The sequence below is a fragment of the Pithys albifrons genome, chromosome 2 (genome assembly GCF_047495875.1).
Source record: "Pithys albifrons albifrons isolate INPA30051 chromosome 2, PitAlb_v1, whole genome shotgun sequence".
In the NCBI taxonomy this organism is placed as follows: Eukaryota; Metazoa; Chordata; class Aves; order Passeriformes; family Thamnophilidae; genus Pithys; species Pithys albifrons.
Genome location: NC_092459.1, coordinates 91,352,419 through 91,424,507, shown reverse-complemented (window position 1 = coordinate 91,424,507; position 72,089 = coordinate 91,352,419). Strand labels below are relative to the sequence as shown.

At 39.8% G+C, this 72,089-nt stretch overlaps 2 long non-coding RNA genes across 2 annotated transcripts; both read right to left on the bottom strand.

Annotated features, from left to right (window-relative positions):
* Positions 1 to 21,241: 21,241 nt before the first annotated feature.
* On the bottom strand, positions 21,242 to 40,555 carry LOC139668441 (uncharacterized). Its single transcript, XR_011697060.1, has 3 exons — positions 40,396 to 40,555; positions 35,845 to 35,914; positions 21,242 to 22,290 (listed from the first exon to the last, which is right to left on the bottom strand). It is a non-coding gene; the product is annotated as an uncharacterized lncRNA (long non-coding RNA).
* A 96-nt stretch (positions 40,556 to 40,651) lies between these two features.
* Positions 40,652 to 63,032, bottom strand: LOC139668440 (uncharacterized). The gene is made up of 3 exons (XR_011697059.1): positions 62,418 to 63,032; positions 60,123 to 60,247; positions 40,652 to 41,862 (listed from the first exon to the last, which is right to left on the bottom strand). It is a non-coding gene; the product is annotated as an uncharacterized lncRNA (long non-coding RNA).
* Between the last annotated feature and the right edge of the window lie 9,057 nt (positions 63,033 to 72,089).

Sequence of the window (72,089 nt, the reverse complement as noted above, 5' to 3'; positions counted from 1 at the left end):
CTTGAGGTCAGTCAATTTTGCTAAGCAAAGAGCTTGAGATTGTCATACAGGTTTCAAGAGTGGAAGACTACCAAGAGAAAAAATCTCACTTCTTTACAGCTATTTGAATCGAGAAAGCTTCCACAGAGACATGTGCTATGCAAAAGGAACAAAAACAAAGGTCTGTTTACACTCTAAGCTCAAGTCAGAAAGCAGTAGAATAACAGGAAGGCACATGCTGAACCTGGTACCCATTTGGTTTCCGTGTGCGGTTTCACACTTCTGAGGTAATGGACCTTGCTGCGTATGGCAGCGTCACACTGGAGGAGCTGTGGCGCACACGGTATGGGCACACAGCAGTTCTTGAACAGTCTCTGCCAAAACAGCCATAAAAAATTAGACCTGTACCAGTTGGTGGCAACCATGGGATACGAACAATAGAATGCAGATAGAAAGTTTCATATAACTGTTCACACACAGACAGAAGAAATGGAAAGTGGTTGAAATTAAAAAAATATACAAACTCAGTGAGACACTAGAAGTTGCATGTTTTATGCTATACCTTAGCAGATAAACTGTAGTTCATCCAGTGCTACTGTAAAAGACTACTTTTTAACAAAAAATAATCACCAAGTGCAATCCAAAACTCCAGGCTTTTTTAAATCTTTCAATAAAATAAAATAAAATTGGGCAGGAGAAGGGAAGCTTGGGGTTGCCTGCTTCCCTCAAATTATCCTCTTGTCAAATGACACTGCTGGAGTTCTGAGCTGCCTGGGACATAATCTTGTTTTCATTTATTTGCTTTTACAGCTAACAGCGCTACAAAATCTTATCCTCTTGGGGGATTCTAGAAGTAGGTGATAATAGATTCAGAACACATAATTAAAACAAGAATATAATTAAGACAAATGTATTCCATTAAGCAAAACAGTTTTTTCATCAGCTTCAGTAGAAACAGTCTATTAGATGCAAATAGATTAAAGATGACACCAGGGCACATGGTCTCATATTTGCCTTCCTTTTCCCATTTTAATTTTGAGACATCCTCATTATGTCTAAAAGAGTGAAGAATCCTGACTTTGCAACTGGGTGCTTCTAAATTGCAAAGCACCTGCCAGCAAGTTTAGCTATTGTCTATGTAAATATGGATGGCAACAGTAGGGTGCCATACCCAAAGATCTGCCTGGACAGGGACCCTGAGACCATTAAGACAGCAGCACTTTTGCATCCCATTCTGTAGTGTCCCAGTTTAGAAAGGGGGTAAAACACTTGACATTTTTATATAAATGGATTGTCAGCACAGTTCATAACCATGTACTGAAGAAGTAGAACTCTTACATCAAAGGGAAAAAATTGACTAGTCACATCCACATGTCTGCATTCTGCGTGACAGGGTAACCACTGAATTCAAAGATATTATATGTAAAACTCAGGATTCAAATAACCAATTTGGGTAGAATTTGACCTCCAGCAGGTCAAGAAGTTTCCTGTCAAAGCTTGAGAACTACTTTTCTCAGACTAATCCCTGGGCAACTTTCTCTATTATTTCCATACACAGGGAAAATACCCCAATAATCACGGCACAAGAACACACACAAGAAAAACATACATTCAAGGGAATAAGCAAGTTTGCAGAGCTAACATGTTTTTTACAAAGAGAAATAATAGCCAATGTGAAGACTCAGCAGCAGAGGAATAAGCAGATTGCATGGTTTGAAGAAAAACAGGTATTTTTAAGATTTCCCTTTTGAAGAATGTCCATCCTGCCTGGATTCCTTTGCCCTTCCGGACTGTCTCCCAAGTGACTCTGACAACCAGTCTCCTAAATAGGCCAAACTCTGCCTTCTGCAAGTCCAAGGCAGCAGTTCTGCTTATCTCTTACTTGTTGAAGAATTGTCATTGCTATGACCAAGTCAGCCTCCAAGCATCAAATCACTCACAGGTCCTTTTCTGTTCACAAACAGGTCCAGCAAGGCACCTTCCCTTGCTGGCTCACTCACCAGCTGTGTCAGACAGTTATCTCCCATACACTCCAGGAACCTCCTAGACTGTTTCCTCACTTCTTTACTGTATTTCTAGCAAACATCAAGTAAGTTGAACTCCCCCATGAGAACAAGAGCTAGTGATACAGATAATATAGATGAAAACACTAGAAACAGCAGTACCTTTTTGTACTTCCAGTTAGGTATGCCAAAAGGGCATTTATTTATCTATGCATTAATTCAGGCCTTATAAGGAATTCTTGAAGATGTGTCTTCTATTATTTGTGAAACCTAGACCTTTCCTCCATTGTTCAGAACAGCTGTAGAAGCTTTTATGCATTTTCTCTTCAAACACACTATCTACAGACTTCGAGATTGGAAGTGTCTGAGCATCATTTTCCTACACAAATCCGTACATGGAGACCAAATCATTCTTCTGATCCAACCAAAGGAACTCTTTTAAATGGTGCGGGTTGAAACCCAAACTCATGTTTATCCTGTGACACAAGTTTCTATAGAAAATCTTTAGCATCATTGCCTAAGCCCAACTGACATTTTTATTACCCAGCTCTCTAGGAAGACATATTTTCCAGTGTACTGCTTCTGCTGGAGCTGGCATTTTGGGCAACACACCAATTACCCATGAAGAAGTGAAAAGGAAGGAGCACATGCTATTTATGTGTTACAAGTCCTGTCACAAGTAGAAGTAGTGATTTTCTGAACATCAAGCAACCACAAGCCAACACAAAGTATTCAAACATACCACGTAACATAACACATGTAGTCCCCACATTAGCCAGATCTTGCAGTAAAGTGTTCTGTTCCAAAATGGTTGCCTTAACATAAGTACTACTCAAAATACTGTCAGAAAGATTATTGCAGCATAGCATTTAAACATCCTAGCGAGTCATTTTACTTCTAATCATTCCAGAGCAGAGCATTCTAAACAAAATAGTGCCTCAGTATGATAAACAAAAGCATACTGTAACCAGTATAACACTGTCATGACAAAGATATGTCAAGGCCCTGGAAGTGCTGGGAGGCAACCTCTGGAATTACTTCTCAGTGTCTTATTTTAAATTTAGTCAGTGCTTTGAAACAATAACTTGCAGGGTTTGGAGAAAGGCTAGCATATAATCAAGAATTCAGTAACAGAAAGTATATAGATTTGTGAAGCTTTAGTCACAGTAAGTGGCAGCTAATGATAGTAAAGTCAGCTCAAAGAACTATAGCATAAATATCCTCAAAAAAATTATACCAGTTCTCAAAGGTTATCCCTATGATCAACTCATTGTGTCATCTCAGTCTCAGTTCAAAGTCCCAAAGCATGACAATAATGCCAGCCTATTGCTTTCCCCAACTTTTCTGTCATCCTGCCAGTAAGTGCCATGCAGATGCATCATCTTCTGCAGCTTTAGCTCCTTGCTGTGTCACCTGCAATCAGCACATTAAACTTCTGTCTCTGGCTGTCTTATCCCCTCTTTACAAATACTCTCTCCACTCCTTTCAAGGGAGGGAGGCAATACCAGCAGAATGACCTCTTACACTCAAAGGCTCTTTCTTCCTCCCATCTACCCTAGTCTTTCTCACAACATCCTTTTACCTTTTATCCTCTCAAGATCTCTGTTCTTCAGTTCTCCTCTGCTAATAAAAGTGTGAGACACCCCATGGCTGGGGCACTTGTCCAGCAAAGAGAGACTGAGAAACCCAGATTTGCTCAGTATGGAGAAGAGTCGGGTCTAGGGGAGCTCCTCAGTACATGTGACGAGGTTGCTGAGGCAATGGGAGCAAGGCAATGTACATCAGTATGTGCTGGAATGCTGACACAATGAGCATGAATTGAAATGAGAAGTTCAGACCAGATGTAAGGAGAAACTCTTCACCCCATAAGGACAGTGAAGTGGGTTGCCCAAAGTGTCTGTGCAATCTCTATACATGAAGGCTTTGATTATTTGTCTGGATAAAGCCCTGAGCCACCTTGTGTGACTTCCCAGCCATCCCTTCTCCCCCAGTTCAAAATATATTTGTCTCTGAAAACTGTACTTTCTTTACAAAACATAAAGAGCACAAAGAATTTCTAACCTCTTTAACCCCAGGCCCTCAGAAGGAGCATATTCATCATCTGGAAAAAGTCAATATATTTTGTTAGGTATTAATATCAGCTGCTTATGCAGTAGATGGGGGTTAAACCTTCTTCCTCATTCCAAGTTTCTGATAGCTATCAAAAAGCAAAGCTGTCACTTGGCTATACTTTACAGGCAGGTGTCTTGCAACAGACTGCCAGAACCATGTCATCAAAGACAGGCCATGTCCCTAAATCTTATGCCAAGCCAGGTGCCCAGGGTGATAAAACATTCTCCCAAAGGCAGCCTGACCTTGACAGATTCACAGGTGCAGTTATCAATCAAAGTTTATAAACACAAAGCCAGCCCAGTGCCTTCATCCCAGACAGACAGAACGGACACCCTGATGTTTGGATACACAGATGCTGATTGCTTCACCTCCTAACACCCACTGCTGGTCAGTCCAGAGCTGGAGCTCTGGGCTGATAGAGGAACAGGTGCACAAAAATAGGTGCCTGAAGTCCTAGTTGCTAAAGGACTGGCAAGATGGCAGATTATTCCAGTGAAGGAAGATGTAGAGGAGAGAAGCAGATCAGGTTGCAATTAGAATTTAAATGTAGTTACTAGTAAGCAATATCATCCATTAAGCATCTGTCTTAATTTCTCCTTTTAGAAGAAGAAATTGGATTCCTGAATATTGCTTAAAAAATTATACTAAAATTTCAAGGTATGTTGTCTCTGTGGTCCAGGAAGAGGAAAAAAAAGTTCAAAGATCTAACAGTTCTGTATTGACCTCATCTGTTTTAAGGAATGTTTCCCATGGCCTAAACTGGCCTAGGTGATTCCAAATTTTATGTTTAAGGTGTGCTGTTAGTTAGAGCAAATACACAGACCAAACATCCCTTTTTTCTGTTTTGGGGTTTTTTTTAAGGCAATTAACCTGGAGTAGTGACTTACTTGTACTTTTTTCTTGCACATATGGAACTTTCCCTTAAGGAAACAAGGACACTTCCTGGTAGACATTTTAATGAAAAAGCAACAATAAGCTCACACATTGTAAGACACCCAGGAATCTGCACAAAAAGGAAAGAGAAAGTTTATAAATAAACAGTGCACAAGAATTTCCCAAGCCCTATTAACAAGACAAAAACATAGGGCATCAGGCTTCACTAGTCCTAGCACTTCTGGATTTCATGACAGAATGTCATCCCCCTCCCTGAGACAAGCAGAGAGATGGTAGACTACTGACACTGAAGCCAAAATAGAGCATCCAAAGCATTTAAAGAAGGTAGAAACACGTCCATATAACTAATTGAATAAAAAAGTAGGAAGAGTTTCAGTTCTCTAGTCGTTGTGGAAAGGAAGACTTATTTTGCGTTAGCAGGATGCTAAGACCGTACAAAATTGAGACATCATTAAAAAGGTCAGGGTACAAGCAACATTTTTATTTGCCCCATATCAAAAAGGGGCATTTCAAACAAAAAAACGTCAAGTTTTGATAGAGACTTCTACAAACATTTCACGAGTAATGAAAAGAATAAATACAAATCTCTCTTTTGATATTGCCCAATTTGCTTTTGTTATTTGAAAAGCAGTCAAAGCAACATTTTTTTATAATCCTGAAGTATACCTTAAAAGCATTTTCTGCACTTGGACATGTATGTTTCAAAGTCGGTTTTAACAGTATTTTTAAGACATCTCCACATTTTTTTCCATGCCACTTGAAAGCATTCCAATACAACCACAACTTTACTTTAGTCTCCTGTTTTACTGATAGATTTCATGAACCTCAGTTTTCCTAAGTGGATTTCCTAGATTTGCAGGCAGAAAGTTTTTAAGAGTCAGGAACAGGAGTTAACTCTCCTGGTTTCCTGCTCAGTGACTTAATGAAGAAGCCATCCTGTCATTTTTACATTCCTTTGGGGACCAAGGGCAGAGGAGATGTGTATGCATACACATACCCATATACATCCAAATGAACTATTACTCTATGAGATAATGCAGACTATTTTTCTACAGGACTCCTGCCAAAAATGAACTGGCAGAAAATGTACGTTAGTATGCATTTACCCAAATATTTGCACCTAAACACTACATGTATCACTAGACTTTGCAGCCATTGGATTAAGGGACAGTGAGAATAGCACCACAATTCAAATCAGAGTATTTACAGAGCAAATTTTGATTCATATGCAAATGTTCCATTTAATAGCCCACCTGTCTGTACAACCAAGTATACTAAAATAAAAAACAAGTTACAAACCAAAATCAGGACCTATACTGTTATCACAAAGCTTTCATTGCAGATAGCTCTTCTCACTCTCATCATAACAAGATTTCATCAAGATAATCTGTTCAGTACAATACTTATAAAGGTTTGTGGGTCCTTAAAAACCAGACTGGAACCCTAGAGGGCCTACCTTTAGAGGTTAGTCAATCAATCAAATGTTTAACTGCATCATTACATACTTAAATCTTTAATAAATCTGCTTTTTTATTTGCCTATGGGCTGAATTGTAAAAGGAGGCTAATCAAGTTCCTCTAAATCACCTAGGTGCTGTGGAAATTTATTAATTTATAGCAAGTGCTTTGAACATATATTGCAAAGTTGCTATTCAAGTTCTGTGTATTCAGCAGGTCTAGGTTTGCTTAGAAATTCTTGAACTCTCAAGGAACCTAATCTGAGTTTCAGCTGTAAGAAAACTTGAAACCAGGTGAGATTTGCATGGTCTCAGGTTTCACCGAGCATTTAGCATAACAGATAATGATCCTTTTTCATAGACTTTCCATCTCCTTGAGTCTTTGGGTTTACTTTCCAATGACCAGGCAACATAAACCTGTGAAACAACAAAAATATGTGCTTTTGCTAGAGAAGTGGGCCCCAAGCAAGTTACTCTAAGTATCCAACAAATTCATGTGTTTCATGCATTGTAAGCCCACCTTGTTCAGACATTTTTGATTCTAAAAATATAGTTACATTAGAGGGCATCTTAAAGTATAGCCACGTTGTGCTCCATGCTTAGTGCTAGAAATCTTGGCATATCCAATACCCTACTGAAGTTCAGAAAGAACAGTCAGGATCCCTTTTTCCATACCCATTTAAGTAATTTTGCATCTCCGCTTCTCAGGTTTGTCTCATCAAGTCAGTCACCATCTTATAAAACCTCTGCATGAGAGGCTTAACATCTAAATAAACTCTACACATCAGATTATATCATTTTGAAGAAATGTCAAGTACATGCCAAGATTTTCCTTCCATAAACCAAATCATGTCGCTAGCATTTTTCTACCAGTTATAAACATCCAAGATATGAGTCAAAGAATATACAATATTCTGTACCCTAATTAAGAATGGGCAAACCTCCACACAAAACCTGATGTTTAATGAATCACACAGGTACCTTTGACACCTCTGTTTCTCTACAGGGTACCAGTCCTCAAGCCATGTTTCCTTGGCCTCACCTTCTCCTCTTAGAAACACTCTTCCAGAAAGTCATAAAACCTCAAAGTCATAGCACACTTCAAGGCAAACATTCCTCTCTTCCTCCAAAGCCTAATTCCTACCATCATTCTTGTGGCAAATAGTCCTTTATTTCCCCCTTTTTAAGATCAGTTCTTCTCACAAGTCTCCATACAGTAGCACCTTCCTGAAAACTTCACCATGTGACAATGATTCCTTCTCCTTCTTATATGACCTTTCCTGACTGGTTTTATTCCCTACACCTGTGCTCCTTTCTGCACCCTGTTGTCTTCCTTCTACTCTTGCTTTGTGTGTTGGTTTTTTTAAACTCCATCCAATCAGAACAATTTGTCTGTACCCAGAATTTTTGCTTTTTCTTTATTCCTTATTGCTCCTCTCACCTCCAACATTAGTCAATGTCCCTGAAGTCATTAAAAAGTGCAGTTGAAAAAGTTAATAGGAGGGGCCTGATTTGTACTTCTTCCAAAACAAAGCTGATGTAAAGTGGTTGTCACCAGCCATCAGAGAGGAAAAACTCAACTGAATGAAACAGCTGATCATAATGAGGAAATAGTAAAGGTTATTCATTTTAAAAAGCTGTGAACTGCTGTAGCTCAGCTATTGCTTTGCAGTGTATTAGCCTTTCCTGCAATGCAGGCAGACATTTCGAAAGTTCCAAAGGGATAGTAAACATAAAAAAAAATACCATTTTTGAAATAGAGCCTTTTGCTTCTAGTCCTCTACTAAGATTAGGGACCTAACTTGAAACTTCTGGAAGTTGCCCAATTCTCCACTAAGTTCAGTCATTCACCTCTAGCAAAATCACCACCCTTTTCAGTCTGTCAGTTTGGGGCAACCGAAACAGAGACAAACAAAATGTGCTGGTCACTTTAAAACTTTGTACTACAATCATGTGAGATGAGAAACGACTGTCTTGGGTCCCTAATCCCACAGCCTCTGAAACACTGAGGTCTTGACTCTGAGCTCACTAATAACCCCACCAGTTGTAGCTGAGATGATTCATAGATTTTTCCAATCACTAAGATAATTCAATCTGTTTCAGTAACACAACACAAATTCTTACATGGAAGTTTATGCAGCACAATGGATCATAAACCACACGGTAATTTTACTATTTCTAGAACAAAAACTAATTAAGTGATTAAAACTGAAGGAAATAAATTGAATTTGTAAGGCACACACACATAGAATTCTCTTTAAACAGAATGTCCCTTGACAGTGACTGAATCCCATCACAGGAGTTCCTTAAAGGGTATTTTTAAAAGTCATCTGACTCCAAATTATCTTTTTTCCTAATCTCGGATTTTAGCCTGCAAGCAGTTGCGCTGAGGAAGTACGAATAATTTAAGTTCATGCACTGTGCACTCCCCAGAGTGTACAATCTTGGTGGGGCAGCTGCGTTGCAGTAAGCAAGGCTGCTCTGTTATGTATCGCAGCTTCCTCCTGGTCTATGCAAGCCCTGCCACAGCAAAATGTAGTTAAGAAAGAGATGAAGAATGTAGAGCTTTCAGCAGAGGGAGGTATTGACACAGCATATAACTCTAGGGGAGGGGATCCAAGACAGACTGTTCCAGCTTGGCTACAGTTAGAGACAAGATATCCCTCCTCCAGCACTTTGTTAGGGTTTTTTGTTTGCTTTTTTATTGGTGGGGGCAGGACTATTATTATTTTTGAAACAGAATTGCTCTTCAGCAGCTTTGCTGATGTTGTTTTCCTGTTTGCAGATCTTGAGTTGCATTCTGTTGTCCAGGAAAAAAAACCTAAGTGAGAGGGTGGGAGCAAAGGAAATACAGACATAAATTTAAAGAGAGAAGCCTTCGGTCACCAAAAATAGCCACAGCAGATAGTGTAACTAAAACCTGCCTAGTGCCTACGCTGTCAGCGCAGCACGCAGGGCAAAGTTACATAATATTTTCCACATTTATTTCAAGCAGGGCAGCTTGCCAGCTTGATAGATTTCTAGAAAGGATGGGAGAGAGAGAGTGGTTTGATTCACAGACTGCTGTGTTTACAGCTCATCCCACAGCCACTGTCTTCCCCTCTCTGGGCATTTACCTTTACAGTTTGCCAGACAGCAGTGTGAGCATAGCCCTGATATAGAAAGTAAGTCACTTTTCAGTCTGTCAAAGGGATTACAGCTGCAGTTTGAGTGGTTTAAGGAGGCCAACATGCAGTGATTTGCTGAAAGCTCAGTCATTGTCAAAGTCCAGAAACTGTCAGTAGGAAAAGCATCCTGACAAAAAGTTGAGGAGGGATTGGAGTTTCAGCCTCTGCTCCTTCATTGCCATCACCTTCAGCAACAGACTCCAAAGCAGAGTTTTCAGAAAGAAAAGGCTTCTGCAAAACTGTGGAAACAAAAGTTAACCCATGATCGGTTAAGGTTAGAACTGGGTATAAATCTCTAAAATGGACTTGAATTTTCTCAAAGACAGAGCTTCTCTGATCAAATGTTTGGATGAAGCCAACTACCTAACTTCCTGTGAGAAATTTGCTATTGAAAAATATTCAAGAATAGTTATACAAATAAGCAAATGAACAGTTCTGTGCTGCGTGTGACAGGACAATCCATAAAACAAGGCACTGGCCTGTGTATTTCCTGCATTTCTTCTGTATTTTCTTTACATGTGTCAGGTTCTTCATTGGGACTTCTCGAACACCTTGTTAAGATTTGCCTGTTGCTGGCAGGCAATAACATTGCAGTTTCCCATCAAAGACAGACAGGAAAAAAAAACTAGAAAAATGACAAACTAAAAGGTCTGTTTCTAGCATTCAACTTGCATGAAAAGAAAAGGGTGGATGAAAGACAAGGAAAAAAGAGAATACTGATATCACTGTAATAAACCCAGTTTGTTGCCCATAAACCAGACTACAAAAACCAAAGGTTAAGACTATCCTTCCCTCTCCCATCCCTAATGTATGTACAGCACCATATATGACTCTGTAGGTATATTTGAATGGGATTGAAAGGAAAAATGAGCTGAGGCGATTCTCACCAAACTGATATGAAACTACAGGGCATAAAAGTTGCTAATACATTCATGAAGAATTTAGTGCCAGTATCATTAAATCAAAATGTTGCTCCAAAGCAAATTGCTCTGATCATGTTTTTAAATGAAGAAAACAAAAAGATGCCAGCTAAATGCCAACAGGTCATAATTTAACCTGAAAAGAAGAGATGTTCCCAGACTAGTATGGAGATAGAACAAAAGCATGGTTCATGAGACAATGTGCTGATAGTGAGGGAGGAGTAATATTTTCTGTTACTAGTAACATTGTGTGCTTTCAAGAGTAATGCCTCTGAGCATGAAATCATCCTCCAAAACAAACTCTTTCCTTTCAATGTTGATCTCATCAAAACTTTACAACTGGTTATATTGACCTCTTCAAAAATCGTAGGGGATAGAACATCTTTAAAGATTAATTTTGTTTCTTATGACCCTGCTTAAAAGAAATCCTTCCATTTCTTTTCTATCTTGGATGACATTTTATCATTTCCACATTTTTTCCAGGCCAAACTTGGAGCATCTGAACACTGGCAAATTCTATAAATTTACCCAGAGAGAATTCAGTATCCTGTTTTTCCCCCTGAAAGGAGCCTGATTGGAATAAATGAAAATAAATAGTGTTGAACTTACAGTATCAATTGTAAGCTTTTCTTTAAAAAAAATGCATCCTAGTATTTGGAAAAGGGTAACCTATTCACAAACTGATAAAATAGAATAAATCATTCCTAACACAATAAGCAATGAGATTATGTAGCATCATCCAATTGTAACACTTTTTTACACAATGTTATATTGTCATTTATTGAGTTTTCTGAATATTTAAAAATCAAATCATGAAGAGTGGCAAGAAGAGAAAATAGAAGCAGAGGCAGAAGTTTGCTTGGGGGAAAAACAGAAAATCAGGAAAAAATGGGAAAATGGAAATTGGCATGTTTGAGGAGAGCTGAGTCAGACTCTGAAGAACAGAGAGTGACTAGGACAATAGGCTGGGACACAAAGATGCTGGTTCATTTCCAGGCTCAGCCACAAACTCTGCAGCAAGTTCTGTGATTTACTTGGAGCTTCAAGAAGCCAGTGATGAAAGGGTACAAAAACCTTCCATCTCAGGGAAGGACTAGTTACAACTATAGGGCAGAAAGTGTGTAAATGACCACTATGCTATGAGATGTGCCTGGGATGTGCCCTATTTGGCTCCAAACAATAGCTGAGGGACCAACTGCAGTATTTGTACTGTTCTGCAGCAAAGTCAGCTTTCCTCAGCACCAGTACTACCAGCTCAACACGAAATTATTGCCAGATGGGAATTTGCACTTCAATTTCAATTCAAAGTTTGGGGTCACCATGTTGTAGCTTCCTAAATATTCACAATAAGATTTGCCAAAGCTCGGGTTTTATACTTCTGCTGCAGAACCACACTAAATCATGGTTCTCTTTCTGAGACTTGAGATAATATATCTGTTCTGTGTTGTACTCCACCATGTAGAATGTGTATCACCCCAGTTCCTAAGGCACTAGTAAATATGTTACACGCTGTAAATGCATAATTTCTTTTGCATTTGGCAGTAACTAAATAAAAATTGTTTAATATTTAATTTGCCTTCTGCCACTTCAGTCCTTTAGATTACATATACTTCAGAACCCAAAAAAGGAAATTCAAAAGCTATTTCTAGACAGGAGGACGTAGGAAGGCACCACAATTCCCAGGGTGGGCCATGCCCTTTCACCACATCCTTATTGTGTCCTCCAGTAGGACCAGCCTTTCCTCACCGTCACACCATACCATCACCTTACCTGGCCTCCTTCAGGAGGGAGGTGTATGGAGAGAGCCGTGCCATTTGTCACTGAACACAGGGAACTGGGACCATGTGAGCTGAAGCCAGTGTGCTTCACTACTGCCCCTTTCACTGCCACAGTCTTAATGCTGGGACTCTGGGTACAGAACTGGGTTCTGACATGCCTGGGTAATGTCAAAAAAGCAATTACAAGCTTTAATTACATTTTAAACTTGAGGAAATTACTTAAAAGTTCACAGGCAGCCTCTTCATTTTGATTGAGAATGAACTTCTGTCTTTTCAGTAGTGTGGGAAAACCGTTTAAAATATATTCCTCTCTATTCAGGTGGTTTTTCTATTATATATTTATTTTAATTACAAGGTAATATTACTAGACTAGGAATTATATTTTACACAGTGCTGTAAATGTGTAGAACACTGAAAAAACTATAAACCAGATTATTCCCAAAAGCTCTTTATTAACATAGTACAGCAAAGTGGCAAGGGCCCTGAATTTCCACTGATATTATTGTGTAATGGGAGTTCTCATTGTAGAAAATGAAGAATATGCATAGGAACTTAAATACACTGCTATAGGATTAAATATTGCTAGAGGAGGTAATTTCATGTAGGCCTGCCAATAGCAAGTCTACAAAGCAATGTGGTAAGTTGTAACTCAGGAGGCAAGAGGGTTTGGGTTTGGGGTTTTTTTGACAGTTGGGTCAGTTTTGCCTTAGACATAACCAGTTTGTCAGCAGTTTTGTTATTCCGTGTTTAGCTGAGGACTGCTAACATGGCTCCACCAATACCTAGACAGCCAAGGATAAGACCTCTGCAAGTACAAGCAATCACAACACAAAACTCCCCAAAACTAGTGTGTTTAACATCTTTAGTACACAACTGTAATAAACTCACAAAGCAGTATCTGACAAAGATCCTTTTAGAGTGGTGTAGTTCAGGTAAAACAAGTACTGTCTATTAACAATAATTCCATACAGCACTAATTTCCACCTGAATTCCACTATAAGGGGGAAGAAGAAAAACTATCTTTTCTGAAACCAATGATGATACATGAAGATACTTAACTCACAAACAAATTATTGTTTATTACCATAAACACAAACTATATGTTCTATAATAAGACTGAAGAAAACTGCCTTTGACAAGGTGCCTCTCTGTTCTGAACAAAAGTGCTTTCAACACCCTCTGTGCTAAGGGTTAAGGAAGGAGTAGGATGAGGAGGTTGATTTCCAGAGCAATGTAAAAGTTGAATGCCTCATGACATTGGAGTTTGGTGTAAGCTGATCCTCTTTGCACCGGGTCATACCACACTTCACAGCAGTCCAGGACAGGGCAGTGGCTGGCTTTCATGTGGTTTCAGAGCATTACTAGATTAGCAGGAGTTACAGACCTTCCACTGCCCAGTGTCTCCTATGTACAGGCACTGGGACTATCTGGGCCTAAAGGAACGGATCTTCTCCCAAAGAGCGTCCTGGCACTGGCATTGTCTCACAGAGCAGTTTGGACACCCTATAGAAAAGGTGTCATATATATGTAGGCTTTTCAATACACATAGAACATTTCAAAAAAGGATTATAGCAACCACAAAACACAACTCCATTATCTCTTTAGTAAGGCACAGTCTTAGCCTGACTTAAAATGTTACATGTTTTCTTTAGTTAGAGTTCTCTGTATAGAATGAACTAATACACACACACAAAAAAAAAAAAAAAGATACAAATGTGGTAGAGAAAACAACGGAGAATGGCATTGATATGTGTACAAGTTAAGACATAAATCTCACTTCAGCTTTGCATCCGCCAAGTATTACCCAGTTACACTCGTTTCTCCTGGTGCAAGCTGAAAGATTTCATATATTAGAAGTATTTCATAATGCTTTTTCACCTCTAATCAATTTTCATTTTCTCTTTAACAGTCACAAAATTTGATCTCAAGAAAACACTTTAAAAATTTACTTGATGTACCTTTGTTGTAGTTTGGGATTATTATGTAAATTCTCTCCCCTGCCACTTAACTGCCCAGGCCAGCGGTTAACAAAAGAAGTAGTTAACTGTGATCGCTGGGGTGGGGGCAGGTTTGTCTCTTTTGGTTTTTTTTTGGATATTCTCCTCAGTCTTGGCTCGGCGGAACGGGGGAGTGGGGGCTCCAAGGAGGCAGGCTGCCCTGCTGGTTACTGCTGGGGTTTTCCCTGGCTGTCTTGCCGCTGCCTACTTCGGATTACTTTTTTCCTGCCGTGCTGCTACCTGCCTTGGATTTGCTGCTGGTTGCTCGTACCTGTCTGCTTCTTGGACGGGGAACACAGGGGAAAGAGACTGAGTCCATCTGAAAGCCCACTGCTCGTCTGTTTCGCTGGAGAGGGACTGAAACTCACTCTGCAGCCAGCGGGCTGTGACAAGGACACTTAAGTATAACCTTTTCTCCCGGAGGAAAACCTGCTGGGTTTTGTTGTTGTTGTTTTTTTTTTCCTCTTATGGTGTTGGGGAAGTGGGTTGCACTAGTCTGTTTACATATATATATATATATATATAGCAGTTATCCTTCTTGTATTAAAATTCCTTTTCTTAAATTTGATAAAGAGTGGTGTGATTATTGAGGAGGAGGCCCCTCCCCTGCTTGTGGGTAAAACATTTTGGTTTTTCCCCTCAAACCGAGACATTTCTTGGCGCCCAACGTGTGGGGCTTGTAAACAAAGAAGGATAACTGCTATTTTGTGGCACCATGTGGGTCTTGAGCTTAGGGTTCATCAGGACCATCCTGTATAATATATTGGCTTTTTGTTGGTACAAATTCATGCCAAAAGGAGCGGCAGGTTTAAGTCTTATCAACAAATCAATGAGCAAAACTCAAATAGCCGCAATTATTATTGAGTTCTTACTCTGGATTTATGGTGCCATGAATTCGATGCCTTTGGATGTCATGTGGGTGGTGCTCTCCAGGCTGTTTTCCTGCCGCAACCTAAGCTGCTACCTCTGGGGATTCAGTGATAATAGTACGGACCCTTGGGAAGGAACAAAGGGGAATCTCTTCTCCCAACCCTTTGTCCATTCCCCATTCAAGTCTGCTACAACAGCTTTTGAGATGTTTAAATTCTCCCTGGATGCCAGAGATATCTTGCTCTTTATGGTTTTTCTGCAGGGTTGTATCCCTGCAGCTTACAGAATGTTTGAAGGTAGGGCCAGGGTTTTTCCAGAATGCATTCAGAAACCTAGCCCAGTGAAGGGGGAAAAGCGAGAGAATAAAACCCCTGATGCCACAGTGAAGGGAGAAAAGGATGAGGCTAAACCAGGAGGACAGGCCAAGCCTATGGAAGTTGCCCCTATTCAGAAAAGGAAATATAAGACCAAATTAGACCATCCAGCAGACGATGAGGGGGCTGCTGCACCTCCACAGCAAGCAGACCCAGAGCCTGAGATCATCACTGAGTCATTGTCATTTGATAATCTCCGTAGTTTGCGGAAAGACATTGCTCGACACCCGGGTGAGCCCATCCTGACTTGGTTGATCCGAGTTTGGGACCTTATGGGTGAAACCTTACAACTGGATGGTGCTGAAGCCAGGTTTTTGGGGGCTCTGGCCCAGGACGTGGCTATTGAACAGGTGTTCGTGAGGGAATCAAAGCCCCTTTCACTCTGGGCACGACTTCTAACGAGTGTAAGAGAGAAGTTTGTTTATAGAGAAATCCTGCAGGAACATCATATTAGGAAGACTTGGAAGACGATGGAAGAAGGAATTTTACGTCTGAGGGAGATGGCAATGATGGACGTGCTTTTTGGAAGAGGTGGGCAAGCCAATAATGACCCTGACAAGGTCAGATGCATACCACATATGTGGTGGGACCTTTCACGCTCGGGGCCAGCTGAATACACCGATTTCCTGGCATCCATGTATAGGGAAGAGAACCATGAAACAGTGGGCGCAGTAGCAAATAAGCTCCGGATATATGAAAGCATGACCCACAGCCCAATGCAGGCCCGTATTTCTGCTGTAGAGACATTGGTTGAGAGTCTCAAGACGCTGCCTGCAGAGGTAAAAGCGATCAGAGAGGAAATTAGGGAAAGTCTCCAAGTGGCACCAGTGCGAATGAGAACCTCTGAAGTCAGAGCCAGACGCCCCCCAGCCAGAGGAAGTGGACAGACCTCACGAACTGAGATGTGGTACTTCCTGGCCAAACATGGAGAAGACATGGGACGGTGGGATGGGAAACCCACCCGTGCCCTTGCAGCCCGAGTACAAGAACTGAAGGAGAATGGAAGAAGGTCAGTGAGAGTAAGTGCAGTCCCAGTTTCCCACGGGCAAGAATCTGACCCACAGGAGGGCACCTCCCAGGTGTACTCATCGAGAAAAGGTTCTGACCGCTATGACCAGGATCAGTGTTAGAGGGGCCCTGCCTCTAGCCAGGTAGAGGCACGGGACAACCGTGTCTATTGGACTGTGTGGATTCGATGGCCTGGTACATCAGACCCACAAAAGTATAAGGCTTTGGTTGATACTGGCGCTCAATGCACATTAATGCCATCAGGACATGTGGGCTCAGAAACTATTTCTATTTCTGGGGTGACAGGGGGATCTCAAGAGTTGACTGTGCTAGAAGCTGAAGTGAGCTTGACAGGGAGAGATTGGCAGAAACACCCCATTGTGACTGGTCCAGCCGCCCCATGTATCCTGGGCATTGACTACCTCAGGAATGGATATTTCAAGGACCCAAAGGGGCATAGATGGGCTTTTGGAATAGCCACTGTACAGACAGAAGGGATTGAACAATTGAACTCATTGCCAGGTCTCTCAGAAAGTCCTTCTGCTGTTGGACTGTTGAAAGTTGAGGAACAGCAAGTGCCAATTGCCACCACGACAGTGCACCGTCGGCAATACCGAACGAACCGTGATGCTGTGATCCCCATCCATAAGATGATCCGTGAACTGGAGAGCCAAGGGGTGGTCAGCAAAACCCACTCACCCTTCAACAGCCCCATCTGGCCTGTGCATAAGTCTGATGGAGAATGGAGATTGACTGTGGACTATCGTGGCTTGAATGAAGTTACCCCACCGCTGAGTGCCGCTGTGCCGGACATGCTGGAGCTCCAGTATGAACTGGAGTCCAGGGCAGCAAAGTGGTATGCCACTATTGACATTGCTAATGCGTTCTTCTCCATTCCTCTGGCACCAGAGTGCAGGCCACAGTTTGCTTTCACCTGGAGGGGCGTGCAGTACACCTGGAACCGACTACCCCAGGGGTGGAAACACAGTCCCACCATCTGCCATGGACTGATCCAGACTGCACTGGAGAAGGGTGAGGCTCCAGAACACCTGCAATACATTGATGACATCATTGTGTGGGGGGACACAGCAGAAGAGGTTTTTTCAGAAAGGAGAGAAAATCATCCAGATCCTTTTGGGAGCTGGCTTTGCCATCAAACGGAGTAAGGTTAAGGGACCAGCCCAAGAGATCCAGTTCCTGGGAGTGAAGTGGCAGGATGGACGCCGTCAGATTCCAACAGAAGTCATCAATAAGATCACAGCAATGTCTCCACCTACCAGCAAAAAGGAAACACAAGCCTTCCTGGGTGCCATAGGGTTCTGGAGGATGCATATCCCAGCATACAGTCAGATCGTAAGCCCTCTCTACTTGGTAACCCGTAAGAAGAATGATTTCCACTGGGGCCCTGAGCAGCAACAAGCCTTTGACCAGATCAAGCATGAGATTGCTCAGGCTGTAGCCCTTGGACCAGTCAGGACAGGACCAGACATACAGAACATGCTCTACTCCGCCGCCGGGAATAGTGGCCTGTCTTGGAGCCTTTGGCAGAAGGTGCCTGGTGAGACTCGAGGCCGACCACTTGGATTCTGGAGCCGAGGCTACAGAGGATCTGAAGCCAACTATACCCCCACAGAGAAAGAGATCCTAGCCGCCTATGAAGGAGTCCAAGCCGCCTCAGAGGTGATTGGCACAGAAGCACAGCTGTTTCTGGCACCTCGACTACCAGTGCTGAAGTGGATGTTGTCAGGACAGGCTGCCTCTACACATCACGCCACTGATGCTACCTGGAGCAAGTGGATTGCCCTGATTACGCAGCGCGCCCGTATAGGAAAATCAAATCGCCCTGGGATCCTGGAAATCATCACAAACTGGCCTGAAGGTGAAAATTTTGGTCTAGCAGATGAAGAGGAAGAGCAGGTGACACGTGCGGAAGAAGCTCCACCATACAATCAATTGCCAAAAGAGGAAATACGCTACGCCCTCTTCACTGATGGCTCCTGTCGCATTGTAGGGACTAATCGCAAATGGAAAGCAGCTGTATGGAGTCCCACACGACAAGTTGCAGAAGCTACTGAAGGAGAAGGTGGGTCGAGTCAGTTTGCAGAGCTTAAAGCCGTGCAGTTGGCCCTGGACATTGCTGAACGAGAGAAATGGCCAAAGCTTTACCTCTACACCGACTCATGGATGGTGGCCAATGCTCTCTGGGGATGGTTAGACCGATGGAAGAAAACCAATTGGAAACGCAGAGGGAAACCCATCTGGGCTGCCGATATATGGCAAGATATTGCCACCCGAGTAGAGAAGCTGATTGTGAGAGTCCGCCACGTAGACGCACACGTGCCCAAAAATCGGGCCAATGAGGAACATCTCAACAACCAACAGGCAGACCGAGCTGCGCAAGTGAAAGTATCACAGACAGATCTGGACTGGCAGCACAAGGGAGAGCTGTTCTTGGCTCGATGGGCCCATGATGCCTCGGGCCATCAGGGCAGAGATGCCACTTATAAATGGGCACGAGACCGAGGGGTGGATTTAACCATGGACATTATCTCTCAGGTTATCCACGACTGTGAGACATGTGCTGCCATTAAGCAGGCTAAGAGAGTGAAGCCCCTGTGGTATGGTGGACGCTGGGATAAGTATAAGTACGGGGAGGCCTGGCAGGTTGACTACATCACACTGCCACAGACCCGCCAAGGCAAGCGCTATGTGCTCACCATGGTGGAAGCAACCACAGGGTGGCTGGAGACACACCCAGTGCCTCACGCCACTGCTCGGAACACCATCCTAGGCCTGGAAAAACAAGTGCTGTGGCGACATGGCACCCCAGAACGAATTGAGTCAGATAATGGAACTCATTTCAAAAACAGCTTAGTTGCTACCTGGGCGAGAGAACATGGCATTGAGTGGGTGTATCATATCCCCTACCATGCACCAGCTGCCGGGAAAGTTGAGCGGTGTAATGGACTGTTGAAAACCACTTTGAAGGCGTTGGGTGGAGGGACTTTCAAACACTGGGATCAACACTTAGCAAAGGCTACATGGCTAGTCAACACTAGAGGCTCTGTCAATCGAGCCGGCCCTGCCCAATCAGAACCCCTTCACACTGTAGATGGAGACAAAGTCCCTGTAATACACCTGAGAGGTATGCTAGGGAAAACAGTCTGGATCAACCCTGCCTCAGGCAAAGGCAAACCCATTCGTGGGGTTGTCTTTGCTCAAGGATCTGGTTCCACCTGGTGGGTGATGCAGGAAGATGGAGAGACACGATGTGTACCTCAAGGGGAACTTATCTCTGGGTAAACGACTCATATTACTGTATTTGTAAACACTTAATTATTTGAAAGAAAATTTAAGTTTAATGTAGAGTATCGGCATGGAAGAGAATTTAGGGGTGGATAATGTTGTAGTTTGGGATTATTATGTAAATTCTCTCCCCTGCCACTTAACTGCCCAGGCCAGCGGTTAACAAAAGAAGTAGTTAACTGTGATCGCTGGGGTGGGGGCAGGTTTGTCTCTTTTGGGTTTTTTTTGGATATTCTCCTCAGTCTTGGCTCGGCGGAACGGGGGAGTGGGGGCTCCAAGGAGGCAGGCTGCCCTGCTGGTTACTGCTGGGGTTTTCCCTGGCTGTCTTGCCGCTGCCTACTTCGGATTACTTTTTTCCTGCCGTGCTGCTACCTGCCTTGGATTTGCTGCTGGTTGCTCGTACCTGTCTGCTTCTTGGACGGGGAACACAGGGGAAAGAGACTGAGTCCATCTGAAAGCCCACTGCTCGTCTGTTTCGCTGGAGAGGGACTGAAACTCACTCTGCAGCCAGCGGGCTGTGACAAGGACACTTAAGTATAACCTTTTCTCCCGGAGGAAAACCTGCTGGGTTTTGTTGTTGTTGTTTTTTTTTTCCTCTTATGGTGTTGGGGAAGTGGGTTGCACTAGTCTGTTTACATATATATATATATATATATAGCAGTTATCCTTCTTGTATTAAAATTCCTTTTCTTAAATTTGATAAAGAGTGGTGTGATTATTGAGGAGGAGGCCCCTCCCCTGCTTGTGGGTAAAACATTTTGGTTTTTCCCCTCAAACCGAGACAACCTTATATACCTTGCTCCTACATATTAATTTTAAATTACTGTTTTGTTTGGGGGTTTTTTGTGCATTGTGCAAAGTGTAGATCTAAATTCTGCGGGTACATGATGAAATGGAAAAGAAAACAAAGAACTTTCACTGTAAAGAAAAATTCTCAAGTGATATCTTAATTATAGTAAGGGTATTTGGGGTTTAAACCAGACTTAACTCGGAGTCCAAAACTGGGGATTCTGCAAAATGTAGCTAGATTCCTTTTGTGTCAAACAAAAACAAACCTTTCTTTTCCAGTGTTTCAGAAGACCAGAAAGTTGCAGTTACTTTTTTGCACACCGTTGTTTCATTATACAAGCAAAAATCGAAAGGCACAAATGACCACACAGATTTAGGGGTTACAAATTAAACACAGACATTAGATTTTCCTATCACTTACAGTTTACAAATTCATTCAGACTCATTAGGAAAAGGGTTTTGCAACAAACCAATGTAACCACTAAAACTGAAAGGAGATTGAAACCCACAACATCCAGAGGATGTTACAGTCAGCATTAGAAGACTATTTTAAAATAGTGAAGAAACAGGTCTCCCTCTCTACAACTACTGCCTAGGCTAATACAACCTCATGCAGATGAGAAGGTCTTCTGACTGCACAGTTTATCAGCAGATTCAGTAGTGTGGCAGTAATAACTGTCAGGCAGCAACAGCTCCTGAGTACCATCCTGAAATGAAGGCAAGTACAGTTCTTAAACAGATTCTTATTCCCTTTCTTAGCTCTGCAAAATTGAGATACAATCTTGTAGGTCACTTTTGTGGTTGTCCCATTTAGGGGTTCTCATATTTCTTGGAATCATAAAAGCAGACCTGCATTTTTTGAGAGGAAGAATCAAAAAAAATGAAACCAGACAAGAAAAGAAAGAAAAAACTGCCCACATACTTATATTAATTAATTTTAAAAAATAAAAAGAAAGAAAAGCACTAAACACAAGTGCAGGACTGGGTAAGCAGGACAGTTTTGGTCAAAACTCTTATAAAACTCTTATTTAAAATTTCACACCTAAACACCCTTAACTAGCTCTGCTAGGATTCAGTGGCAGGTGACCTGTTTCCAGACTGCTTCATCTACAGAAAGCTGTCACAAAACGATCCCACTGGATTTACAGCTACATGTGCAAAATGTGTCTGTGATCTTCTGCCTTGGGAACACTGTGAATTGAGAACTACAGCAGAGCCCCATATACACTGAGCCTGAACATCACCTTTGTTAAAACTATTCATTCCAATTAGTCAAAGATTTACATTTCACAGATGAGGAACCCAAAGCAGAACTCAGCCTTTAGGTATTGTCCTCTCATTTGTAGCAGTTGACTCACATTCCTAAATCAAAACACATTCCCATGGTGATGCATTCACTCCAGACAACATCTTGTCATAAGCAGTGGTGTGGGTAGGCACATCTATGGTCCCTGAGATAACACTGCTCCCACCTTCTCTTTTTCCACAATGAAACACAGAAACATCCAACTCTTCTGATCCCATGTAGTACAAGACATATTTTCTGATGGTTGAACTGGTGATTTTCTAAATCATGCAGAGAAAACCCCAAGTTTTTAAAATCCCATCATTCGTAATTATTGCAGAAGGCACAACTCCTGGATGCAAACAGAAGAAAAAAGAGTAAATACATTATCTGTTAGATAACCATCAGTGCCTGTACAGAATGTCTGAGAACTATTTCTTGGTTCAGTGACATATACCTCTAAGGAAATGGCCACTAGTTACAGAAGATCTGAACAAAATAAGTATACTTTTGGTTTGTATGCACCAAGTCAGAGGCAATAATAAAGCACTGACAGGCTCACTGTGCAGCATGCAGCAAGTGTGCCACAGAGATCAAACCTCAGGTGCTACTGGAACATGCTGTGCTCTTCAGCATCTCACTACCTGCTGCTATTGGCTGATTCTAGGTATCAGATGGAAATATCACACCACAGCTCACCCAAAACTGCACCCAATCTTTCACAGCAATAGACATTTATGACTTGCAGTTTGCGTCATTTATGTCCCCTAATAACAAGAACCTGCAAATCTGCCTGCGTTTGCAAAGTAACTCAACTGCCTTATCTACAAGTGCATCCTTTCTTGTGGCTCTTTTAAGACAATCTTTACCCTGGTATCTTTGTTTTTTAAAAAAAGTGTTTGATTTCACAGCTAGTCTAATATTCCTTTGAGAGGCATTTTGTTCATAAAGTTCTGCTTGGTTTTGTCAATTGCTAAAATACTCAAAAGATAAAACAGAAATCTCTCATTTCATTCCAAGCCTAGACAACTTGAAGCCCTACATTGCACACTTTATTCTGCACATTTATTTCCAAAGCCTTTGCCTTTTTGCTCTCATTTGCATTCCCAAGAGACACCAGTTCAGAACTTTCTCCCAGATGAGAGATGAAATCCTTCTTTTCTTGGGCAAATTGCACTTTATAAGTGTAATTTACTATTTACAAATTGCAAGTGCAATGTGTAAATCCTGCCTTTAAGAAACAACTTTAATTAGGTAAGCCTTCCACAACTGGATGCCTGCAAACTCACCTGCTAGAGAGGGAAGCTGTGTTCTAGTTTCTGTCGATAGGATTTCTGTTTACTGGGACTGGGACTCAGATCTTGCTTATTCCTACTGTTATGCAATATTAAGAGGAAGGTGCCAGATGAATAAAGTGGCAGATGCAGCACACGAAAATCACCTCCAAAAATGGTTTCAGGGGCATTTCCACATAGCATTTGCTGGGGAGAATGCTTCTGAGAGGTGGAGCCATGTCCTGATGCCTCTACACACCAGATTCTCACAATTACATGGGAAGCTACTACTGAAAATTTTACATTTACTATCAGAACTACTGAGATCCAGACTCTATTAAAAATTGCCTATAATATCAGGAGCTGATTATCTAAAATACATTCCTAAATTCTTTTTGATGCCCACACTTTCAGGGGAGACAAAGGCAGATACCTAAAGGTGGGGAAGAGATTTAAGCTGAGTCAGTTTTTACCCAAATGGCTCAGGTGTGTCATTCACTTGCTCATAAGTTTTTCTATAGCATCTTTCCATGTGCTTTGCACATATCAAATAAATGAGAATCTTGCAGTATTAGAAATGTTTTGAGTTCTGTAAAATAAAATATTAAAGCTATACAGAAACAATTACTATCAGAGATTCAGCTACTGACAAAATTTATTTCCAAAAGAAAGCATTATAATACATTTCAAAAACTTAAACATTTCTCTTATAACAGCTTTACATACAAACCATTATTTTGAGTATGTTTGATTTACTGAAATATTTTGTGTCACAGTTCCCATTAGCAATTACTTCTATTTCCGTCTTCACTGGCAAAATATCTTTCTTAATCGTTCAGTTTTGTAAGATAACAGCCTTATTTCTAAGGCTCCAGATGGTCCTCTAGGCCTCGGAATTAAATAAAGTAGATGGATTCAGAAAATATGGCTGCTGACCAAGACCATGCTAAGTTTGCAATGTTAGAAAAGCATCATTGTGAGGACTGTGCAGGTTAGACATTCAGAGATGCAAAATATGGTACCATATCACTGGATGACAGTGATAGGATAGGCAGGATATAAGCCCTGACAACTGATACCCAAACCATTCTGAATGTAACCTATTTCCAATACTAGCAGGAATTTCAGACGTGAACTACTGGTTCGTGGAGCACCACTGAGGCTTGTGCATGATTTGCCTCAGAGCACCTGCAGATCACAGGCCCCACCACCTTCTGAAGAGTTTTGAATGACCAGCTGCCACAGCCGTGGCTCAGCCTTGGTCCTGCCATTGTTTCTCACTTCATTGTAGAGAGCTGTGCAACACCCCAGAGTGGAGGGCAGAGCTTTGGCTTCGCAGCCGTTCAGAGAAAGCCAGTTCTGTGGTCACACACTCCATCATTCCCAAACTCAGAAAAGCCTTTCCCATCTTGCCCTTGTGCACAAATAGAAAACTAAGCAGGCTCCTTGCACCTTTGACTCCTGGCCCAGTGACCTCCACTGTAGAGAGTCAGTACAGCAGAGGGCAACAAAGATGATTAAGGGACTGGAGCATCCCTCTTATGAAGAAAGGCTGAGGGAGCTGGGTCCATTCAGCTTCAAGAAGAGGTAACTGAGCAGGGGCTTTGTTAATGGCCCTGACTATCTGAAGAGAGGGTGTCAAAGGATGGAGCCAGGCTCTTCTCTGTGGTGCCAAGCATCAGGATGAGGGGCAATGGGTAGAAACTGACAGACAGGAAGTTCAACCTGAACATGAGGAAGAACTTTTTACTGTGCAAGTGACCAAACACTGGAACAGATTGCCCAGCGAGATTGTGGAGTCTCCCTCACTGGAGATATTCAAGACCTTCTGGACACAAACCTGGTCCATGTGCTCTAGGATGAGACCCTGACTCAGCAAGGAGGTTGGACTAGATGACCCACTGTGATCCCTTCCAGCCTGACCCATTCTGTGATTCTGTGACTGCTGAGCACACTCATCAAATGACTCTGCATTGTGTTTTGTGGAGTGATCCATTCATTCACAGTACAGACTAGAACTATAAATACACAATGCCATAAAAGGCTTGTGTGTAGGCCTTTCTCCTGGAAAGAAAATATGTTTTGAAGATGGTTTGGCTGATAAAAGTTTGGCAACTTTATCTGCAACCCTAAGCAAACCACTGTTTGCTAAACCTACAGAAAAGCAAGGTGACAGTCCAGTCCTTTAGAAGATATGTAGAATTCCCTTTGATAAATGAGGAACAAAAAGCAGACACAATTTTAAAAATCTCTTTTACCCAAGAAATAAATATGTATAAAAACCAACAGTCTAAAAGTATTCAAAAGACTTGAAAGATAAGACCGTGATCTGTAGTAGGCAACACCTCACAGCACTTTATAGTTTGATTCTAGGCTTTCTGAAAGCACTGTATTTCAGGAGAATACATTTATATATTCCTATCTAGCAGTTTTGTGTAATAGCCTTCAGATAACAGCTTTCTGCAGCAATTTGGTAAGAAATTTGAAGAAAAGATAGAATGGTGTAGAGGACTAATATGTTTAATATCTTGTTACTACATCATCCTCCTTGGAAATTCATTCCTTAATTCACCTTTGTGCTTTGAAACTGAACTTGTAGCATTCCTATAACTGTGAGGTGCTGAGTATCTCCAGTGAAATGTTTGGTATTGCGGTTGGCATTACTTGAGGTGTTCAGTAATTAACAAGATCCAACTTCTCCCACCTCTGTCCCATGCAGATCAATATTTAGGATAATGGCCACTAACTACAGGGATTTACTTCTAGTATATACCTATTTTTTTCATCTTTTTTAACATAGTTGTTTGCAGTATTTGTCTTCTACTGCGCAATCCAAATGCCTGTCAGTAATTCACTTGGAAATCTCAGTAACATACAACTTTTGTTCTCCCCACTGAACAATAAAGGTGCATTTATTAAAATGCCTTGCCTGGAGGTTTGGAAGGACATCTCTCGACCCATATGTGCTGATAGGAGGCACTTGTTGGGCTTCTAGTAAAGTCAAAGTGGAAGCAGCCTGTCTTTCACTGAGACTGGAAGTGATCTCTGTCACAACAAGTGGTCTCTGTGGATGTCTGGTCAGGAGCTTTAGAGTGACCTTCAGGAAATCTCTGTCTCTCATTCCACAATGTGAAACTCACAGTATCTGAGGGGTCATGCTGTTGTTACCCCAGAACTTCAGACAATCTTCCAGATATTGGGCTCTGGACATTGTAGAAAAGCTACAGACAGGCAGATAGACCTGCTTGCTGCCTTGCTGGGATCACTTGTCAAGTAGTAGATAAACAAAATCATCTGCAGTGTGAAACACTAACTTACGGGGAATTTGCCTTCCTCTCCCTTTCTCTCATAGTGCAGCAAAAGTTGCCAAATGCTCAGGATTTATATGCACATAGTCCTGGTTGTTCTCTGGTTGCAGAGGAGAACCAATGGGAGTAAGGGCTGCATAACTAGAGCTCATTTCCCCTTTTATCAAACACAGTTCAGGCATGCTGATGGTTAGATACACATCAGAATTTCATACTGTGGTTTATGTAGCTGCTAAAACTCACTAAAACAGCACACACAAATTTTCTTCTCTTCTCTCAAATCAAGAGCCCCTGACAAGAATCAGTGTTAATCCTGGTTTGCGAGATGGTTTTTATCCATCCCGGAGACAGTTTATACTGCAGTCCAGCACTGTGTAAGCCTCAGAGGCCTCTTATGTAATGTATCTCTTTCACAGCGTGGTGTGTATTTCGCTTAGGCTTGCAGTGTGCATTGAAAACCCTGTCCCTCTGGAACCCACAGGAGATATTGGATTAAAAAAATTTAAAATATAGCTTTTCTTTAGGAAAACTGCACACTAGGCAGAAAAATTTCCTGCATGAGAAGAAAAAACATGATGCATTCCATATTTTTCATACACACCTCTGTAGCAACACCACAGTATCTGCTTCTTAGAAAATGTTTCACTTCTATTTATTACCTATGGACCTTGTAAATACAGCTATTCTGCTTTTTATCACAATTCAAAATGAAATATAGAATCAGAGCTGATCAAGCCCAGAGTGCAGGTACAAAATATCCTAGAATTTAGAAAGTAATTCCTGTGGGTTTGCCCAGAGCTATCAGCACAGTGAATTACCCTCTAGACCAAGTATAAATAAGGCTAAGTGTATATGAAAATCCGTTTGGTTTTTTGGCTGCTGTAGCTATGCTCCACCGGCATCATTTTCTTGTTCCAGCAACCCAGAGACAGAACACACTTGTCACACAAAAATGATTCCTGCATATTATTTTCCTTGTACTTTTGCACAGAGGCTGCCATTGGTTACAGCCTTAGAAAATAAATTCTTGCAGCAGCAGATCTCCCAGGATGATTGTTACTGCCCGTGCAAAGGTAGCAACTGCCTGTTGCTAAATTAGGAGTAGCTATATTCACTTGTACCAACGGAGATGGGGGCAGGGAATGGGGAGGCTCTCCAGAGCAGCTGAGTTTGGACTTAGCACTGAATACAGAGCCTTCACTGCTGACTCATTTTTTCCATTTTTAAAATAAAAACACTAGCAAAGATATTTTTAAGTGGTTACAGTGCTTTTCTGCTTCAAGCAAAGCCTTTTCGTAAGTTTAACTATCCTCACCCCTCTCAACAGTAACATATTTTAGCAATCATTCCTATTTAATAAAATCTTTTTAGCCATAAAGCCCAAGATAGCTTAAATGGAGCAGTCCTTAGTCCATAACTTATTGGTTTCTAAGGGAAAACTATTTTCCAGAGAAAGCATAGGAGCCTGGGAGCAAGGATCCCTTGGCTCTACCCTTCATGTGTCTGCTGACATGTTGCATTATGGAAAAATGAAACAGAGTCCTGCTTGCGAAATTAGGGCCTGAGCTGTACAAGCAGATTTCTGTGCTCGCTGGAGTTGACAGAGGCTGAGAAATCCAGCCATACAGATCAAGATTCTTCAAACACAGCAGGTTTACTTTTGCTATGTACCCCAATTTCTATCATAATAAGAGCAGCAGTTGCAGAAATCTTGAGTCTAATCACATTTTAAATTCATTTCAGGAGAAAGAAAAAATACTATGGCGCTTCCAAAGAGGGACAAGCATATGACAGGATAACACTGGAAGATTTGGGCTGTTGAGTTGTGGAGTACTCTCCAACTAAACTAAAAGGATTTCAGCAGCAGTACTCAGAAACTCACAGGTCAAGGCCACAGGAACACAGAAAGCCTGAAGATTAAGCAGCAGTGAACCACATCTGTGAGGTACAGTCTCAGACAATGTGGAACCTACAGAGCACCAAAGAAGTTGAGTGGCACCTTTTTTGACATTTGGGGCAAGGAGTAATTTTTCACATGCTTCACCACTCACAGGTGGGGCCCAATTAGGCAGCTAAAGAAGGTTCAGATTTTTGAAAGTGTTCAATACCCAAAAGCTTACAGCCAGACACTCAGGGCTCTGTCTTTTGTAAAAGGTACACTAAAAGATTTTGAAATCTTGTCACATATCCTAGGGTAAAAGCAGGAATAAAAGTCCTTTGATACCAGCCTTTTAGTTATGTGATTGTAGGTTCAGAATTAGCATTTTCCCTTGAAAATAACTGAAAGCATAAAGCAACATGCTTAAAAAGACAAATTTTTTTAAAGTCCTATTTAAAGTTAAGTTTAGGAAGTCCCCACTTGGAAATCCCCATGGTTTTATGTTCTATGGTAAAAATTTTGATAAAATTCTCATCCATGTACTTTTTAAATTAGTATCAAGAAGGCTCACAGATTAGAACAATATTCCTTCTGTAGTCTTGAAATTACCAGTACTATTCAGCTAATTTTGAGATTTCACTTGCTCTCCCTTTCCCCCTCTTCAGTTCAGTATTTGTCTCTGTATTCTTCTGCTTTTTTTTTTCTGGTAATTTGAGAAATTCTCAACTATTGTTTTAAATAATATCCATTTTGCAGAGGGGAAGTCTGTTTTCCCTACTCCTATTCCCCTCCTGTTATGCATTTCTCTGCACAAAGAGATCCTGAAGTTGTTGCACGGCAGTCTGTCTCTCTGTATTTCCCCCACAGTTCCCACAAGAATCTTGTATTCCTGTCTCCCATCCTGTCCCAGACTGTCTCTGTGGTTGCCATGTACTGTTTAACAGTTGCCACATTCCACCTAAAAAGTGGAAGAATTTCTCAAAACACTCAGCCAGTGATTTCAGTTTGCTCAATACTTCCAGACCTTCCTTCCCATGTGACTGGTTTATAAATGCATTAGATGGAGTTTTGTGGTCCTTAGAAAGACTAGGTGCAAAAAACATATACTTTCTTAAGCTCTCTCATACACTGTATGGCTAACGGCTCAAGTCCCCATTGGAAGTAATCTGGCAGAAATTCAGGCACAAAACATAAAAATGAAAATAAAAATCCAGACTTGAGATTAACTTCTATTAGGAGAGGAAAAGAGAATGGTTAAAACAAAATCAGAGTGCATAAACTCAGACTATCAGACTCACGAAAACTACACTTTCCCAAAGGATTTAACTCTGACACAGCAACCTATACTTCCACCCTTGAAGTAAACACAGAACGGTTAGGAGTAGGTCCCAGAAAACAGTTCATCCCCTCTCCAAAACTCACTTCTACTCAGCTTCATAACTGTAAGATAATTTTACATAGTCAAACTGTGCATAGACCGGCATTATGCTCCTCTCTGCATTCAGCATGCCAGGGAGCCTAAGAATAACACTGAGGGCTCCATCCTCAGCTGCTGGCCATGAGCAGGGAAGCTCCATTGACTTGGAAAGAGCTGTGCCAAACTAGCTGAGGATTTGGGCCCAAGCATGCACAGGAAAAGAGGCTGTATAGACAGAGCAGACAGAAAACCACTTCATTTCTGGCACATCAGTTGATGGGTGCCCTGTCGATGGGAGGGAGGAAGGGAGAGGGAGTCAGAGAGGTTTCCCCTCTCTCTCTGCTTTTATAAAGCTTCCCTAAGCTCTTTGAGAGACTATCTCTTCACAGTGTTTGCAGAAAGCTTTGTCTGACAGCTGCAGAAGCAGAGAGTCCAAATGATTTTTTTTTCTTCTATCAGTACTGATCCAGCAACAGAAACAGCATGGCAGACACAGCTGTCCTACTTGGGTTCAAAGCCAGTATCTTTTCCTTTTTTTTCCAAACACACACACACACGCACACACACATACACATATACTCACTGTATCTTTTGATGACAGAAAGGCTGACATCATCTCCTACACAGTTGTATTTCCCTCTGTCTTTCAAGACCATAGAAGTACAAAACAAACACATTATGTGAACTGCTGTTAAGGGGAGGGAAGTGAGTGTTCAGATATACCCCAAGCTGCCAAACACCTTTTAGATCTCAAACTTTTTAATTCACAATAGTCACTCTTTGAAGAATTTGCTTAGCACAGAGATAAATCCACATTTTTCTTTTACACATTGAGAATTACAATAAATGCTACTGCTAAAGAGCACTGATGAGTCCTTGAAAAATAAAATGCATTGGTGAGACAAATTAACTGAGCCCCTATCTTATGAATAATTGTACAAAAGCCATTTTAACTGCACACCTCTATACCTCTATATGTGAAGAATAAGCAAAAGAGTGTCTGCAGCATGAACATGGATATATTTTAAGAAATGCATCCCTATTGTGTGATTGCATTTCTTTGGACTCTCTATTTACTTAGAAACTTTTCCTTGTAACTGTGTTTTCTAGTAAAAATCATACCTGCTTGCTGCTCATAAAAGTATCTCCTCAAAAGAAGTACTGGAAATTTCCTATACTGAGATCTATGCAGCAGCAAAGACACAAGCATTACTGATATGTTAGAAGACATGAAAGCACCTGAGAATGATCACATAGAAACTATGGCTTCCCTCCCCCAAAAATGTGGCAAGATCAATAGCCCAGCTGAAGTGCATCTACACCAATGCACACAGCATAGGCAACAGGAGAAGCTGGAAGCCATTGTGCAGCAGGAAGGTTATGACATAGTTATTGTCAAGGAAGCATGATGGGATGACCCACACAACTGGAAAGCTGTGATGGATGGCTATAAACTCTTCAGAAGTGATAGGCAAGGAAAGAGAGGTGATGTGAGTTAGGGAGAGTTTTGTTTGTCTAGAGTTTACTAATGGTGATGATGGGGTTAAGTGTTTATGGGTAAGACTTGATGCTCTCGGAGGTCTCTTCCAACCCAGCTGATTCTGTGAATGATGGGGGAGGCCAATAAGGCAGGTATCATGGTGGGAGTCTGATACAGACCACCCAAACAGGATGAAGATGCAGACAGAATATAAACAGCTAGGAGAGGTCTCACAATTGCTAGCCCTTTTCCCTGTGCAGACCAGATGTCTGCTGGCAACACATTACAGCAGAGAGGAAACAGTCTAGGGGGTTTCTAGAGAGGAAGATAAGGATGTTGTGAGGTTATGCATGGAGAAAATTAGCTTGGTCAATCCCAACTAGAATTTAACCTGGCTACTGCCATAAAAGACAATAAAAAACGGTTTCTATGAACATATTGGCAACAAAAGGATAACTAAGGAGAATCTTCATCTTTTATTTGATGTGGGGAGAAACACAGTGACAAAGGATGAGGTAAAGGTTGAGATACTTAATGTCTTCTTTGCTTCAGTCTTCAATACAAAGTTATTGAGCTGGAAGACAGTGATGGGGAGAAGATTCTACATTTGGATCTGGACAGGCTGGATTGACAGGCCAAGGTCAACTGTACAACATTCAAGAAAAGTTCCAGGTGCTGTCTTTGGGTCACAACAACTCCATGCAACACTACAGGCTTGGGGAAGAGTGGCTAGAAAGCCACCCAGTGGAAAAGGGCCTAGGGATGCTGCTTGACAGCCAGCTGAACATGAGCCACCAGTGTGCCCATGTGGCCAAGACAGCCAATGGCATCTTGCCTTGTATCAAGAATAGTGTGTCCCAACAAGACTAGGGCAGTGACCATACCCCTGTACTCAGCACTGGTGAAGCTGCACCTCGAGTCCTGTGTTCCACTTTGGGTCCCTCACTACAACAAAGACATTGAGGTGTTGGAGTGTTTTCAGAGAAGGGCAAGGAAGCTGGTGAAGAGTGTGGAGTGCAAGTCTTATGCAGAACATAAGACATAAGAACATAAGAACACAGCTGAGAGAGCTGGGATTGTTTAGCCTAGAGAAAATGAGGCTCATGGAAGACCTTATCATGCTTTACATCTACCTGAAAGGAGGGTTTCGTGAGGGGGGCTTTATCTTTCCTCACAAGTAACAAGCAATGAGAGGAAATGGCCTCAAGCTGAACTAGGGGAGGTTTACTTTGGATACTAGGAATACTTTATTCTGCAGAAGGGTTGTCAAGCACTGGAACAGGCTAGTAAAGGAAGTGGTTGAGTCACAAACCTTGATGGTATTTAAAAGACCTAGATGTGGCACTTAGGAACATGGTTTAGTGGCAGACTTAGTGCTGGGTTAACAATTGGACCTGATCATCTTAAAGTTCATTTCCAGCCTCAATGATTCTATAATCCTAATGTGAGTACAACACAGTAGAAAAATTCTCACAGCTCTCTAAATGGAACTCCTTTTCACTCTTCTGCTTACATGGGACATTTTTATTTCCATTCTGATGGAGATGAACAGACTTGATTTTCAGAAGTTTGACCTCACATAATAATTGATAATGCGAGGCCTAGTAAGAAAATAATCATGGGAGAATACCAGATTACATTCAAAATTTGCTAAGCTGAGAAAGGGGCAGAAAAGTCCATACTCCTTAAATCTTTCATAAACTACACAGAGTAATGCTGCTTTCTGCTTGGAATTTTAGCCTTTAAATATGGGGAGTTGTGCTTCTACATTGTGTCTCAGCTGGTCTTTCTCTTTTACCTCATTGGGATGCTGGTAAAACCTGTGTCATTGCTGTAAGGTTTCCATTGAGGCTGACTAAACCTTCTATAAGGCCCACAATGCTACACGATGTCCATGGTAAACTGCTTGGGTTTGGTCCCTCTTGAAACCATTTTTTTGTTTGCTTGTAGACTTTTTGTTTTTCATTGAGTTTGGTTTTGAAATGTCATTTCAGTTCTTTGAGTATGTTTCTCTCAACTATAGTGCTTTAGCTAAAAGAATGCTCCTAGTCTGAAGTCAATAGCTGTATCACCTCCATGGGCAGTTCAGCTTAGCCTCTCTGAAGGACTGCATCCTCTCTTGAAAAGACCACTCAAATCTAAACATTTTGATTTCAGGTGACATCTGGCTGCTGGGGAAGAAACTATGACACAGTAAATTCACTATTCTGGACTCCGGTTTTGTGGTCTTTTGTAAAAGATACACTAAAAGATTTTGAAATCTTGTCACATATCCTAGGGTAAAAGCAGGAATAAAAGTCTTTTGATACCAGCCTTTTAGTTATGTGGTTGTAGGTTCAGAATTAGCATTTTCCCTTGAAAATAACTGCAAGCATAAAGCAACAGGCTTAAAAACACAAGATATGGTGGACGTTAGAGGTCAAAAGCTGCTAGTGCAACAAATAGATTTTATAATTAATAGACACGTCACAGAAAATATTGAAACAGATGTAAGGTAAGGTCTTTATTGCTTTATACAGCAATGAAGAAATTTCCTATGTGTGAAGGCAAATGTCAGCTGCTCAAAAGACATTGCCAGCTTTGGACATGGCAATAGAGAGCATTGTCCAATTCAGGCCTTTTTTCTTTTTTTTTAACCCAAAAAATGTTTTGTGTGCATGGGTATACATTAAATATAGAAATGCAGATACCAAGACAGTCACATCAATTTCTATCACAGACTACTAAGGCATGGATAAAAAGTCACACAGTTTCTTAAAAAGAATATCACAGAGTGGTTAAAGTCTCAGTAACTGCATTTTTCGTCATCAAAAATAGATTTAGACATTTTTAAGATGTGTATTGATTTGGCTGACAGTAATTGACTCTGAATTACTATGTCTATATTTAGAAATCTCTGTACACACAGTTTACTGCACCAGGAATCACACTCAGTTATTCATACGTTGTTTCCAGAAGTGATGGGTTGCACTAACTGCTCGGATTCATCATATAACGTCACTAATGAAACTTTTCATTGTGCTTCTCATTGTCCTTAATAAGCAAGCCTCAAAATCCAAGATACTTCTGATATTTTGGGAAGAAGAAATTAATACATATGCAGACAAGATACATACACAGATGATGTACTTTCTATATTTCAGTTTAATTGTAATGATAATATTATAATGAAGGGTAACTTACTGTTTGAAAATAAAATCTTTGCATATCAAAGATCCACTTCTGAGACCTGTCTGTGGAGTCTGTCTTACTAGTAAACCTAAGAATTACAGAAAAATTTCTTTTTCAGTTAGAAAAAGGACAGTCATAGACTGAAGATCAGGGGGAAAGAAATAGAATTACAGTGGCAAATAAAGTCAGCCAAGATTTCAAAAGTCAGAAAGAGCTTAAAACAAAATCAGGCAGAATGATTCTCTACCCCTTAAGAACATTCCCTCATTTTATTAATTTTTGTCTTTCTTCAAAGATAAAAACAAAATACAAAAATTAGGCAACCTTATTTTCAGTGTAGAATTTCACTGCAGGATCTTATTAACAAATACTAAAAACAAAAAAAAATTTACATGAATTATCTGCATTAATACAGTAACTCGTGCAACTGAAATAAAACCAAATTGCCTACTCTCTTAATTCAAAATTTACTCTCTATGTTTTGATGTTACCCCAGACTTCTGGTTTTGTACATATAGGTACAGAAATATCATGTAAGGAGAGAGAAAACTTCTGCAAAAATTTTGTTTCCTCTCCTTCCAAAGAACCCGTAACTGTTGTCTGAAATTCATTCAAATGTACTTGTTCTCCAACACTTAACACTTTTGCAGTAACTTAAATCCAAATATTCTAACCAAACTAATTTTAGAATGTCACTGAAAATCAAAGGAAGCATGAAATAAATTTTTAGAATAGAATTTCTAGTCTGCCTTGAAATTAGTTTAGACAGGATTTTCCTGTAGGCTTAATCACTTATTTGAAGATTTAGCCTGCATCTTTTCTGTGGGAAAGATTCTGCATAGTGTCTAGAGTCTACTGGTCTAACACAACACTGAAAATACAAAGTGATCAGGCCCAAAGGTTGGCTTTAAATAGGAACTTTTAACTAATTGCATTCCTTTCACAGATGATAGACAGGCTAGTACTTTAATGATTCCATCCCACCAGCATCTAATCCCTAAAAAGACAACTACTTCTTTCCAGAGTGAAGTGGAAGATCATTCCACACAGATCAACAAAGACACACAGTTGTTCACAACAGTGAACTCGCAGGTTGAAGCATCAGAAAAAAAGGGAAAAAAGTCAGTAAGGACAAAATTTCTTTTTTCAAAAATGTTAAATTATACACGAGCTAAGTATTACTAAAGCAATGTACCAGTTTAGTCCTGTATCATGCATACAAACCACTTGATTGCAACAGTAAATTACATAATAAAATCAAAGTTTTACCACATTTTAAATTATGTGTCTTATTAGAAGGAAGTTTACTATTCCAAGCATTGCATTACCTCTTCCTTCAGCAGCATGTAGTTAAAAACTTAGAGTCACAGAGCTTACCTTTCTGTTTTGACTGAGATGTCCAGTCATGACTGTCTCAGTGTACTTTTGAAAGCCATTTATTGATATGCTGTGAAAGGTTTGTAAATAATTTTCAGTCTAACTTTTTCAGTCAACAGTGAACATATCTAAAACTATTTGAAAATATGGCATAAACTAAAATTCCACTTATATTTCAACTTGGGCAACATAGTACCATTTATAGACAGTGGTATTACCATTAGCAACCCCACTCTGCATGCAAATTAACCAAAAGTGAGCATAAATATTTGCTTTCAGTTAAATAGCCACTGAGGTGCATTATTACTAAGCCATCCTTCAACCCTGAGCAGTGTGTAGCAAAAAAATGTTAACATTATTGAAGTACATATAATATAAAATTATTTATATATTTTTTTCTATATTTGACCATGTGGAACTGTTAAAGCACCTCCTCACAGTTACTGAAAGAATACTAGAATATTTTCCAGCTTCTGACTATTATGAAAAGATACACAATTGCAGGATTTAAATTCTACATGAAGGGAGCTGGAGACGATGGAAAGGGTTTCAGTGGTTTATAAAATGCGCACAGGATTTTTATAGTTCAGTTGAACTTGGATATTTTCTTGTCCCCACACTTACAGATAATTACAGAAAATAAGGCTAATTCTTGAAGAGGAGATAGGCAAACCCCATTCTTCATTTAATTTTATACATTCTTGACCATTGAAATACCAATGGCTTTATTTCCTTCTTGTAACTATTCCAATCACAGCTGATCTTCATGTTTTCCCCAATAATACAGTCCCTGCATTTCAACTTGTCCTTATGCTTTTCACAGATTTTCTGGAATTCCTGGATTACTTTGTAAGATCACACATTTCTTTAATTATCGCTTGTGCCACTTACTGCCAACCAAACTCCACAATTTACATAAATTATTTAATTTTTTTAAAGTCTGCTATTATTTAAATACCTATCCAAAAAACAAATCAGAAAACTTAAAACTCAGATTTGAACTTTAGCAAATGACATTTCCACAGTATGACTCAGCAATTCTAGCAAAGCTGACTCTTTATGAAGTTCTAAAACTACACGTGGAGGTTTGAAAATGAATACACACAAATTGCTCCTGTCAAGAGTCATTCACTAAGTAATTATATACCATTCACCTTTAAATCTTTGTTCTCTCAGTTTCGTACCACTTCTGAAATGATTGATGTCTTTTTGTATCCAAATAGGATGCTGGAAAGAATCTTTTCCTCATTTCAATAGATTAAAGCAGACTATAGAAATGCTCTGAATATTGATTAAGTTAGGAGTCAGCTTGAAATTAAAATGAACTTCAGCTGTAACTGTAGAGTTCCACAGCACACTTAAAAGAGTAAAGATAAACTAAAATGTATTAAGATTGACAAATACAATTCTTTAAAACAATCTGGAACTAATAGCTGGTTTGTGTATTTTTCACAGGCAAAAAATCATTGTGTTTGCACAGTACAGTACTGAGACAACATTAAATAAAGACCAGTATACTCTTCATTATATCCTATGTCCTTCATAGGAAATTACAAGCTGGTATGGAATATGTAGTAGCACCTCAATGTTCATCACATCAGGCCAGAGGAATGATGCCATGCAGCTCTCCAGCAAATCACAACTAAGCAGCCCTGTTTAAAATTAGATTTTCCATGAGTAACCCACATAGCAATTTTTTTTCACGTCATGATTCTACTGAAGAGATTTTTATCTCCATGCAGATACTTCACAATTCACAGTCACAAACTAGGTCCTTCATGTTACCAACTAAAGAAACAAAGAAGGGTGACAATAAAACCTTCTCTCTACTTGGGTCTGTCAGAATCAGGTAGTCTCTTCCTCCCCTACTCCTCTCAAAATATCCCTTTCAGTATCTGTTTGGCTGAGTGCAAAAGTTATTAAAGCTTTTGCACTCAAAGCCTCCAGTTTCAGGCTCAACATTCAGCTGAAACAGAGAGGGCACCAGGTTTGAGTGCTGTCATTTCCCATATTGCAGATGGACAAGGTGTTAGAAAGCCACAATGGCACAGCACTTCATTCAAGGTCATTTTCAAAAACTGCAAAATTTAGCTTGCCATGTTGGGACTGCCAGAGCTGAAAAGCTTAAAAAATCACCTCCCAAGAAAACTCTGCTGTTGTCACTGACTGTCACTGGAGGGCTGGGCCCCACAAACACCTGCTGCCCATCCAGAACAGGCAGCCAGTGGGTACTGGGACACCCCCAGCTCTGGGAACCAGGCACCTCCCTGGGGATGGGGACAGACCTAGGCCAGGCCAGAATCACAGAATCAAATACATTGGAAAAGACCTCTGAGATCATCGATACTAACATGAGACCTAACACCAACATGTCAGCTAGACCATGGCACTAAGTACCATGTCCAGTCTTTCCTTAAACACCTCCAGAGACAGTGACTCCACCACCTGTCTGGTTAGTCCATTCCAAAGTCTAGTCATCTCTTCTGTGAGGAAATTCTTCCTATGTCCAGTCTAAATCCCCCCCACCCCCCCGCCCCGGCACAGCTGAAGGATGTAGCCCTGTTGGTAGGCATGACTTGGCAGCACCCATTGCCAGAGAACCATGAGAAACTGGAGATGAGCTGCATCTGTGTCTCGACAGGGTCTGGCAGTTCTGGGACTGATGTGGGGCACTGGACTGTGGGCAGTCTGGGGTTCTGGTCAGGAACACTGGGACCTCTTGGTGCCCCCAGGACCCTGGAATAGAAGTCCTGGGAAAAGTGTCATCATTTGAACAGTAGAGTCACCTAGACAGACCTTTAAAAACAAGCAGATTTTTTTTTCCAGCAATACTCTTGATGCCTGATCTTTTGGTGACTTGTTTTTTTTTTCTGACTCAGCTCTCCAATTTATAAAGTGAGCATAAGAATCTCTCCTTTTGAAAAAACTTGACACCCATGATCATCCTGTTCTCAAAGCAGTAAAGATTATTACATTGCAGAGAGGCAAAAACAAAATTGTATTATTTTATTCTGGCTAGTTGCATCTCTAATCAGAGATGTATTGAAGCGGAAGAAAGAGGAAACACATTTTGTTGTCTTTCCCTTCTCCCTCTCACAAAATTAATACATTTACAGGTGCTGTTGCAATATAATTTACATCTTTTAACCTCCATCTGTGTCATTTGCAGGAGTTATGACAACACTTCAGTGATCCTCTACTCCCATTCCCATGGAAACTGCCATCAAACTGCCAAAAATGGGACAGAATGCTTTAAACTAATCACTTTGCAATGGAGGAAGGCTTTTTTTTTCCTACAGCTGTTTCCATGGGATCAGAAGCCATTGCTGGTTGCCTAATTGTTTAAAATCTTGTCAAGTGCACAGGCAAGTGCTCAGCCTTCTTAATTGTGACTTTTTTGTTTTCAATCAGGCTTCTAAAGTGGAATTTGGGAGCCTGATTTTTCTCCTATCCCACTAGTTGTCAGCCGCCAAAAACTCATGAACTCATCAAGTTTTACCAGTTTGAATACAGCATGGAAGAAGTTTCATCATTTAATTGCAGAAGAAAGTTTTCATTGGGATGAGTGAAAGAGAGAAAATATACTATTTTTGTTCCACAAGGTAGCTCCTCATCACTGTGAAAAAAAAGAATTCTTGGACTAGTACTGTCAGCACAGAAAAAGGGTGTGTATCAGGAGGTGGAGACTGCAGTCACAAAGATCCAATAGACTTGATTTGTGAATTTCTGTTCCCACCTATGCAACATTTATATTCATTTCCTAATCTGAAAAAAAATAAATAAAATTTAAAAAAAATTGAAATAGCAGGTGCCACTGAGAAGAAGTGAGAAATAATACCAACAGGCAACTCTTCTGGTTGCTGGGAATTCAGAAGGTATATTTTGTTATGCAGTTCCTTGAATAAGTACTGCAAGGCAAATCTGTTATTTACAGGTTTATAAATTAGCCCCATGCTAGGAAATCTCCTCTAGTGTAAACTAAACATATTAATTTTCATATGAATAACACATTCTGAGCCCATTTTTTGTCTTAAAGAGCTAGATTTCAAACCAATCTGTTAAAATTATATACGTATGACCATGTTGAATGTATATGATTGGGTATGTCTCTGCCGAGGTCAGAGCATTGGGTTCTGCAATAAATCCAATCAATTAACCTGCTAAAGGCTCAAATTATCATTAATTCAGACAATGATACTAGCCCTGCAGTGGAGCACAAAAAATTTTCCAACTACACCCCAGTATTTTACAAAGAAAATACTCTAGGAAAAAAAGTTAAATATACAATAAAATGTTTTAAATTATGAAGTTATTTGGAACCTCTACAGTCCTGTATTCAGAATTATGACTCAGCATGACACTCCTATTAAAACATTTGGTTACATATGAACAGGTCTGTAGATACACAGCCAACTACACTGGTTTCCCCTATCATAAGATTGTGGGTCTTTTATTCCTAAGGCATAAGAAATAGGTTTTGAAAGGAATAAGTATGTGACTAATTAAACGTCAAGAGAAGGAAAAAAAAAAAGAGAAAAAATACATCCTCACCTCCGCCACTGTTGCAGAGTTATGTCTTGCAGGTTCCTGTAAGGATACAGTAGAGACTGAATTTTTCAGAAGTACTAAATATCCCTTAGTAAGACTGGTTGCAATCATTAAAAATCTTCGCAGCTTAAGGGGATAGAAAGAAGAATGAGATTGAAGTGTTTAAAATGGTCAACAAAATTTTTAAGTTAATGAATACGTGACAGTTTTGCTGAACAGAGATTTAATTTTACTCTCCAAGGGCCAGTACCTGCTCAGGTACTAAAATGAGGTATTGAGGTTGAGAACCTTGCCTGAAGTACCTTGCTTTTTGAGGTTAGTTGGATCCATTGGGCTTTACATCAGGACACATTTTCCTCTGGATCTCCTGAAACCTTTGCATTGTCTGCAAGATTAGCAATTAGCTCTGCCACAGGACAGGTGCTATCCACACCCAAGACACAAAGTCATTTGAAAGAGGTGATTTTGAAAACAGTTTCTTCAGAATAGTTCAGCACATTCTTATTTATCCTGGGGAGTTTAATTGTTAAGCAGTAACTTTGTTAACAAAACTCCTCTAACAATGATTTAGCGACAAAAATCAAATCCACTTCCTTTATTGACTCAGTTTGAACAAGTTTTCTGAAGATTTGATCTTCAGCAAGACCCAAAAGACTGTTGTAGGAAAGCAATCTTGAGAGGTTTTCAGATAAAAGCAAAAGAAAGCCAACCATACATTCTTCAAACTGAAGTTAATTGATCAATTTTTCTGAAGCTAGATGACCATGGGCTTTATCAGGCTCTTTACTCTCTTGTCTCGGGCCTTTTCTGGCCCTTTTTTCAAATACTTCATACCTTTATTCAGTCTCCTGTTGTATTCAAAATACACTCCTTTTTTTCTGGGAAATGCACAGGAGCTGAAATAAACTTACATTCCTGACTTATACCTCAGCTTTCCTCTGGATATTGTTTGGTTAGCACAGAAAATTCCGCACATACCAATTCTGATGTAGAAACCGTACAACAAAAAGCAATGCAATCATTTTGCCTGACAACTTACCTGGAAAGGAGAAACAGAACAGACTTAAAATCCACTACTCAGTATTAAAGTGGGGTAAATACTATAAGATTTCCTTTTCTGTTATTCTACACAATGCATATTTTTGTTATTCTGGAAAAGCTGATGATACAGAACGAAAATTTTGCTTCAGGACTTAGTGTAAGAGGTTTTGGTCTTTATATTGTTGTTCATCTGTATCTTCCTAGCAAGACTGCTGGTATTGTTTTCAGAAGTCATTTTTCTGAGTCTCACCACTATGGCTCTTGATATTGTTTTATTAATGATTAATCACTATGTATCAGTCTTGCTCATTTGTTCCATCTAGGAGATAGTTCCTGTCCTCAGATGCCATTGGTTTGAATAGGATTCTCCTGAATATATCCAATTTTTTCTTCTTCTTCCTGTTTGTGGGGTTTTGTTTTGTTTTCGTACTTTAAAAAAAGAAAAAAAAGAAAGAAAAAGAAAAGCTTAGGAAAAAATAAATCACATGTACGTAATGATAGACCATATCCCATGTCCCCACCCCCCAAGCTGGGTTATTTTGGGTCACATTTCATTTTCACATCAAGAAAAAACTGGATGAATAGTGAATGGGAAAGTATTATAATTGGAATCCTGCTGGTTTATACAGGCCTGCACATCTGGAATAGGGTGGGAAAAGAGAAACAGAAGAGTGGGATTCTTCTCACTAGACAAAACCAGGGAGTCTGGAAAGCACATGTCGTCTGGTTTCTTAAGTTACAGCAAAACTTAGAACTCAGGAAAGAAAATATTCAACACCAAGCCCTTCCTCCCCACATATCTCAGTTCAGAAGTGCTCCTGTTCTCTCTTTGAAGCTATACCTCTATTAGTTACCTCCTATGAACATGTGGGCCATTCACCTCCTTGGCAGGCCCCAGAGAACACCCCAATGAGGTGTCAAAGTGATTCTTTCTTCAGCCAGCCTCCTAGTTACAGATTAACAGGAACTGCCCTGGTACCATACAGCAATTTAGACAGGCAAACACATTCATTCATGTGACTGATAAAATGTGTTTGCTTTGTGTTAAAGAATCTATAAAAACCTTTTTCTAACGCTGTATTGAAAAAGTCATGGAGGTTTCATTAGTGGTAAACAACTTCAGAGCCTAATCTGGGTCACTATGGTGTTACACACATGGGCCTATGCCCAGCGGCCTTTACAGCTCTTTGGAGGCTTCATCTTGAGCTCCAGCTGAGCCCCCAGGCAGGGCAAGAGCTGGAGCATGGCTAGTCTCCGTAACTGTGAAAATTACCACTCAGTCTCACAGACGAGAGGGGTGGCACATTGACCCCAAGGATGCAGGTTTGCAGTCACTCTGCAGAGGTGCCAAAGAGCTGCAAAGAGCTCCAAAGCATGCAGCCAAGCCATTGGTACACTAAAGTCCAGAGGAGAGGCAATGCATGCTGTCCACTAAAGATACACTACAAGAAGCGACAAGGTTACATTAGTCTGTACAAAAGACAGTGACAGTGTGGTGATTTACTGTGAGGAAGTATCACATAACCCAAGCACTATGATTTTTATTACCATTATTTTGTCATCTCCATCTTATATAGCTCTCCATGTATACTTCTCAATCCATCATACTGCATAATTACATTCAATGGATGAGCTCTCAAGTTACATTACAAAAAGAAACTCATTCTTGAAAGTTTCTCAACTGAGTCACAAGCAATTAAAACCATCTCTGAGTGGTTTTTTTAATTTTCTTCAATGGGAGAAGTCTTAGAAGTAGGTAAAAGTAATTTCCTTTTTGGAAGGGCCATGAATTCGTATTATGGCATATGAATAATGTATTGTTCTATTTAAAACATCTGAAGAGTCAGCACAGTCTGCTGAAAACTGGACCTACTGGCAACATAAACCAGGGGACTAAAGTTCTGCAAATAAGTCAAACACAAGTTTGACACACTGACGAACCATGGGGTTGCCTCATCTGTGATACACAGGGGGCCTACAGAAGAGGAGCCTTGTCTTGTTCTAAGCAAAGTTGGCTGGAGAGATGTTAAAAAAATAACAAAACTAGTCTACTTCATATAGGGCAAGTCATTCATGCCTCTCAGGCACTTGACCATGAGCAAGGTCCAGATATTTCCCCCTGAGAACAGAACACTGGTGAAAAAAAACTTCTCTCAGTGCTTGTGTCACTGAAGCAGCATATTCATCATAGTCAGCAGTGCCAGTTTTTATAACTAACCCTTTTTAACCCATTTTATAACTAACCACTAACCCATTTTATAAATCTTTCAGATCTTAGACAGAGGACACATCAGTTATATTAATTCTGCAGCTGCAGTTCTGACTGCATAGTTCTACCACCCTTGATGTCACTTCGTCTTTGGCTCAGTAACCCCTGCTAAAAGATCCACCTTAAATATATGATCAGGAGACTGTGGCAACTGGTGTACAAGTGTGTTTAGGACTGTAACTCAGTTTGGGATCTTTTATTTCTGAAAAACAATGTGTTCGTTAAAAAAAAAAAACAAAAGATACAGGTATAAAAGCAAAATTCTTGTTCTGAATATTTTTTGTATAATCAGGACCGACACTTTGGTATTTTTCTGCTCTGGCTAATCTCAGTGCCTTCTGCAAAAAATATAAGTGATTCTCCTCAATTTTTATTGGCTGCCCGGACAAAAGGGTCTTTGTTTACTACAGGACCAAAAACATTAGATACAGTAAAGGTTAGAGCTGAAGGTGTGCTACTGATAGGTTTGTATGTACTAGCAGTATTATATGTTATTTATGTTGCTGGCTTGCATTCCACTTTGTGGCACAGTAAAGTAAATGACTTCTCAGAAAGCTGTTGAGCAGGAAAGAACCTGCTACACAATACACAAATTGCAACAGATGATTGCTACCTTAGACAATAAAATCTTGTGATTTTTAACAGCTGGGAGAATGTAAGCTTCTTAGACTACATAACATACTGTAATGACTCACAAGCTATTTTTGAATACTAGAATACCATCTTAATTTACTTCAGATCCACCTAGACAGGTCAGTACATATAGTGGGGCTCATCTTATTTAACCTTAAATAACTAAAAGGTGAACAAACTTAATCAACTGGATTAATCTTAATCAACTATGATGAGATGAACAGCTTTCATAGAAGACTTTTTACTCTGCCTCAATTTTAGAAGGAGATAAAGCAATGCTTCAGATAGGTACAACTTTTAAACAGTTAAAATACATGAGATTAATTCATTCGTTACTGGTGGTTCTGTTTCACTGCTAAGTACCTAACATAGTTGAAGAAAAATACTACTGAGAATGAAAAAAAAAGGCTGAAGATGTGCCTTTGTTAAAGAATAATTTATTTCAGGGTGTAGGGATAAACAAGTTAAATTTAAGCTACTTCTGCCATGCCTACTTGCCTAAATCCTCCTTTACCAGAAGAATAGTGCTATTGAGGTATCACCGGTATTAGCTTAGGGGTTAGGTAAACAGAGCTGGCAGAGGTGACAGGATATAACACTATTCTTCTTTCAAATACCATATGAATGTGATTCCTTTCATGTTCTTCTTCCAGTCAAATGTCAAAAACAAGCCAAAGATTTAAAATTCTTATCCTCTCTCTCATTACTTCAATAAATACCCAGTCTTGTACATGGTGAATAAAAACTGAGCCATGTTCATTAGATCAATTCAAGACCAAAATAAAAAGTTTGCTTGAATCTCTAGCATGAATTTTACTCATTGAATTCCTAATAGATATTCTGGAACAATATCATGCTATTTATTCTCTTCTTGTAATTTTTGGCAACTTCACTTCTGCAATATAGCATTTCTAAGAATACAAAAAATTGGTTAGTCTTTAGTATTAATCCCTAAAATGAGATGATGGGAACTTCCAGATGCCAGCCTAATGTATGTCTGGAAAATAATGTGCCTCTTGTGGCCCATAATTAACCTATATTTCATAAGATGTGTCCCGTGGACTTAGCAGAACCTTCTTTGAATAAGAACAAAAGACAATACATTTAATTTAAGGGCACAAACTAATAACACTGAAATGGAACCAAAGATTGGAGCCATCAATATCATCGTATATATTCATATTTCACTTAGCAGTCAAGGCATTTTTAACTTCTACTTGGGTCATTTCTGGAGAGAAGGAGGAAGAGAAAAGGGGTAGGAGGTTTTTAGTTTTACTATGAGCTTTGGTGTGGAGAATTTTGAGCTGCTATCTTTTATTTTTAAAGCATAATCATAATTAACAAAGTAGGTATAACAGGATAGAGTTAATCAAAACTGGAATAGTTTCTAAGAGATGTATGATTCCACTAAAACAAAATGTATAGGCTTCCTCAAGAAATTACATTACAAAGTTCTTTAATGCAAGTTGCAATGGGATCTGAGAATTCTTCAGGTTGGAAGGAACCTCAGGGTGCTTCTAGACAAACGTCCTGCTCAAGGCAAGGTCTGCCTTCCAGCCAGACCAGAACACTCAGGGCTGTGACCAACTGGGTCTTGAAAACCTCCAAAGACAGAGACTTCATAGCCCCTCTGGGCACTTTTCCTACTGCCTGACTGCCCTTATGGAGAACAGGTTCCTTCAAGTGTACAGTTTGCTTCTCTTTTGTTTCAATACATATCTCTTGGGTCTCTTCTCACAGTGCGCTGCTGTGCATAATCTGGCAGCACTTTCTCAGTAACCTTCATATAGGCACTGAGGGACTGCTGTTGGTCTCCCCTTTAAGTTGCCTCCTCCTCATGCTGAATATCCATCATTTATTTGCAGCGAATCCATGATAAGTAACACAAATCGTCATAAATCCTCCTGCACTCAGGCAACACAACTTCAGCTGGCATTAGCCCGAGGAGTGTCAATCAAAGAAAATGCTGATGAGTAACATGGAAGCTCCAATCTCTCTGCTTCCATCAGATGGACTATATGAACAAAAAAACTACTCTTATTCCTAATTTCACTTTCTTTAATTGCAGCCTCCATCAGCACCTCGGGCGGGCTGTGAGAATCACTTACTTTTTTGTGCTATATTAAAACTTGCTGCATCTATGAGGCATTATTATGACTATAAGAGTAGTGAGTTGATTGTACAACACAAGCTATTGAGTGTCAGACTGCATTACAGCTTCCCAATGCCATGAACATGCACACAGTGAGTAAAAAGGTAACACACAGAGTCTGCTACAGATCAGAGAGGTACATTACCCATGCAAAAATGATATGCTACTATAAGTGTAGTCTGATGTGCAATTTCATACCTTTCTTCCCCCTCTAAAAATATTTCAAAGGTCTAATAACATGAAGGTTTTTGGGAGGATATAAGGAATGTAATGGTGAGTTTTCTAATGAGTACGTTCTTCTTCTAGCCCACTGGACAGTACTCTACTATATATTACAATGGAAATGGTCTCAGGGAATGCTTTTTTTGCTTCCTTCACCATGACATCGGCCAGTCACACTTAGGTAATCAGCTCCATGGTTAACCAGACAGAGTTGGCTTCTGCACAGAGGCAAATGCGGAACTTTCTTGCATCCCATTCCACCCCCTGGGTCAGAAATGTGATAACAAGCAGCCAGGGATACAGTCACATCTGACATTTCCACAGCCATTTTTTCTACCCCAAATATTTATGATTCAAGTGGAACCAAAATTTGGATTCACTTAGGCCCATGAGAAGCAGAGAGCAACATTGAAACAAAAGTAGTTCACATCTTGCCATTAAGATGCTGGTCTGAAATTTCAATTTAACAACACATTTCAAATTTTTTAGCATGATCCTACATGAACCATTCAGTCTCTCCATGCATTGGATTTTTACCTGCAAAAAACAATGTAAAAAATACCCCTTTTCATTCTCACAATTTTTTTCTATTCTTTTATTCTGCCAGTCCTTTGAGGAAAGTACTATCACTTTCTTCTTGAATGAGCTACACCGTATTGAAAAGCAAATATGGTTCGAGTAGATGTTAATTTGGAAGGTCCTTAGATCCTTAACTTAGGCAGGATAAGTTCATAGCACTCAGCAGAAACCAACTGCCTGAGTTTCCATCTCGGACTTTGGGCAGGGGCTTAGGTCTACTCTGAGCACCAGCATTCAGAGCACTCTCCACAGCACTCAGCTTCACACTCATATCTACGTGAGCTGCAGTCACAGTTTAATGGGTGCTCTAGGCAATAATGGTACATGAGGTCACAGCACAACTTATATCAGAAGCAACACAGAAAGCTGAAGATTAATGTGGAAACACAGAATGCAAAGAGTGTAGCAATGGCATAAATTATCTAGTAAGATCAACTCTACATTTATAGCCTGTCAGCATTCCACTGGTCACTTAACAAGGAAAGGCAATTTAGGAATGCTGTTGGCATTCACAAAGTCATTTGTAGTTCTGGACACATATTTTATTGGAGCTAAGAAATAAAGTTAGTCTGCAGCAATACTTCAAGAGAACATAATGAACAAATAGGGTGGCAGGAGCAAGAGGTTTTGGTGAAATACAACATTTAACACTCTTTTGATAGTCTGAGCACTCATAAGGAAAACAGAACTTAGCCAAGAAAGCAATTAAAGCTTCAAGCCAAATCCTCTGTGGGCATAAATCAGTTGCACTATTTTCTACAAGGTGAAGAGCTGGTCCTGAAATGAATTCACCCTGCTGCTGTGTTATCAAAGAGCTTCTATTCACCCCTCTTGCTCACCAGTGCTTGAAAGGAAGCATCCCATGAAGTATATGCCAGAATCCACACGATATATCTCACTGCATTTCCTCATCCTATCCCCTCTGCTGATGACCTCTGGACCCTTTCTTTCAAATCCTCTGTGTTCTGATACCCTCACTGCACAAACATGGTTACCTATTTCCTACAGAAATAAACTTTGCTCAGTAACCATGGACGTAGTTTATCCAGTCAGGAAAACACACAAAACAACTGTCCATTGTGAAAAAAATGAAAACGCTCCTGTTCCCATTCAGTGACCCCATCCCCACTGACACCAGAGCAGCAATTTTTCTTATCTGAGGAAACATGACCACATGGGAGAAGATTACACGCTGGAATATTGCAGTCACATTGAGCAATACCTTTCTTTTTCCTTCTCTGTAATCACAGTACTGAAGGATAGATCTGACAGGATTTTATTGACACAGACTTTTTATAGATCCAGTCAAAAGGTCCCCAGACACTCATACAGCTTCCTGTACATATAGTACAAAAGCACTGCAGAATCTTTATTAATGCAAATATATTTTACTGTGAATAGGCAAGGGAGGAGAGAGGGGAATTCCAAAAGACTTTAACAGACATGACTTAAGTGCAGCACACTACCTGTGTCAGTGTGCCATAACCAAACAGAAATACTTTCTCTTATCATTAAGGGAATTGTAAGACATGGGCTCAGTTCTTAGCCTGCATCTATCTGATTGAACTTTGGCATCTGTCTCCCTCACCTCATTTCCCTATCTCAACAATAAAGACTGGTTCGTTCACTTCATCTATCTTGTCAAATTAGACATGTACATGAACCCTTTCACCCTACGTAATGTGGTTGGAATAATGTAAGAGAGCCCTAAAAGCCTCATATCTAGCCACAAAAAGATGCCTGCAGTGAAACACAAAAGCCACTAAGCTACTTACAGAAGTAACACTCTACATCCCATAACAGCCTGATCTCAGGTGAGTCTCCAGAAATACATAGATTAATTATAACTTTAATTTTATATACTTTGAGATCCTTAGCTGAAGAATTCAGCCAACTATCACAGTAATAGCACCAACACTAGTCAAAGTTGGGAAATAATTGCTTTCTTAGCCTCTTAGTTTCATACATTTATCCACTTTTGAAGCTGATTTTTCCATGCTTTAAGGTAAAAACCAAACACAACACTAGTGCATCTTTTTAAAATATGAGCCAATTCCCAACAGATTTTGTGCTATGGAACAGTGGGAAACAAATATACACACACACACTTCTCCCATTGTAATGAAATTCTAACCATACTTGTTTTTGAATAGGGCAACAGCAAAAACAACTGAAGTTTGAAATGTGACACTCAGCACACACTTTGTCCTTAATAAGTACATGGTGTGCTGTGTCGGAGGAAGACACGGGTTTTGCTTTTTTTTCTTCAGCACTAACTGATTGAAAAGAAATCCCTTCCAATTTTAACATAGCCTAATAAAGCTATGCCTTTTTGACATCACAACAGTTACCTTTGCCAAGATTGACAAGCTTATGGGCTGCTGAAAAGATTTGTGTGAGGGTGATGTTCATACTTAGATAACATCATACGGTCTGATTCATACAGTGATAGAAACCTGAGTAAAATGACCTAAAAGGGGTTGCTGATCCATAACCAAAGATTGGCTCTGGCAGCTCAGACTTAACTCAGTCTAAATCTGAGACGAAGTCAGAACACCCATTTCTTCTGGAAAAACTTGTGATCATCTGTGTACTTCACTATGCCCTGAATTGCCTTTGCACTGAACCAGAGGCCTTCCTTCCCCTTTTCCAGTCAGGAAAGATTTTGAAATTATGTTTCTGATGTCCCACTTCCTCTGTAAGTAATTTTAAGCTCCCTTTCCTATTATTCCATGTGGAGCAAAAAATGCTGTTTTTTACTGGATACTGCTGCTACCACCTTCATCTACCTACAGAGTGCAGCTCTCCTGCAAGAGAGGTAACAGTTCCACAGTACTCTTCTAGCTTTAACCTATTTATGGCCATATTTATGCCTTTATCTCTGTGATCACTATAAGGTCACATATGTAGTGTACAAAATTTGATGTTTTCACTTTGTGAGTAGTCCCAGAGCAATCTCCTTATCCTTTGGATCAAGGATTTGAAAGAGAGAAGCATGGCTATATGGGTGAGTTACATACAATATATACAACGTGGACCATCAGGACCCTGAACTATTATCAGACCAAACCACAGGCACTGAAGATTACATGCAAGACAGCAAGCCAAAACAGTGCCATGACTTAAAGGATTTGAAACTTGGTCACATGTAATCCATGAACACGGTCATGTAAATGTCTCAATTTATGGGCATCTGAAGGAAGCAGGCTGGCATAGTAGATATTCAGACATAGTTTTCAGACAGGAAGAGGTTAAATGCCCAGAACATGGAGGACCACAGGTCCCAACATCTATGCATCCCTACAGAGATCAAGTGCAACTTATATACAAAGGCTGACAAGAGCATTCATTACAATCTAGATGTGTCAGAGCAATCTGTCCAGGCAGAAACAAGAAAGGGGACATATTTACAGGATTGTTAGTGTGTATATCACTCTTATTCAATATTGTATTTTAGGCATGGAAGCTACTCAAGGCTAGTGATGTTCCATAAATAGTTGTGACACCCTACAACCAGTCTAACAACGCGTTGCAAATTCCCTGTTTCACCTGCTCCATGAAGCACCACAGTGAAAATTCACCAGTGCATGATCTTTCATTCACAGACCTTAGCAGGGTTAAGTTTTCAGTTTAGCAGTTTCAAAACATTACTAATATTCATAATTTAACATTGTAACAAGCCAAACCCAGGTTCTATCCCGAAAAACAGACACCTCATGCGTGCTGCTCTTGCTTTCCAGCTCAAATAATTGTCTTGTGTCTGCCAACACAGGACACATGAGTAAGACATTGGCACTGAAGCAAATACTGAAAGATCAGTTATCAGGGTTTGCAAGGTTTTCTCAGCAACAGGAAAGGCAGCCTTCATTTTCTGTCTGTGCAGGATTTCAATAGAAAAAAGCTTCTTTTAACTTCATGAAGAACAGAGGGCTTTTCAGCCTTACACAAGAGGTAACATACAGCATTATAGCAGTGCTGCCTTGATATAATCAAATAAATATAGGGCTAAGTGCCCACTGCCTCTGTCTTTCACTTCTTCATTTCCCATCCTCTAGTCATGGACAACTTTAGCTAATCATAGCTGCATTTCCTGCTCCCTTTTGATTGCCTTTGAAACTGATTTTAAGAAGGTCATGCCCAACACCATGGTTTGGTCTACACCAAAATCCTAGCATCTCCTTGCAGCCCTCAATCTTAGATGTGTGGCATTGTTCTGACTCTGGGATAACAGTTCAAATCCTGATCCTTCTGTTGAAGTTTTCCAAATTAAGAGAAAAATATTATTCTCACCTGTAGATCTTCCTAAATCCTGAAGGACTGCATGTCAGAAAAGGATCAGGACTTGAACCTCTGAGATATGCTAGGATGACTTTATGCTTCATCTGCTGAAACATGTCATTTGACAGCATCCACTGCAGCACAGACTTTAGCTGGACCACAAGTTTAAAGGCAAGAAATGATGCCAGGGATACTGGCAGGAAGTATCACAAGGCTGGGCCAGAGAAGACAGAAAAAATGGCTTACTGAGATCACAGAGGTGATCTTTGGTGTCTATCATGCTCAGTCTTCAGTCAACACCAGGTAGGTGGCAACATATGATAAAAATTCTGGGGATGAAATACTGTAGGAATTGCCAGCAAAATGCTCAGTCTACCGTGATTCATGTGCCACTCACATCTTTTAGCATTCTCAGTAATTATTACAGTCTTGAAACACAGAGGCAAAGCTAAATTTTCTTTATAGCTTCCTTATTCATCTTCACCTCACATGATTAAAAATCAGAGTATAATACAGCCATACCTATATTTTTATCAACCATTGCAGAAAAATTCATTTTCTGCAAACCTGTAGAAACATGTAGGTGTTACAGAAGGGATAAGAATTATCCTATAATTCTCAGGTCTACTCCTGCTGCTGATGATTAGTACCTCTGCAACAGACTGAAAGCAGGGAAATCTCAATCCTAATGTACTGCATAATCTGAAGAAGGTATTAGCCTGCTCTCTTTATGGTTTACCTCTTTTACTGTCCTTGGATACAAAAAATTTGACTACAGAAGCAATCATTCACACTAATTAACCCCAAACTCAACAAGTAAAAGAACACTTTATCCACCAGCATTGCTGAAGCACAGATTCAGACATGTCTTAGTACCAAGTTCTTGCTACAGTACCAAGCCTGGTAGTGGTTCTGTTTGGGAGCTGCACCCATGGAATCACCCAGGCTTTGCAAGTCAGTATGGCATAGTGTCTTTTGTTTAAAACATACACACTCCTTCTTTGCTAAAAGAGAGCATTTTGATAAGGTTATGTGGATAATTCTGAATTGAAAGTTCTTCGAAAGAATTATTAAAATCTATTTAAACTCTGGTGCTGCTCCTTGAAGTTAATAGGGGGATGAGGGTGCTCACCACTTTGCAGATTTCCTCTTACTGTACAGACACAACTGAAGAACAAAAGGGTGCTCACTAAATGGTTGTAAAACTTCATTGTGCCTTACAGAGTTTTAGAATAGTTTTCACAAAGGGGGATTGAGGGGAAAGTTGTTAGGGTTTGGCTGGAAAATCACATTTCAGAACAATGCTAATCAAACTACTAATGACTATCCCATGGATCAGCATGGCCAGCATTGTTCTTTGCAAAATATGTACCACCATTGTTCAGAGACACTAAACGAGGATTCTTTTGGCTATAACTGACAGTGCAACATGCCATTATAACATCATTCTGATGAAGAAGGCCTAATGCTTTGGATGTTTACCTGAACATTATACATATCTCCTCACTGGAAACAAAGTTCTGAGCAAGGCTGGTTTTTGCCAGTCTTTCTTCCTTCAAAGCAAATATACTAGACTGCAGGAACAACTTTTCAGTTCCAGCTAAATGAGCAACAGGTCAGCTCTAAGTATAATAACTATAAGCTCTAAGCATAATAATATAATAAGACATTTCTAAACATCCAAAAGATTGTGTTTCATGAATAAGCTGCTTTAAATGCTATTTAAACAAACTTATCCACCACTAATACCAATGTTGACATTGCCCTGGATTTATAATGCATTTTCAAAGGTCATTAATATTGTCATCATCAAATATTCAGCATTTCTTCTTTGAAAGGAAAGAATTTTTGTTTTCTTATATTTGATCTGATAGTATCAAATAGAAACAATTCAAACTTTTTTTCTGCAAACACTTTTGACTCTGTTCTAATTCAAGACAAAAGTAAACTACATACATTCTGAAACCTCAAACAGCCCATCAGGCAGGAGTTGAGGTTTTTAAGAAATCTTCATCTTCTGTAAAGACAAACCATTTTGAATGTTTCTAGGAAGATTTCTAAATAGAAGTTAGCCTGTGCTACCAGGAAACTTGGTGTTCTGGAAATAAAATATCAAATACAAAACCCTCAGGCAATTTTCCACATGCACTCTTTTCTTCCCTTCAAGATAATGGCAAACAATTCTGCTCTCTCCACTGCACTGACACTCTATCTTCATTCTGGGGCCTGTTCAGCCCACAGTTACCATGGCAGAGCATCAAAGCAGTCGTTGGGCTTCCTTCATTCACTCCAGGTACAAAGGAAGAAAACATTTCTCCTACAGGAAGCCTATCTCAATGTCCCTAATCTACACTATCTAAAACACCTGAGAAGATCCCAGGAATGTTGGGGAAAAATGTGCAGAAGGCCTGGAGTAGGTTGTAATGGTTGCTGTTGTGGCAGGTCTAAGTATGATGTCACCAGGTTCCTGTAGCCTCACATCAGACTGATCCTGAACACAGACCTCTTTATGAAGAAAATACAATTTATTTTCACACCAGTTCTCACTCCTTAATCTAATCTCTCCTCTCTAAAAAGGGTGTTTTCATCTGGAGTCCTCTGACAGGTCACAAGGTAGCAAGGGAACATATTCATTTTAACACTGAAATTCTACAATAAACCAAACCACCGACTAGAGCTATCACTGAGTGGGGCTTCTCAGATCAGTAACTTGACATAATTACTCTCAGTACTGTACTGTGGATAGTGGCACTCATATCTACCTCTATTCTGATCTCTACTGTGTTTACAAGTAATCTTACTACAGTGGCAATAACAGCTACAGAACCAGATCAGACAGATGTATATCAAGTATTTACTTAAAAATTATTCTAAAACACATTCAAGGTGATAAAATCTGAATAGAAAATCCTAACAAGACTTCAATAACTAATTTAAAAAATCAGTACTCTAAGGAAAATAGGATTAAATTTTGAAAATGCTTTTCCCTGTGCTTTCAGATTGTTTAAAAATCAAATTAAAAAATCCTGATACTTTGAATAGTTTAAACCAAAAAACATCACAGACATCCAAGACTCATAGACATCACCAGGTGAAGACTGGATTCACTTTCTGGTGTTTTTCTTGGGGCTAGGATGAAGTTGAAAAAGCTCAAGAGCTTTGCTCAGGAAGAGAAGGGTCTGTGGGTCTTAAAGCCTATGCATTAGATGTTCAATAAAGAGTTGTAACTGAGATGGCCACTTGACCACAGACTTTTGGCTCACTCAACAGATTCTGGAAAAGGTATTACAGAACTTGCAGACTCCTGCAAAAATTCTACTTTGGAACGCAAATATCTGAGCCTGGAACAAGCTTAGAAAAATAAGTAGGCCAGTACAAAAGGATGTTTACTGTATTATATTTCCCTTTTAAATGTGAGCCTTGTTTCTTTTATTAAAGTAACAGTAAGTATGTGCTTTATCTAGGTTATCATTTAATCAACAAACAAGTACTGTACAACCCATCCACCCAACTTTGGAAATATCCCAAGTTCAAGAAAATAAGAACATTAAAGAAATATCTCAGCTTCATTATTTGTTCTGAAGTGCATCTTTTGTGCTAATCACATGCTTTGCCCATGCCAGAGTGGCTATAAGAACCCCTGAATCTGTCTTACACTTGCCTTTATTCACTTGGCTGTCTCACAGGCAACCTAAGGGGTGGCACACCAATTATTCTCATGAATTTCTAATGACCTCAAAAGGGCATACTTATTTATGAAGCTGCTACTCTGGCTTTCAGTACAGCAGGTAAGTCAGGTTTTGATAGTATATAGCACCAGAATATATGTGTTATGTGTTATAAGAAGATGTGTCCATGAAGATGAAGAGGTACCCAGTCATTAATATCACTCAGCTTTCTTTATTGAGAAAAGTAACACAAGGCAAGAGAACAGGAGAGTACATTTTGCTAAAGCAAAAAGATAATGCAAAACTTGAAACACAGCTCTAATCTAGAATGCTAAGCTGGTGTCTAAAGAGTATTATGTACATCCTACTCTATGTCACACCAACTGGAATTTTCTTTATTCAGAAGGTTCTGCCTTAATTACATGAATATAGCTCTGCATGGTAATAATCGGGGAGGATCCCACTGAAGTCAGAGGATCTCCACTGAGACAATGGAGTTACACCAGTTGAATTGTGGTGTAAACTAGGCATTGACAACAGGATCAGGCCTTGTGTTCAAATCAGTCCATCACAAAAAGCCTTGTGTGTAATAGCCAAGTACATTAAAAATACATTCCAAGAAGAGAAAAAATGCCATGCTTCATTTTGTAGCTGTCTATAATTCCATCCTCTCCTTTGCCATGTGCAAGTCATTGCTAGAAGACCCTCTTTGTTCAGGCCAAGAGGGCTGGTGTAAGGAAAGGGAGGTGCCTTTCCTCAACATGAGATCCCATTAATATTACTGATAGACTGTTCTTTAAAGAGATCCATCTGTTTCTTATTTGGCATATTCAGAATAGTAGCTTGTTACATTTTTACAGAATCTGTGTGATCCAAGGAAAGCAAAACCTCATGTAATGAAAGAGAGAATACTTATTAAACAATCCCATCAATGCCGTACAACTTCAACGTCCATCTCCAAAATGGCTTCAGCCTGTTCCATTTGCAGCTGTCTAACTTCTTTGCTCCAGGGGGAAAGGGAGAGAAAGTTACTTATTTCCCTTCAGTTTTCCAAAATCTGCATAGAAGTAACATCTCCTAAGAATTTAATAAATCTTCTTTTCTTGTGACTCAGTATGAAATGCTGTCCTTCGTAGCTGCATTACAAACAACAGGTTTCTTCACTCAAACTCCTAAGCTGCCCTGCAAGCATTTAAGATGAAGGCAGGAGCTGAGATATGATGAAGTCAGGTTGGGACCAATCTATGATACTAGTAGGTATCTGTTCGGATAACAACAAACCTGAGTGTGGAAGTATAGAAGACACACTGCCAAAGGTGGGGAAAAAAACATGTCCCAACAAAAAGACTAGTTCTTTCTTGAAGTATTAAGCATATGATTTGCTAAAAACAGAAAGGTCTTGTATTCAGCTTGTACTAGATATATGTAAGATTGCTTAAATATCTGAAACAGTCAGGAGCATAATTTATCAGTGAATGTAGTGAATATAAAGTTATTTGGAATCCAGTGCTTTTGTTTTACCTTATTAAAGAATTCGACCTAACTATTTACACTATTTATCAGCACTGCCCATTCTTCTGGCTGGTACTTAAATGTTATATGCCTTCTGGATTAATAAAGTCATTTTATTGTATTCTACAATACAACTAGATGATCTTTAAGGTCCTTTTCAACCCAACCCACCAGATGATTCTATTTCAATTCTTAGGATGCATATTATTATTGATAACATTCATGCATAAGTATTTATACAATATTTAATATACTATTTAAGTAAGGCAGTGACAAGATGAGGCTGTAACAAACCAATCCTACTTGTGAACCAACGGTAAGAATACAAGACATGTATAGGATCATAATATAAGTTTAGTACTAAGACTACACTTATGGCAGGTTATTTGATGTTTAGAGGCAATATTATTTTCAACAAGGTTTCTATGACACCTATTACTCATTTTATGTAGCTGTAGATTCAGGACACTACCAGGAGTCAGGCAAGTAGACAATGCAGTTAAACGCCATTACCATTAGATTTCAAATAATTGCCTTTTTTAAACTGTCATTTAACAGTGCACAAGAAGCATTTTTCATTTTATAGAGAAGTACTCATTCCATAGTCATGAAGAAAGATAGTAAGTAGAACTGATGTCAGATAGTAGATGCTGAAATGTTCCTAGTCTGCAGATGTTCCAAACACACAATCAGAAAAATCAAATGATCATCAGGATTTAGAAAAAAAGAATTGCCATTGAAACAAATTTTAGCAGCAGAACCACAACTTGAAATGCTTCCTTTTCAGTTTCAAAATGAAAGGGCAGTTAGTCATTTTCACTGTGCTTGAGCGGCACAGGAAGACAAAATCTCCTGTGCCCTCAAACACAAACTGCTTGTGCCAGACAGAGAGGAGCACAGACCTGCCCCCGTCACAAGTCTCCACTTTTGCTTCAACTCCAAGTGCAAAGGGCAGCACCACAAGCCCCCGTTGCTCCTACTCCACTGCCAAAATATCTCCATTGATCTTCTACAATGCACTGGTGCTCAGTCAGTCCAAAAATAACACTGGTCTGATGCCTCAAAACTGGGATTTGAAACAATGCAAAATGAACTGGTTAGCAAAAGAGTGCTACTGATTAGCACAGACAGAAAGGGATGAAATTCAGAATGTGCTGTTACAATGAAAGCTAGTATAGGAGTAGAGTATTTAATTTTGGTTATATATTTGGCTAATGGGCTATTCCACTAGCTGTTCTTTGTGCATTGCCAGTTTGCAATATGGGTGGAAGGAGGTCCTGACACAGAAAATAGAAAAGACCTCCGGTTTCCGAGGCTGGAAGGCTAATGGGCTGCATCTTTCAAAACAATTGTTTGAATCATCTTGAGGCACCATTCCTCTCTGGGACTACAGAGGAGTGCTGATGCTTTGCAGAGAACACTGTTAAAACCTCCAGTTCAGAAGAGTGTTCCTTATAATACCTCCTCCTCGGGATTTACAGACACGCTGCAGTGGAGACCATGTATTTGCCTTCACCTGTCTAGCAATAAAGACATCTTGACCCCAGAGACAATGTTAATCAGTCTCCAGATGGGCCTTAGTCTATTTATTCTGATTTCAAAGGAAAGTAAAGGAAAGGGGAAGGGAAGGGGATGAGAAAGGGAAGAGTAAAGAGAGACCTGAGGATGCAAATGTATCTACAAGTGTATCCTTGCCACCATTGGAGATTTGGAATGGGTTGTGCTGGAACACAATGTGACTCAACAATGCACTGGAAGGCCCACTGAAGCCAGGAATCCCTACACAAGGCCTTGACCATTTTTGAGGGAAAACTTGTGATATGTTATGGAAAGATCATATCTGCATTAGGAATTCTCAGTTCTTTCTCATTTAAGCCTGAAATAAAAGACTAGGGTTATTCTCAAACCTGAAAAGCTATAAACCTGTACTTTCCAATACCTTCTTTCATCTGAAGTGTGATTCATCCCTGAGAACATGGGACAGCACATCTTCCAGAGGAGTTCTTTCCTTCTGGAGGTCAATGGTGCCTCACAAGGATACTCCTAGAAAAGGCTGTATCTGCTGCCTGGACACGGTGGTGGTACTTCTACACAAACTGTGTCAGGGCGCCATGTGGGACAGCAGCTGCCTGCAGCAAGAGTACTGCAAGGGCTGGACAGCTCCCCAGGGTCCTGGCAGGGCAGGACCTCACCAGCAAGTGCATGTCCTGCCATCCCAGTCAGGTGCAGGCAAGTGGGGGCACTGGTGCAGCCCCAGCCCCTGGCACCACCCTGGGAATGGGAACAGGCCAAGACCAAGCCAGTCTGTGGGGCTGCAGATGAAGCTGGAGCTCTGCCCTGCTTTAATATCACTGGTGCTAACAATGACACCAAGATCTGCTGTGCCCCTCTGGGACCTCTAAAGCTGCACATGTTAATGGTACCAGTGGAAGTATAGCTGAGTAAACTATGCAATATCAGTAAAACACTTGAAAATATTAAGACCAAGACTATGAGCTATTAAAGTTATTATAAATGCCAGTACCTTGTGCACAGATTAGGTATCACCCATTTACTAACTGGCAGACATGACACAGAAGTGCTTAGTTGGAGGAGGGAAGGCAATAGCCTGACAAGAGCAAGGGCTTTGTTGTTCCAGCCAGGAAGAAACCCCTTTGGTTCATTTGATAACTTTCTTATTGAACACCTATGAACCAAACCCTCTTTTCAGAGCTCTGAACACTTCAACTTGGATTTCTCCTCTCATGCAGGACAGAAAAGTAAGCACTTTTGTAGCATTTGTACAGCCCTTACCCAGCCATTCCACCACTGGGGCCTCGTCCAGCTGCAGATCAGCTCCTCTGGCTGCAGGGCATTTGGTACCTTAGTTTCTCCCCAGCAGAACTCATGATCCATTCATCAGATCATGATAAAGTAATACAAATATATACTAATATTGCCATCAAAGCTGGAAAAAAACAATCCACAGTTTCTTTCCAGGTATAAGAGACATCCAGACTTCTTACAGCAAGGTTCATTTATAAACTTTCACCAAAAGCATCAGATTTTGTCCCATCAACACAAGCGTGGACCTCAGTTTAGAAATACAATGCCTCTTGACAGATGTAATGGAAAAAAGCACTCAGTGTGTTATGAAATTAATTTCTAACATACATGTAACTGTTATGTACGTGTTTACAAATTGTGAACCCTATGTATGTGGAACACAGAAACACAAAACACATAATCATTACAATCTCAAGTAGAGAAAGAAGAATCCCTGTTGAGACAATCACAACACTCTCACTGTTGTCTTATTACACCTGTGGATGAAGGTAATTGCCCAAAATCTACGTCTCATTCTAATGCATCAGTGAGGGAACTAAGACAATCATACCTTAGACTTCTGGAAGCTACTGGAAGCGTGGGTTTAGAGTTGGAAGTGGGGACAGGCCTTTCTTAGAGGAGATATGGTCACAACCAACAATTCATCAAAACTGAAATTATTTCCAGAACAGCTTCCTGTCTTCAAAAAACAAAAAAAAAAAGGGGGGGAGGGAACAGGTTTTGAAATTCAAGAAATATGTCATTTCAACATTTTTAAAACAAAAAGTCTTGGCTTTGCGGTTAAAAGCATCTCCTCCTGTTGAAACTTAATTTAGTTTATATTAAAAGGTTAAAAAAAGAAAAAAAAGAGGTCAGCATTAAAATGAAACACGTTTGTTTGTTTCTTAAGTCACTCATATATTCACTGAGTCCCTTGCCAGGCCTAAAATTTCAAAATCAACAGAATCCTTGTGGGACAAGAAAGCTATTTTCTTTATATCCACACAGCAAAGAGGACATTAGCAGTTCAAGCTCTTCCCAGTTTCCTTGTTGTGTGGCTAAAAAAATTGCTTTTGAGAACCTCCTTGATGAATGGAAACATAGTCTAGTTCTCCAACCTTTCAAATGTTTAGAGACTTCTTAATTTTATTTATATTATTATAGTTTTTAGAAGAAAACTACACAGCTACACTTTAGGGAACTAAAATGGAGGAGTTCTTTCAACCAAGACAATCCCAAATTGTTCTTGTAGGTTCATGAAATCAAAGTATTAAGTATATCCACCTATATTTCACTGTGGCTATTGTATGGCAAATAGATTAGTGACTGTTGATGCTGAAACTATTACAGCAAACTGGGTTGTGGGGTTTTTTGAAGGATAATATTTTAAAAGCCTAAGAGCAATCAGAGGTCACTCTTCTTTTTCAGCATCCATCTTTTCTAATCATTTTTTCAGAAATGCAGAAAATACAGTAGCATGAGAAAGTTGAACTCATTTGAATCACTGCAGGTCATAAATTTATGAAACTTAAGACCGGGAAATACTGCTTGATAAAGCAATTGGATTGCCTCCTTGTGACAAACTATCAAATTCCCTCTGGATTCTCCTATATTGTGCTCCCATCATTTTACCTGACTGACATACTGTTTGGCTAAAGCATGTCTCCCAGACAGCCTTCCAGCTGAGGGACAGTTGAGACACAAAATATGTATGCAGAAGAAATTAGCCATTACAGAAGTTTAAACACGCAGAAACAACCCACTGACTACAATCTGAAACATAAAAAAGCTCCCTCTGGAATTATGCATATCCATTCTGGACACAAAATCATCTATTTTCTCTACAATAGTTGAAAAGCTATATCATGATGTTTTTTCAGATGTTCTAGGATCAGTTAGGACAACCTAGCTGTGCTGCCAAACCCACTCAGCACTGAAGGACTATTTCTTCTCATGTCCAGCTGTTCGTTCAGGTACAGATGTACCAAGCTTTCAACTGTCCTATTAGATCTAAGTTTCTGCAGTGTCCAATGCCCCAAAACAGTTGAAATCTGGAGGAGGGGGGAAATGGTTTTGCTGTTCTCAACTGGCGGATCACTACTTTTGGAGAAGAGGAAGGGTCTCTTTATTCCTCAAAAATAAATCTCTAATACTGTAAAATTATGCTAGCAATATGACTTCTAATGACACATGTTGAGGGGTTTCTTTCAGAAAATGGGCTTATGAACGATCCAGTCTGCATCAACTTCATGAGACTAGAGCAGATATCAGCTAACAAGCAACAAGGACACACACCTGCTGTTGCTCGTTAGGGGAGAAACACTCCCTAGGAGTTTTCAACGACTCCCCAGAAGTTTCTCATGAGAACACCTCGACTTTCACACAAGACTCCAGAGCTGGACCTGAAAACATCGAGGATGAGTTCATATAAACATTGGACTTGTGAGATATGGATTTTAACCAATTAGAGGTTGTGGCCTGATGGTGTAAGACTCAATTTAGCCAAAAGAATGTAGCCTTAACCCTATATAAACTGTGTGCTGTGTGTAATAAAAGGTCTTCACTGTAAACCTCACAGGCTTGTTGGGTGAAGTACTTTCTCTCCACAGAAGATTGTTTCCTTTAGACAGAAGCATGTAGAAACGTTACAGTCTGTTATTTTTTTAATACTTTTGCATAATATATCACAAATCAGGAGATGGATTCAGATTGGTGCTACAGTTATCACTACTTCTAAGCAGTTCTTTGTAATGGTATTTGTGAAATTAAAGACTGTAGCTCTTAAAGCTAGAAAGGAGCACATAGAATTTTTCATAGAATATTTCATATTCTCTTCTCTGTAGTACAACCATATAATTTCACCCACCTGTGTCTCCATTGTTTGCTGAAGCATACCATCCACTCTCAGTTTGCAGACAAATGGGAAGCTCACTGTTCCTCTTCGTAATTTGTTCCAGTGGCTAATAACTTCTTTGTTAGCCATTGAGAAGAGTAACACTAATCTAGGTGCCAAACAAAAAATATTGGGAATAGCACTACCTGTTTAAATGAAGATATTTGAGATAATTAATATAATTTTCACCAGATCCATTCATCATAAAAGCAACAAGGCTTTAAGATTTTTTTTTAAGAAACCACTGCTTTTTTGAGCTTTTTGCATTTGTTTCTCATCATTTGTGTTTCTAGAAGCTTATAAAATTTGGAGGCAAATCCATGTTCTGGTTTCCATTTCCATAGGCCACAATGCTTCCAAACAATGACTGATACTTTCTTCTGTAGTTTTCTGTGACTTCTTTGCAGCTCTTTTTCAGGATAGAATGGAAGCCTTCTTCTCACAATGAAATTTTTCCCATATGGACTCATAGCTGAAAGTTCATAAGAACTTCTGCACGTGCACAAAAAAAGGAATAAGAAATGTGAATATTCTTCAGGATGCCACAGAACACATTTCTAGATAAAATAATAGTCTTCATTTTTGCAGACATTTCCATTTTCAAAGCATTGGACATGCATTCATCATCAGATAGTAAATATAAATGTTATTTTACTAAGGTTGTGCTTGATCATCACTGTCAGATTTAGCTGCTGCAGTTCAAGGGGTGACAAAAACTGTTACCTATGACCGACAGACTTAGACTCTGCAGTGCACCCAACTTTGACAAGTATATTGCCAGCAGCATTCTTGGAAATCTCACTCACTGGCAAAGGGTTAGGATATGGAAAGAGTGTGTCGCATAAAGGCTGACTGCTACCATGTATTAAAACCAGGTCATCTTATTGGGTGGGCTACAACCCTCTTATCTGCCCTCCCTCTGGAAATCTGTACTTCCTTTGAAGCTTTACCCTTACAAGTTCTGAGTCCTTTATTAGAAGCTGAGGCTCAGCAGCACAGAGGATTAGCCTTTATTGTCTCAGTCATGGCCAGGCCTGTCTGAAGGTCCTTTTCTTCTGTAAGAGGTGGTTATTGACGGCAGAAGCCCTGTGGAGGATAATTCCCAGAATACATCCATAAATGGCAAAGGACACAGTGCAGTGACTCGAGAAAACCTGACAGCTGAGATAGTCCTGCATCACCATGCAGAGTAGCTGCTAAGGTCCCAAAAGAGGCTCAGCTATGCTTTTATGCCCCAGCTCTAGCTCTAGTTCAGAGCCACCTTGATACAAGTCTACCAATTCAATGCCCACATCATCATGACTACAGCAACTCCATAACAGTGACCCATGGCCAGCAACTGCCCACTGCAGGGGACTGGCACAGCAGTCTGCACTTCAGGAATGAATGCTGTAAAGAAACCAAGAATATACTTTAAAGTTTTTCATTTAGCATCTGTTACACCGAATCGGAGGGAAGCCTAGGTTTGATTGATCTGACCAAACTACGCAATTCAAGCATCTTCTCCCTAATTTTAGGCCAAAGAAAATTGCAGCAATGCAGAAGCAGCTGATAAATCAAAAGCCGGAAAATAGAAATTAAAGCTCAGTTCTGGCCTTTCATCTTTATTACCCTTCTTTATGTGCATATGGTAGGTGTTCCATTCTTTCCATGTCTGTATGAGACTCCCTTGTGCTTCAGGAGTAGTAGGGCCATAGTTGTCCATAGAAAGGCAACCTAACAGTTTCCTGTGACTGACAGCTTGAATTCATTATTTGCTACCAGCTGGTTCACAGATAGATTAAGCCCAGGTCTTGGTTTTACATGATCAAACTGACTTTAAACCATTCACTCTCAGGGTGAATTTACATATAGAGACAATTCTGTTGCAATATTTTATTTCTGAATTATGCCATAAGACTTTTTTTTCCTTAAACAATATTAAAACCAGAACCTATAATATACCAAAAGCAGACTGCATTTTTTGGAAAGCTGATACCAAACATAACATTAAATGAACCCTTCTCAAAGGTTAAAGTTGCTTTCATACAAAACATTTTCTGCCAGGAAATGGAAGTGGAATGTTGAACTAAGCATTTAACTTGAAAGAACTGTGCATGGACTCCAATGGTGGCATTATCCTTTAAAAGAAAAAAAAGCAAAAGTTTTTTATGAGCATATATAGCTCTAGTTTCATAAAAAGAGTATTATGGTGACGAGACAAAATTAATTCCAGTATTTGGGGTGTTCCTTTTAACCTTCAAACAGCTCTATCCCTGTCCATTAACCATTCTAGGGTGAGCTTTTACAGTATGGTTAAATTCATCTAACAGTTCTGCTCCCTTCATTTCTCCCTGCATCATTTCTTCCTTGACATGCAGCTCCATTCCTTCCCTTTTGCTTTCTCAGATTTTCACATGGCTCCTTGGTAAACCCTAAACCAACAGACTACTGATGTTTTTATATTGCTGAATTGGTTTTCTAACAGTTGTCAAGGTGAACCATCTTTAGGGGTGGAACAAAAATCAGTGGTTGTGCAGAAGCAACAGCAGAGAACAGTGCTCCTAGATTTTCTTGGGAGACCTCAAACCATCCATTCTCAATAATGGGATTGCCTCTTAAAAAATACACTTACTGTTTGAGATGGTGGACCTGTCACAGTCGACTCTGTAAAACACTAATGAATGAAAGTAATCCTATCAAAAAGATTTACCACTTACAGAGACAAAAAAGACTAACAGCAAACATGCACTATGGGGTGATTACTCATCCTCAGGAGCAGATATTCCTGTATGAGGCCGGTGACCTCATGACACATCTTTATAGTAAGCAATCAAAGAGTATCTCTTTCCTTGGTACAATCTTCTGTTTCAGGGGGAGAATAAAGAAATGCCAACTGTACACAGTTTCCTTGCACCTTGATTTTGATTCTATGATCATTCAGGGAGGGAGGAAGCCATTCAAATAAGCTTGACATGTTGACCTGTTGATTTGCCAGATTCCAGTGTCCTCAAGTGTGACACAGCATTATTAGTAGTAGTATTATTCAGTGTCCTGCATTTAAAATCAGAAGTGATTTCAGCTGGCTTTCTGCCATACCACTTGATGACATGTTGACACAATGTAAATAATGCATAGCTCTGTGACCACACTACTTTCGTGCCACATGCTGAGAGAAACAGACAACACCTGCTATTATTATTAGTCACATCTTAGATACCTTGGAAACGTTCAAAATTCTCACCAGAATTATTCAAAATGTTGTAGACTCCAGATCCAAAGTTCTCCATTAGAACTCAAAAGGAACCTGTGCATCCATTGAAATTAAAAAGAGTTTGCTGATTTATATCTCACATCCTTTAAAAGTCACCCTTCTAAGATTGTTTATAAATAACTGACACAAGAATTTCCACTGGCAAGACTTTTCTCTGTACAGTGTTGACTGAAAAGGCTGCTATTCTTGAAGAAAGCTCAAAGAGCAGCAAAAACCTAGTTCTAGACTGCAAAATTCTAAATAATTAATATTAGACACTGCTTCACGCTAACAGTAGCCCATTGACTTCTACTCTTCTGATCATGACAAAAGGTAAACCTACCAATGCCATCACGTCATGCTCATCAAACCAAAGTGAAGTTGTCGTTTTCACTGGGGAACACAGTAAAACAAAAATAGCACATCTAATATGCTACCTAGTTCTTACATGACAGTCTTTTATCAGGTAACGGTCATACAACAATCATATTGAGAGCAGACAGCAATATATCTTGTTTTTTACAGGGCATTTAACAAGATTGAAAGGCAGTATCTATATCACTGGTACCCAGCCATCATTACATACACCCTCCCTTCCAATCTGACTGCCAAGCACAGAAAGGTGCTGATTATATTTTTACCTGTCCATGGTGTGCAACAACAGAAAACTTGTACTTCTTCATTTCACTGATCCTAAGCTGTCAGAGCAGGACTGCGCTATTCATTGTTCCTGTGAAGACACGTAGGAGTAACTGTTAAATTAGGAGAGACAACTGAATACAACAAACAATGAAACATAGAAATCAAGTCTTTATAGTTTAGAAGCTGGGGTGGCTCTGTTGTTATGGAAAACTCACCTCAATCCTCACTATGTGGCCAGGACTAGGGAATTGCACCTATGTATATATGTAGTCCCCTCCTGACTTTAGATTCCTAAAGCCTGACATAAAAGAATATCTGATTCAAAACCACTAAACTGTGCAACTAGATCATAGTTACTCAGGGAAAAATAGATATACGATCAAAATTCCTCACACAGATAAATTCCTTCAGAAACTTTAGAACACAGCAAAAAAAAAAAAAAAAGAAAGGGGAGAAGTTCTTTTTTTTTCCCTGCTTTTTATTTCGGCTCCTATAATACTGTCAGAGTCCACAGAAAATTGGCTTATTTCTTCTCAAGGATGAATACATTGGACGATATTCTGTACTTGCCCACATTGTTCTAAAGGATCAGCAATTCGAGAGTCCCAAACTGAGACCCATTTTTTCTGTTTTTCTCCATTAAGAAGACCAGGAATCTTGTGGTCTCTTTTCAAAGGAATGTCTTTGTCCAGAATCTTGCCTCAGAGATTTATTTGCACTATGTTATTTAGAACAGAACACTGGAATGACTTCCTAATTTCTTTAGTAAATCTGTTCTTAATCTAGTTTATTCCAAGCATTTTATAGACAGTTTCTTACATGATGTTCTACTCTGAAGTTCTGTAATTACATACACACTGGTCAAACTTTCTCTTGACCAGAAAAGATTTGCAGTAATTCCAGTAAATTGAAAGGAGAAGTTTGGGGGAAAGAGTAGGTTGGTTGAGAACATAACTTACTGCTTAAGCTGTGATTTCTGTTCTAACAGTTGCTGTGGGTAATGTAGTTGCCCCTCACAGAGAAGTGACAAAGCCTGTCCTGTAGAAGTTTTGTGCAGTTTTTTGTTTGGTTCTTGGTTAGTTTGTAGGTTTTTTTGCCTGGGGTTTGGATTTCACAAGGCTAACTAGATTGCCCTTGTCTAGGAGACCCCAGGGGTTAAGCCAGATGATGTCTGTGTGCAAACTGCAAAGAGTGAAAACTTGAAAGAGGTGGTGGCTGAAAACAACTGAACTAGACAAGGGGATAAAGTACAAAAAGTTAACATGAAGTTTTGAAGTAGCATAATGAGTAATGAAGGATGCTTTGCACAGGCAAAAACATTAGTATTTTGCAGTGAATGTCCATTTAAAGCTTCCTTCAGCAAAGCTGTCTGTCTTCCTCCTCAATGGAAGTCTTGTGAGAATTCTATTAGCTACAGAAAATTCCCCTAAATTCCTGTTGCTAAATAGATACATGTACATGTGAGAATAAAGAAATTATTCCAAACAAGTCCAATACTAGACAAGTAGCAAGTGAAAATAGCACAACTTGCACATTCTTACTAAGAGGTAGCTCAGCAATCAGCAGCACTGCCTGAACAGTCAACTATAAAAGCTCCCATTTTGTGGTAACCTGATTTGACTGTTTCCTCTACCGAAATGTCCTATTTCAGTGACTTAAAATGTACAGGTAAGTCTCATATTTTGTGTACCTGAAAGCCCATGTACACTGAAAATCTGGGTGAATTGTGAGCTACTGAGAGCAGTAATGAGTCTCTTCAGAGGAAATGGTGCACACTTCCTGTCATTGTGGTTTCTCTCTCAATGGTGGAGGGGGAAGGAACAAGGGAAATAGAGACTGTCACATTCAAAGTAAAGATCTTCCGATGGTGAGATTTTCTTACATTTTATCTGATGTCCATATTTACAAACTTGAGCACATGTGGTTTCACAGGAACGTTCAAAAGGGAAGATGGAGGCGATAAGCAGCACATGCATGACTTGCTTCCTGTGTTTGTTGAGAAGGGTGTGCTGGGTGCCAGCCCAGGCTGGTAGGGCAGCAGTGTGAGCTGTGGCACACAGTTGCTGACACCATCAGAGCTGTGGAAAGAAGCTGGGTGTAAGGGCACAAAATGCACACATGTACATGAGCCCAGTTGGAGTCCAGTGTTTGTTAATTTCTTTGCTTCTAAGTTGTGTCGTTTGCAGAAAAGCATTTTTTATACACATTAGTGATTATTACGTTATCAATGTAGCATTTTGAACATTTTCTGTGATAAAAACTGCTAGATTTTTTAAATTTTCTACTGACAACATTCTAGTTTTCACATCTAAAGAGTATGCACAGTTCCACAGAGAAGTGTAATCTCTGCTAGATTGTTTACAATTCCAATGTTATACCCTTACTTATCTGTTCTATTTGGCTAATGTGGCTTGATGATTTCATTCTGTGTTTTCCCTTTTCAATTATATACATCAGATAGCAGATATTCATACTTCCCTTCCATCATGTGACACATTTGCATAATGCAGAATGATAACACGGCAGACTTATTTTTGCAGACTTAGCCTTGATCTACTCTGTATCATTTCTTAGAGACTAGCACTATTTTTTACAGTATAAATTACAGAATGCAAGGTATGGATGACTTAAAAATATTAAATTCTATGTGTTACATTTCTGTAAAAATTCATACTCAGTCTAAAGATGCATTTGTTATTTAAGGCTAATTCTACTTCTGAAACTGCCTCTTTAAAACTATATCTGCTTCATCTCTATGCTAGCCTGGTCTCTGTGATATGACTGATGCTTTGGAAGACATTGCCGTGAAAGGAGACTATGCTTGCACCAAGGGTACTTGAAAGCTAACAAACTGTCATCCATCTTCTCTTTTACAGCATGTACTGGGATAAACAATAAGAAATCAGAGGCTTATGGAGGCTTCATGGAAAAGTGGTGAAGCAAAGTTTCTCTGGAAACTTGTTGAGGGTGCTAGGCTGCACTTTTAAAGGTTTTCAATATTCCAGATAAATGTATACTTAGCTCTCTGTAAAGAGCTTAGGTACCTTAACTCCACTTACATCAGCTCAAGGTGACTGCTTTCAAACTTCTCAAAAGTGCGATAGGGAACTACTTGAATGCTAAAATACCCTTAAAAACCTGAGCCCCATATCCTGATGACCAGTAGTCTTAGCCTGTCAGGTCAATTCATTCTTGAGCTCTCTGCAGTATGAGTATTGCCTGCCTACCCCCTCAAAGGAGGTCATTACCACCAATCTGAACAGTTACCCGAAGTAATGAATGGGAAATATCCCTCTTGACCTGTACTGGTGGTTGTTGTGATGTAGAGGTAAAAAGCTAACTGTACCTTTATAATCTTGCTATACTAGCCCTCCGCTCTTACCATTCTTCATACTTCTAATTAAGCATGCAAAAAAATAAGTATCTCACTGACAGTCTTTTCTCCAGCTTGGTATGAGTCATCTAACAACATCCAGAAAATTCCTATGAACAAAGATATTGTAAAACCATTTTTATTCAAATAATTTTTTATTGTAGATATATCACTTTTTAAATACAAAAAAACCCCCAACATTCTAAGCTAGGATCAATGTGTCTGAAACTACAGCAAAATCTACACACTTCAACTACAATAAACAATTCTTTTGTTAATTACTAGTAATATTTTTTAAAAGGCAGAAGAATTTGTACTTTTAAGATTATATCAATGAAAGATCTAGCAAACCCAAATGTTTTCTTTTTCCATTCCAACTAAATTATACACTATTTGGGGTAGAAATTTGGCAGGGAACTCTGTTGTATTATCCCTACATTGTGGCTGGACTGATTTCTTTATCCTTTTCTGAGAGATGGATGTCCAGCCGAGCCATGAATATCTTCAGTGGTGCTGATTCCAAAACTTCATTTGGCAGCTGGTTTCCTTGGCTATGAGTTCTTATGTTTATAAACTTTCCCCTGATATATAATTCTAATTTTTCCCTTCACAATGCTTAGAGCTACTTCTTTTTGCTTGCTTGCTTTCCTAATTAATGAGAATAATCAAATATTTTCTCTTTTCATTTACTTCTTATTGCAGATAATAAGAGGTCATTTCAAACTTCCTGGAATTAACATGATTTAATTATTCTCAAATTAATGTCATACCATGAGCCTATTTTGGAAGTCTACCATCACTTTTCTTACATAGCTCAAGATTTAGACAACTTTTTTAAAACAAATATCTAAAACCAGTTACAGTACTTTAGGGCATGACCATAAATGACCATAAACAAGACTAAAGTTTTCCCTTCTCATTATGTGTATTTCCATGGATTATGTTGTATAAATTGTTACACTAGCTGATTATCTGGGCCTTTCATCACGACAGAAAACGTAAGAGTTTGCAGAGCTGAAATTATCATCACTGCAAAGAGAATGACGTTGATTTTTGAGACAACAGTTAGAGGAACTAATTCTAATCAGCCAAAAAATTAAACAGTAGATAAGTATTAGTGTTAATCCAAGCAAATTGGGAGGCTGTCTTGTAGCCACTACAAGACACTTAAGTAAAGCCAAGGAAGGAGAGATTTATTTTAGAGAGAGTAAAGACAACATAAGTAAAGGACAGCAGGCTGTGAATTACCCCTTTTGAAAAGGAGATACTTTTAGAAGCTGATGGAGGGCCTAAAACAAGCTAAAATGTTTTGGGAAGCTGTTTCTACACTGGAAAACTACAGATTATATTAGCCAAGCTGCTCCAAGCAGCATCACTCAATAATAGTTCATGGCTGAGGACCCTGGGATAAAGGAGGCTGAACTGCATCCTCAGTGGACAGAAAGATGAAGTGAGCTAAGTCCTAACTTTCCTCCAAACCATTCCTACCTGCTAATGGCTTCTTCCATGGTATGTGCAGAGTTTTGTACATTCCCTCCCAAGGTACCCAGTCATGGTCGTTGGTGCAGTATAGTACATCTTCTCTGGAAAAATTCCATTAGGTGCTTCAGAACACAGAAGTCCTTTGGTAGACCTACCTGTGGGTTGGATTTTCACAAAATCATCATTAAATCAAAAGTGGCAAGTATCTGATAGCTTTTGGCAATTCCTCTAAACACCTGTGTATCCTGTCTTGAACAACTGACTGCCAGTGACTGGTCATTGCAGCTTCATGTGTGAGACAACAGGATGCATGAATGCACATGGAAAGATGGATCAGGATAGTATGACTCTGGGAGTCTTTTCTATTAACAGGATAAGCACTTGGTTCAAATTGTGTTTGCTCAAGCTTCCGGACACATCACATTCTCATATGACTAGCGGGAGCTGTACCAGACTCTGTTCCATGCAGACATTAATCTAATTTGCCAAGGCATTTTCACACTACTAACCTGGCATGCATCTTTCTAGTTACCATGTAATTGTTTACATTTTGTCAGTAGTTGCATAGTACCAAATGTGCCAAGACCATTCAAATATTTTTGACCACTTCTCTAGTTCAGTTCCAACCATGTAAAGTAACTCAGCCAAATCCAATTATAAAAGAACTGCTTCATCTGGCCATTCATCCCTTGTAGTGACAATTAAATAAGTTGGTTTAGAGTAGGAGTGTTATGGCCACTGAGTAGAAAACTCACAACTACCTCAGAGCTGACCCTCTTTGTCATTTAGCCACTAGGCCATTTCCTCTGAGCTCTGAACCCCTTAACCCTTGCATGTGCATCTGGATCAGTGTGTTCAAGGAACACTTACTTCTCCTTTTCACTGTGCTTTTAGAATGTGAGAAATGTGGTTCCTT